The sequence below is a fragment of the Cajanus cajan genome, chromosome 5, assembly GCF_000230855.2.
Source record: "Cajanus cajan strain Asha chromosome 5, NIPB_CcT2T_4, whole genome shotgun sequence".
NCBI lineage: Eukaryota > Viridiplantae > Streptophyta > Magnoliopsida > Fabales > Fabaceae > Cajanus > Cajanus cajan.
The window spans coordinates 55,821,530-55,893,618 of record NC_138521.1 but is presented as its reverse complement, the minus strand read 5'-3'; the positions used below and the strand labels follow the sequence as shown (position 1 = coordinate 55,893,618).

The window sequence follows — 72,089 nt, the reverse complement described above, 5'->3', positions numbered from 1 at the left end:
AAACTCATCAGACATACTGATTTTATAAAACTGTTATTACATGGTCTTTTTTCCCAAAATAAAAACTCATTCGTTTTATTGATATTTAAAGCATATTTAAGTTTAAAATAAATATTTAATATTTTGAAAACATGAGTAGAACATATATTATATTTTTATATTGAACAAGTAAAATATTATATTAATAATTGAAAATCATTTAATAGAAACAAGCGTTTTAGATTATATTTGTTTTGTGTGTATTTTCTTTTGGAGTGAAAAGATGAAAAATGTGTTGGCAAGGCTCCACTCTTTTACATTAAATTTTCTACTGTTCTGATGGCGTATGAACCACCATAAATTAGTGGTGCCTACCAATGAAAACAATTTATTAAGACAGAAAGCCCAACTTTTCCAGGCCCCCCCTGACATCATCTTCTGCCCTTATTGGCCTAGAGACGAGACCACCCCTCCCCAGTGGTCCACGAATAAGATACAGGACAAATGGTAGACCCCACCAACCAGATCTCACCACGTGGCATCCCATAATTTACCTTGACCCGTTTCATCCAATTACAACCGTTTGATGTTGAGGATAAGTTTCCCACTTGGACTTTATACCTCCTCCCCAGTCCCCACCCCCACCCCTCCTAAATTCTTTGTCATTCGAATAAACAAGTAATTACTGTTTAAAAATTACACTTAACAAGAACTCCGGATCCACTCACAATATCACCACGTAATTTCTTCATGATATTCTCTTTACATTAATCAACAAACATAAGAATGTGTAAAATAAAACCATGCACAATTATAATTTTAGTTTTTCTCAAATTTTATTTTTATATATTATTTGTGAAATTAATCCATCTATTATTTTAATTGTATAAATTTGATTCATCTGTTAATATAATATTGATTATTCAATAAAAATACTTGCACAAGAGTTTTTTAGAGAAATATCAATATTTTGTTAAGTAACTATAGCATAAAGCAGTAGAGAATGTTTCCTGTGTGAAACAGTGATTAATTGATATGGATGTCCATATTTTTGTTAAATATTAAATTAATAATTAAAAAGAAACAGTGTTAGAGAGAGATGATGAAAAAGGAGTGTTTGAATAAGAAATATGTTAGGTTTTTATGGGTGAATTTAATTAAGCATTATTTATATGAGATTCCGTTGTTGTATTGCAGTAGCACAGCTAAAACATTCCCTGCTCCTGGCTTGGATTTCACTGAAGGCAAACACATTTACTAGGTTATTTGTTCTTTCTCACAAAAAAAAGAAAAAGAAAAAGAAAAAGTTGTTGTAATTGTGTTCCTTTCTGGATCTTCCAATTGAGAAGAATGAGTGAAATGGGTAGGAGTGAGGAGATGGAAGGAGAAGAAAAAGGAGGAAGAAGGGAGCTGAGCAGGAGCGACGGAGAGAAAGAGAAAAACACAACAGGGTTCCAAGTCTTGCCCCCCAAGGAGGAGCCAACAGATTCCGACCCCAACCCGGGGGTTCTTCCGCTGCCGCTCAAACCAACCAGGCGCGCCTCCACCAAGGACCGCCACACCAAAGTGGAGGGCCGCGGCCGCAGGATCCGAATACCCGCCACCTGCGCCGCCCGGATCTTCCAGCTCACGCGCGAGCTCGGCCACAAGTCCGACGGCGAAACCGTCCGCTGGCTCCTCGAGCACGCCGAGCACGCCATCATCGAGGCCACCGGCACCGGCACCGTTCCGGCCATCGCGGTCTCCGTGGGAGGCACTCTTAAAATCCCCACTACCTCCTCCTCCGCCGCCGAGGAGAAGAAGCGGAAACGGCCCTCCAGCAGCGAGTTCGTGGACGTGAACGTGAAGGAGGGCGTTTCGCAGTCGTCCGGTCTGGCCCCGGTTCAAGGTGTGGTCTCGGTCTGGGCCGTGGGTAACCCGAGCATGGTGGTCCCCGCGAACACCTTGTGGATGATCCCCCAGGCCGCCACCACAACTAACCCGTTGGGCCCCGCCAGCCACCAACCCCAGATATGGGCCTTATCCCCTTCCGTGTTCAACGTGGCGCCCAGGCCCATATCCACGAATATTCCAGAAGGTTGGCCCGTTGTGGCGCCTTCCAGTAACGGTTCTAACTCCGCCGTGGTGGGAGCTAAGGTGGCAGCCAAATCCAGCATGGCACCTTCCAGCGCTAGTGCTAGTGGCAAGGCTCAGATGTTAAGGGATTTTTCCCTCCAAATTTACGATAAGCAAGAGTTGCAGTTCATGGACCGTTCCAATCGATAAATCCACCACTACCCACTTTTCATTGTGACAATTTCTCTTGAGTTTAATAAAACAAACGTCAGCCTGTGCAAATAAACGAGAAAGTCACAGTTGTTTTGTTTGCTGTTTTCGCAGTCACAGTTTAGTTGATGTTCTATTTTAGTTTAGATTATTATTAAGATGGCGTGCTGTATTTGATTGCGTTTTGTTTGAGAGAGGTTGCCAACAGGTGTGCCTCAAGTTTACTTATTTATTTATTATTAACGTAAGTTACGGAACGGAATGAAAGAGAATGGGTCCGTTCTGTTACTGATTGACGATTGTGTACGCGAGTGGCAGTGGCAGCAACAAAAAGAAAGAAGGGAGGTTGCGTGCGTGCGTGCGTGCGTGAGGAGGAGTACGGACTACGGAGTAGGGAGTTTGACCTTTGCGACACGTGTGGGGAGGGGGGGCTGGGAGAGTGGGGAGGGGGGCCCATGCCCGGATGCCTCTTTAGCTGTTCACATTTCACTCTTAAATAAATTCAACTTATTTACATTTTTAAATACTTTCGGATCTCCAATTATAATTTTAATTTTAATAATTTTATTTATCCATATATTTTATTAAATACTTTAGTTTTTTATAAGAATAAATACTGTATCCACATATATTCATCTAATTATAAGCAATTATTACGCATAATAAACATTGATTTAATAATTTTTTTAAATATGGTTTTTAAATTTTTGACAATGAAAATGTTTTATAATAAAATTTCACAGAAGTTAATTTTTTCCATTGCGTATGTTTAACAATAAAATTTAAAAGAGAAAATTTATAAAATAATTTTTAAAAAAGTAAATAAAGCCATTTCTAATATATTTATAATTGAATTTTGGGAGTAAAAAACGTTGGGTAATAGTTAGTGGGTGGGGCCTGTGGGAGCCCTAATTCCCATTGAATCGACGCGGTTTTATATGCGTGTGCGCAAACGCAGTATGCGTGGGATGGATCATGGATGGTGGGGTAGCCATCACATTCAGAACCCGCGCCTCTTTTTCTGGGGTGGGCTCCATTCACCCCTTGCTGCCACCTCTCACCTCTTGCTTTTCTTCCATCATCATCTACACCCCCCAAAGCCCCAAACACTATCAAATTAGCCTGCAAATTCAAATACATCACATGGATGCACAAATATTCCTAATCACAAACAGCCCAGGAGATTCTTTTATGTAAAACTTATTCTTAAGCATCTTGTGTTCTCCAATTTATTTTCTCTAAACTGGGTAAATAACTAAGAGTGTATTTGTGGTTGATTCTAATTAAACTTATCTCATGATTTTAGTATTATGTATTGTTCCGGCCAAGAGACGCCCTAGGGTATTTTCCTAGGTCAAGCCTCAAAGCCAGAGCATTCAAGAGTGTAATTTGTCTACTCAACTTTAGGGTTTTGGGTTTTATGGTACGTCGTTCATGGGCTTCTTGGGCCCCGAGAATCAAGGGATTTCCCTAACCGTTCTTATCATGATGGTGCGGGTTAATGGGAACGAGCTTGGTCGGATTCCGACCGACTGGACCCGTACCGAGGGTCCAGTAAGGTAATCGCCGAGTGGTTCCCTTGTAGGCGAGAGGAATCGAGCTTAGCAGGTCGAGTCGGGCTATGACCGATTAGGTCTGTACTGAAACTTAGACGAGAGGTAACTTAGTCGGATTTTTACCTAGACAGTACACTAGTCGGATTTTTACCTAGACGGGTACACTTGTCGGGTTTTTACCTAGACGGTACACTTGTCGGGTTTTTACCTAGACGGTACACTAGCCCTCCAACCTTGAGCGTGTAGGGCGAGAAGGCTTTGCTAGATAGAGGGTCGGCTTAGCCATTGCCGACCTGTCCCTTGTTAACCCCATGGTTAGAATCCGGCCTAGACCGTACACTAGCCCTCCAGCCTTGAGCGTGTAAGGCGAGAAGGCTTTGATAGATAGAGGGTCGACTTAGCCATTGCCGACCTGTCCCTTGTTAACCCCATGGTCGGAATCCGGCCTAGACCGTACATGTATTTAAATTAATGATAGATAAAATTTTATCATTGCTTTGTTACGCTAATTAAATCATGACCAAAACGGACATGATATTCAGATCTCCGTATTTGAGTCGTGGTATACATTATAGTAATGTACGTCATATTTTGAGATACATGATAGAAAATAATGGGACCTACCTACTATGTATATTTTGATTTCAAAAACTGATTCAAAGATCTTAAATCATAAGTTACAATTTTTTTTTTCTATTAACATGCTCAATACGTGTCTCAAATTTGATAATAAAAGATAAATTTACGTTTGCATAATCTGATTTTTATTGGTTAAATATTATTTTAATATAAACAAAAAATAAATTTAAAAACACTAATTAATTGGATTAACGTAATAATTATTCTTTTAAAACAAATTGAATTAAAATAAATACTATGTCATGAAAATATTTCAAAACAAAAAACGTACCAATTAAAAATATTTCGAGAGGTTCCAACTAGTCCATGTACTTCAATATCTCCCTATACTTCTTTTACATACCCATTGTAATTAATGTTGAAGTTAAACATTTAAATTTAGAATTGTCAAATTGTACTCTGACATCTCCCTATACTTCTTTTACATACTCATTGTATAATTAATACTTAAGTTAATACTCTAAATTTAGGATTGTCCTATATCTATTAAGTTAAAAGATTTAATGGGAGGATCAATATCATTAATATATGAATTGAATGTCATAACATAATAACAATCATTATGAGATTTTAATGTGAAAGTCACAAAAATCGTGAGATTCATAAATGTAGGATAAACATGTATAAGACTCTAATTAGGGATTAAAACAAAAACAAATTACATTCTTTGAATGTTTTAGGTTTTGGATTGCAATTAGGAGTTTTCAAAAATAGTCATTTATACTTAAATATTTTGGCACCTACTGTGAGACTCAATAAATTTTTCTTTAACTACATGACTCAAGAACCTTCATCCTTTCTTTGAGCTTTCAACTTAGCAATTCACCCTTATTTAATGAAATGTTATGGGACCCATTAATTATTTTAAGTTGAGTTCACAAGCTAAAACACTTAAAAGAATAATAAAAAATATAAGATAAAAAGAGAAAATAATTTAAGAATTGTTTATTAACAATAATAATCATGAGATAGTAATATCTTATTAATTTTAAATCTTTAAATTTATTTAAAATTTAAAATAATCTCTAAAATTAACATTTATTAGTAAAACTTGTCCATTTGTAACCTCTAATTAACTAATAATGGTAACCAAATTGATGTAAGATATCAACTGTCCTATATATTACTGTTTACATTAGTCAAAATATGACAATAAAATAGTCTTCAAGATAGTTGGACATTACCAACTAAATCACTAAAATTATTAAAATTTTGAAATATATAGTACCTGAAACCGAATATTGTTAATAAAGTTAGTCTAAAAATAATCCTTCGTCAATTAACAACATTAAATACATTAAATTTAAATATAAAGTGTCTTACTATCAACCAACTTCACATTAACCTACACATAAGAAATTAGTTAGAGAAACTATTTTGATATATATATATATATATATATATATGTTGCGGGTTGCATCAATTGTCCCGTGGCGGAGGCTAGGTGAGCCAAGTCACTGTTGAATCATGGCGCTTGGGCTGCTGCGCTCTTAAGTAAAAAGAGTTGTGCCCTGACTATCAGCTATAACTTTTGGCCTAGTGGTAAGCGCTCGATCCAACAATTAGTATCAGAGCCAAGGTCATGAGTTCGATACCCAGCGGGGCAATTGTCGAGGGGAAGATTGTTGCGGGTTGCATCAATTGTCCCAAGTCACTCTTGAATCATGGCGCTTGGGCCTATAGCTTTTGGCGCTAGTGATAAGCGCTCAATCCAACAATATATATATTATTCACATTCTTTCATTTTCCTTCTCTTGTTGAAAAACACATAATAAAATCCTAGAATTTGTAAAATTAGAGTTCCAAGAGGAACAACACAAAGGCAATGATGACGATTGATGAGAGGTGTAGAACCGTATGTACAATTAACTGAATTAAGATCGAACAAAAAAGACATTACTGAGATATATGCATATGCAAACGCAAGGGTTAATGATCGAGAAAACATAGCATCAATTTGCGATTTTTCTATTGTAATTTAAGAGTAATATTAAGCAAATGTTTCCAAAATTACGTGTAAAAAACATTTCTTAGATTCCTCTGAATTTATGAATTTTGCATAATTACTCTTAAACTACAATGACAATTACAAATTACAATTCTTGATTGCATAAATAGTATCACATTACTTACTGTAACTAATAGGTCTTAGACTTGAAATATTGTGAATTCCCGGATTCAAGAACATTTCATGCCAAGCCATCTCTGTCAAATAATATTCGACCAAGTCGAGGAGTATTTGGCCAACCTGATATCCTTCAAGAAACATGATGGAGTAACGAATGATCATTATGCAATAATAATTTTTTTTGAATGTATTTAAATGACCAAATCACTTGATATACAACATAAAAACAATATGAGTACTTGTTGGCTTTGGCATCATAATCTTTTTTGTATGTTCAACAACCATTTGCAACCCCGAAGACCGAGGATTGAGGGCCAAGAACTTTCACTTGAAAATTCTTTATCAATATTTCTCTACAAGTACACTTACCATCGTTGCTTTTTGTTATTTCTCACAGTTCTTGAATTACGCATGTTCAAAGGTTTCATAAACATTCTTTAATAGAAATAGCAAACAAGGGGAAGGGGGAGGTGAATATTACAAAAACAAAATCATCAAAATAATCATTTTTATATTGATCTACAAAATCTATATCAATATATAAAGGTGCTATCCCTTTTTTATAACTGATTTGTTATATTCTTTAATTGTGTTTTATGGTGGAATTTGTTTTATGGATTCTTTTTACTTGGACTAGCACGAAAAATGTTTCAATTTAGATATGTGATGTTTCTGAGTTTTATAGTCTTATAAAACGAGAAGAGGAGTAATAGGAAGATTTAGTAATTACTTGTTTCTAAATATTCTTCAATAATTAACAAGCAATAATTCTCATACGCATAAATGCTAAGATGAACAGAATGAATAATTGAGATACTTGCAATACAAATCATGGTTCAACTTGCATAATGTTCCAGAGTTACAATATCAAAATGATATAACTACGTGATTAACAGGAATAACTAAGAGAACTATGCTAAAACTACTCCTAAAAAGAGAAAAGAAATGTGGCCGAGAAGAAATCATACCAAAAAACAATTCCATGCACGAAAGCCATATGCGCAGGCAGAGAGTGCTTCAGAGTATAGTCTTAGTATGAGTTTTCCGACCTCCGTGAAGATGACTACCTCTTGAATTTATAGAGCCAACCAAGAACGGTTAATTTTGTGCGTGTAGGCCATTATGTGATAACCGTTCTCCACTATGCTCAATACGTGGTTTTAAATTGTAACTTCTCAACCGTCTTTCCACGTGTTCTATGTCTCTCGATGTGGACCTTGATAACTGCTTTAGTGCACTCACAGGAACTCCAAATAACTTCCCTGATTTTTGAGTATATTATTGTTCAACTCGAAAATGATTCTTTTCGACCTTGAACATTCGTCACCCATAGCACCTATAGATGACAACTTCATGTTTTCCGAAGAACCTCATGTACTACTTCGACTTATGCTGTTTTCGAGTATGCCTAACAAATGCCCCCCTAGGAATTCAGTCGAGGTGAGCATGCTTTTACTGCGAGGAGAGAATTGAATTCCTATCGAGAATCATTTTTTGATTCTTCACCGAGATGGTTTAGGTATGCCTTTATATTTCTTCGATGAAAACCTACTCCTATCTTATATTTAATGCAAATGACCGTTTGATGGGACATTGATTTCCTTGACGACGCGTGCTCACACTGTTCCGTAAATCTCTCTCTTTAGAAAACATCTTTGGCGGCTGTTATGAAATTTCAAATTAAAATTTGAATTAATTTGATAAACCCGTTTCACCTCAGGCCCACTAATGTGTTAAAAACTTTGTTTTTACCCTAGAGTGAAACCACTTTCACCATTTTACTTCTCTCTTCCTTCGTGCCCAAGTCATTGCTTCCCTGTTTCTCCATTGTTTTCTTTGGTTCTTGATCTCCGGCACCCCTGTCCTTCTTCTTTCTATTCATTCTCGTTCCTTGCTTTTTCCTTATGGCCTCTTCTGCTGCATCTACTTCTGCTGCCATAGCTTCTACGACGTCTCCTACTGCTGCCTTTGCGTCGTCTCCTATCTTGGCTACTGCAACATCCCCTACCATGGCCATTACCCATGTAACCACCATGGCTACTGCAACCTCTACTCAAATTAATCCCTTACTGATGACCAACACTCTGGTCTGCAAGGTCAAAGACGGTGATGACACTTTCGTCCCCATCCCAGGCATGGAGGAAGCTAGTTTAAAGATTTTTCAATCCCAGGTACTTCTCCCTTTCTCTTTAGAAAGTGGTGCTCTTCACGCTTTTCTTGGTCCTTTTGCTGGTTAGAATAAGAAAAGATTTAGTAACACTCTATTACCTGAAGACTCCTCTACCCTACCTTTCATCCATTCCCCAGAGATAGACTTGACCCTTTTTGGAGATACTACTAAAATTTTTAGGGCGTTCCCTCCTATTAAAGATAGACATTCATCTTGGCTAACACAAGTAGAGGCTTCAATGCACTCTGAGTGGAAAAAAACTGGTATTTTCGAATTCATCCAATTAGTTAAATTCGACCTTCACCTTTTCGACCCTCAGATGCTCCTTTCTGCTATCTTTTTCTGGAACAGAGAAACTCGGGCTTTCGAGTTTCCTTGTGGCTTTGTTTGTCCTACCTTGCTCGATATTGTTGCCATAACGGGTCTAGCGCCTATTGGGGATAGGTTCCATCTTGATGCCTTTGAAGAAGAAATTTCGATCGAGGAAATTTTGATCTCTTGGGACAAAAAGACCTACTTGGTTTTCATCACTGCGCATATGGGGCAACTCGGTACGCCTGTTTCGACCTCCGAACACATTGCCTTTTTAATGTATTGGTTGTCTGCGTGTGTTTTCTGTACTCCTTCACTCCAGGTTCCGAAATATTATTACATATTAGCCCAAGCTCTTCATTCAAAGAAGAAAATATATTTAAGCAAACTTCTTTTGGCTTCTTTGTACACTTGTCTCGATGAAGCTTCAGAGAGCCTTTTCATAGAATCGAGACCTCGAAATCTTTCTGGCCCGTTATGGCTACTCCAACTATGACTCAACGCGATCTTTGAGAAGAAACTTTGTTTATCTTTAACTCCTACTCCGATCTGTGAGCTCGAAGGGGCCCGTTTGACAACGCTTACCCCTCAGAAGCGTCTAGTAGATAATTTTGCAAAATATGTTGGCGCTATTCTCAGGTTGGAAATATAAGTCCAAATTCCATTGACATGTGGTTTGGGTTTCTATCTTGGGACGTCATCATTTCAGGCATGAGGCAAAAAGATGTTAGGCTTTATCCCTATCAACCTCAGCTTTTTTCTTGACAATTTGGGCTTTGCCAAATGAAGCCCCTTCCTCTTCGACGTAAAGAGAGCATTGATGCAGATATTTGCGTCGAAGAAGGGAACTATGAAGAAGTCCTTGATTTCATTCTCCGTCCTGACAAAGAACTAAAGCTTACACCATCTACTTTTTCTCCTTCCTTCTTAGTCTCGAAATGTTATCTTCGATGGTGGTGTTATTATGTTGTAGATAGACTCCTCGATTTTAATGGTTTTTTGAAGAAGCTGATTAATTCTCCTCTCTCTTGTTCACAGGGACCCAAACAATCATGTACTTTTAAGAACCGAATTATTATTTTTCAGTTTGAGCAATTTTTTAAAGTTTGTTATCGACCTGACAACATTGGTCGAACCATCTTCGATGCGTCCGTCTCTCTATCGAAAATGGTACAAAGGAACATTCGCTCGAAAAAAGTAATTAACCTTCAAGGAAAAACTGATTTCGAAAAATTTTGTCCTAAAAAGATACCTTCTCTTCCTAATTCTCTTTTTGGTTTAGCTAAGTATTTATCCTACCCTCCTTGGGTAAAAACGCTCGACCCATTTTACCTTGAACATAAAGTAATTCCTGTAAAGGATCAAGTTACTTACGCGAGATGTTCCCTGTACGATTTTCCTCGAAGAAGATGGTGGCCACTATGTTGGGTCGATAACACTAATCCTCCCCCTGGTAAATGACTATAACCGAGAAAATTTCTCTAATTCTTGATTGTAGTTCCCTCATTCGTTTTCTATGTTGTTACTCAACTGCTGTATCTCAACGTGTTCCTCAACACGTCGAACAAAATCTTGATTGGGAAAGTGATGATGATGATGCAAAAGGAGCATCATTACAAGGTCGAAAAAGGAAGACCGCTGCTGACAAGGTTTCTCTACGTTCTAAGGTACAATTCTTTTCGCTTTTGCCCTTTAATCGGACTTCTAGCGTTTATTTCACTACCTTTTCTGGTTCTTACATTGCAGAGTATTGAAACCTCGAAAAAACAAAAAATACAAAAGGTTGACTCGGGCAGCACCAAGACTGTAAGTACATTATTTTGCCTTTATATTTACTCTTTATTTCGAGTCTTAAAAAGAATATGTCTTCCAATTTCAAGTCTCAACCACGAAAAAACAGGATAAAGGCAAGGGAAATTTGGTAATCCCGCTTTCCAAAAAACCTCAGAAGCCCTCTGGTGAAAAACTTCTTCAAGATGCAATGAAGTCACTTCCTAAGGTACTTTTTGTTTTAATTTTCGATTACATTTCCTTCTTTCTTCGACTTTCCTAAGATACTTGTTCATAATAGGGTATCGAAGTTATCCAAATCGATTCCTCTCGGGAAATGCCGAAAGACCTTCTTCATGCTATTGAGGCATCTCAACAGGTTTGTCTTTTCCCAGTTTTCATTTTTGTGAACTTCAATCTTTCTCTGATCGTATCGTTCGTTTGCAGTTGATCACCCCCCAATTGAATGTTACTGAAATAGCTTCGGTTGTGGCCTCGATACAGATTCCTCCTCAAGTCGAAGTGGATAAGGTTCCCCAGTCGGAACCTTTGGTGAATGTGGAGACTTTGCAAGAGTCTACCCAAGGTGAAGATTCTTTCGCGCTCCAACCCCCCTTGAATCCAAACAAGGGTATATTTCTTTTAACTCCACACCTTTATCGTGACCCTTAACAGAACTATCTCATAGCTATTTTCTCTTTTTTGTGCAGATTCGACTGAGTCTCCTAGGCCTTTCACGACTTCCCCTTCGACTCAAGGAGGTGCTACCTCTTCTATCCAAGGTCTTTCATCAATTCCTTTCCCAGACTTAGACTTGATGAGCTTCTTTAATGATGAGGATGAAGATATTAACAGTATCTTTGAGGTGCTGGACAACTGGACAAGTGGTCCATCCGGGTCGGAGCAGGAAAAAGAAAAGGTTGTCGAGCAAATATCTGAGACACCATCTTATCAACCTCTGCTCGAATCTTTTCGATCAAAAGCATACGTGGAAGATCTTGATCAAGCCTTTCTCCTTCCCGAATTCAAGACAGAGGTGGAGCAGATGGTCGAAGATCTATTGTCTTATTCCGATCTTCCTCCTGAGATCCATTCCGAGTTGCAGGAATTTGTCAAACCCTTTAGTCTTGCATGGGATCTTCGAGCTCAATGGTCTACTGTATTCCAAGAAGTAGCCCAGGTTGAGATCGAAAATGATGGGGATCATGCCAAGCTTGAGAGCCTCCGTCATGAATTAATTTCTATCAAGAAGTCAACGGAGGAGATGATTTCTGCTCTGCAAAAGTTACAAAAGGAGGAGGGAGATATCGAAAGAACTATCGCGGCCTTGCAACATGAACTGGATAAAGCTCGCTCGAAGAAGGATGCTGTAAAAGTTCAAAGCCAAGAGATCAAGCAACGTCAAACAAGTCTTAAGGAGGAAGGCAAGGTCATATCTTCCAAGCTTGCGAAGGCCTTGGAGCAAAAGAAGCATTTAGAGGCTCAATGTTCTTCTCGAAGACATAATTTGGATAAGGCCTATCAAGCTTATAAAGATTTCAAGTCCAAGTTCTGTAATCATTAAATTTTTGAACATTTTTTTCTCTTTTGCTTGTATTTGTCAAACATCTTATTATTCTGTTCTTTCATGAAAGCACTTTAAATATTTTCCATTTATCACTTTGCTTACATTCGAATTTATCTCTTTAATAACATATGCATTTTTCGAATACACCTGTTCGACTAAGGGGCCTTCCCAATTATAAGACCACTTCCCTAAGTATCGAGATTTCTGGTCCATGGGGAGGATCACTTTTAACACCAAGTCCCCAACTCGAAATTGTTGTGCTGTGACCCTCTTATTTTATGACTTCTCGACTCTTTCTTTTTGTTGAACAAGATTTTGCAATGCAATTAATCTTTCTTCCTCTAAAGAAATTAATTCATCATACATTAAATTCCAATAATCTTCAATAGGCAAATCATTCTGTTTTTGTACGTGAATTGATTGCAAATTAATATCTAAAGACAGAACGACGTCATGCCTATATACCAATTTATAAGGAGTAGTCTTCGTGGCTTCTTTGGGGGAATTCCTATATGCCCATAAAATTTGGACAAGTGTTTGATGCCAGTTTCGAGGTTTACCCGAAATATGCCGTTTAATTAAACTGATAATAAGCTTGTTAGCAGCTTCTACTTGTCCATTTGCTTGTGCGTAATATGGTGTTGAAGTTATCAACTTAATTCCTCGTGATTCCGCATATCGAGCAACTTTTCGACCCGTAAATACTATGCCTTGATCAGTAGTAATTGTTTGAGGAATCTCAAACCTTGTAATAATATGATCTTCGACAAAATCAATTATGTCTTTTTTGCTCGACTTCTTTTAAAGGAATAGCTTCAACCCATTTTGTAAAGTAGTCTATAGCAACCAATATATACTTGTGATTTTTTGAGGAAGGTGGGTGAATTTGTCCTATTATATCAATTGCCCAACCTCGAAATGGCCAAGGTTTAATGATCAAATGCAATTCACTTGCTGGTACTCTTTGTATCGGCCCATGTCTTTGGCATTCTTCACAACTTTTTGCAAATTCGATGCAATCTTTAATCATGGTTGGCCAATACAAACCTTTCCTCGACAAAGTCCACTTCATCTTTTCTCCTGCTTGATGTGCACCACAAATACCTTCATGTACTTCTGCCATAGCTATATAAGTTTCATGATTTCCAAGGAATTTGAATAAAACTCCATTGAAACCTCTTTTATATAATTCATTATTTAGCAAGACATAATTGAGAGCTTGGAGTTTGATTTTTCTCTCGACCTTCAAATTGGGATTTTGCAAATATTCGACCAATTTGCTTCTCCAATCTTGTTGACTCAAAGAACTAACACTTAGAATTTTTCGATGGCTTATCAATTCCTTTTCTGTATGAACCTTTTCTGTATGAATCAGACACTCAAGACATTCTTTACTTACTTTATACCCTGATGCCATCTGGGCCAATTCATTTGCAATGGTATTCGAGTCTCGAGGAATATGTTGTAACTCAACCTCGTCAAATGCGTTTAACAGTTGTATAGCTCGAGATTTGAGTTCGACTAGTTTTTCATTCAAACATTTATATTCCTCAGTTAGTTGTTTAATAATAAGTTGTGAATCACCTCGAATTATTACATTCTTAGCACCCAACTCTTTAAGGATCTCGAGTCCAGTAATGATTGCTTGATATTCGGTTTCATTATTCGAGTATCCTCTATCTGTTTCGAATGATAACTTAGTAGGAATCCCTTCAGGTGAAATAATTAATAACCCTATCCCAATGCCTAATTCATATTTCGAGCCATCGAAAAATAATTCCCAAGGCTTGGTGGTTAAATAATTAATTTCCTCAGTTTCTTTCGAGTGATCTGCAAGAAAGTCTGCAATTACTTGCCCCTTAGTTGATTTTAACGGCTCGAAAATTAAAGAATATTCAGTTAACGCAAGTGCCCATTTGCCGACTCGAGAATGTAACACAGGTTTACATAACATATAATTAATCACATTACTTCGACAAAATATTACAACATCACGAGGCCTAATATAGTACTTCAACTTTGTACAAGCAACATAAAGACTAAAACATAATTTCTCTAAAGGAGTATATCTAATTTCTGCTCCTACTAACATTCGACTTAAATAATAAATGACTCTTTCGATGCCATTATCATCATCTTGCGCCAACATGCCCGCAATAGTCGAATCGCTAGCTGAAATGTACAACTTCAGTTGCTTCCCTTTAGAGAGTGGTGCAAGTACTGGAGGATGAGCCAAATAAACTTTGATTTCTTCGAACGCTTTTTGGTGCTCTTCATTCCATCGAAATTCTTGCTCCCTTTTTAAACGTAAAAGAGGAGAAAACACTTTAGTTTTACCAGACAAGTTCGATATAAATCTTCTCAGAAAGTTTATTTTACCTAGGAGAGATTGAAGTTCTTTCTTGTTCGATGGAGGTTTAGTCTCCATGATAGCTTTGGTCTTGTTTCGATTCACTTCGATCCCTTTCTGGTGTATGAAAAATCCCAGAAATTCTCCCGCTGTAACACCAAAAGCACATTTTAGTGGATTCATTTTTAAACCATGTTTTCTCATTCTCTCGAAAGATAATTTTAAATGGCTTAGGTGATCCTCCTTTTGTTTTGACCCAACAATTATATCATCAATATATACTTGTACAAACTTACCAATCAAATCATGGAATATTAAATTCATTGCCCTCTGATAAGTGGCACCTGCGTTTTTTAATCCAAATGGCATCATCACCCATTCGTAGACGCCTAAAGCACCTGGACATCGAAAAGCAGTTTTCGACACATCATTAGCTGCAATATAAATTTGGTTATATCCCGAATAACCATCGAGTAAACTCATAATTTCATTACCTGCAGCAGCATCTATCATGGTTTCAGCGATGGGCATAGGATACTCATCTTTGGGTGTTGCCATGTTGAAATCTCGAAATTCAATGCATACCCTGAGCTTCCCATTCTTCTTTATAACTGGCACTATATTCCAGATCCACTTAGGATATCTTGAAGTTCTTATGAATTTTGCTTTCAATAATCTTTCAATTTCTTCCTTGATCTTTTCAATTACTTTAGGAGCGAACCTTCGAGGATTTTGCTTAATAGGTTTCTTTCCGGGAATCATGGGTAACCTATGTTCCACCAATTCTCGATCTAATCCCGGCATTTCATCATAATCCCATGCAAAGCAATCTTTATAATCATGCAATACTCGAATTAATTCCTCCTTTAAGTCTTTCTGCAAGAGTTTGCTAATGTAAGTCACTTTTCTGTTCTCCCCAGTTCCCAAGTTAACCTCTTTGAGTGGATCTTGAGATTCTAATTTATGTTCTTCTTTGGTTTTTCTTTTGAATCCCAACGGTGAATCATCGAAAATACAGTCTAACTTGGGTTCCAGCTCATGCTCTTTTCCTTCTTTAAAGTTTTTGACCTCCTGGTCCATATCAGTTTCTACTTTTTCTTCTATTTGTTTCGAGACAACCTGGTCCCTTTGTTTTTTCTCTATTTTTTCTTTTTCTTCCTTCTTTTCGACTTCGAAGTCCATATCTTCCTTCTTTTGTTTTTGTTTTTCTTCGGCTGAAGAGGCCGTGCAATTTTCGTCATCCTTGACTTCACTGGTATGTACCTCCCCGCCTTATCTTTCTTCGGCTATGTTGGTCGTTCGATCGGCCATGTAGGCCGATATTCGAGCTAAGAAGCTCGAATAAGGATCTCCATCCTTCATTCCTCGATTGGAGCCGAATCCTTTTCGACTCGAATTACAAAACCTTTCTTCACATCCCAACAGAAAGTTTTCTTCACTCCTTCTTCCTCATCCATCACTCTAGAATTATATGCATCGAAAGGTTTGGTCTTTGCAAATGCTGTCAATTGTTGATCAACAAAATACATACCAACCTCATACGTTTTCTGGTCAGCCTCGAGAACTTCCAACCCTTCGTCATCATTCCAGAAGAAGATCTTTTGATGCACCGTGGAAGGGATGGCTCCTACCCCATGGATCCACTCTCGACCTAGCAGGACATTAAAATTCGCCTTGGAGGGCGTCACTATAAACATAGTAGTCCTTTTTACACTTCCAATCTGCACATCAAGTAGAATCATACCTTCAGGGTGTGAAGATTTTCCTACGTAGTCTGAGATCATTATATTGTGAGGCTTCAAATTAGCCAAGAATTTCCCAAACCTCTTCAGCATTGTTTTGGGCAAGATATTCACAGCTGCACCTCCATCAACCAACACTTTATTCACTTCGTGACCTTCAATCATCAAGGTCAGTAGCAAAGGTTTAAGGTGTCCTTTCATTTCCTCAGTAGGAGAGTCGAACACGGCAGAGTTGAATTTGGGGATAACCCTCGAGATTTGATTGACCCATACAATCTTCGATTCATAGTTGGGGTCATCGAAGAAGTCTTCTCGATGAATATCCTCTTGTTCAGTTACAGCCTCCATGGCCCCGGCATACTGGGAAGGCAGAATGAAGACTATCCCACAAATATCTTCTAAGGATTCCTCAAAACCACTCTCGAAACAATCTGTTATTCATCGTCTTCAAGGAACTTTCGAGATGATTCCCCTTTCTGAGGTACAGGAATCGAGAAACGATTTCCTCTAACACCTTCAAAGGTAGCCTTACGCATCCTTTGCTGTCTCCTCCACTGAGTTTTGGTTAGATTGTTGAAAGGCTGTCGAAAGCCACGCCCATAACCTCTAGTCGAGACTCTACCGGGCCCTGTAGCCAAATTTGAAACTTTCCCAGGAGTTCCTTGCATTGGATGTGCAGTGTAACTCATTACCTATTTTCCTCGACCCATGCCACACATCATTGGCCTTGGCGGAGCAGTCCATTTTCCAACAGGCATGTTCGCGTTCGGCACAAAAGTATTGCCGAATCTCAACGAGTTATACATTTCCATCTTTCCTACTAGAGCATTATATTGAGGCATGTGAACCTGCCTCATGGTCAATCCAGCATTCAACCCATCATTAAGCCTAGCCTTCTCATGAAGCTTTTCGGCTTTGTAGCTCTTCATCATTTTCGACTCCTCAAAAGCTTTAGCTGCAGCTCTATCGAAGACGGCATTGCATCGAGGACACAACATAACCTCCTTATCAGCCTCTTTCTTCTTCGACAGAAACTCAACCAAACTATCCCCTTCTTTCGGGTAGATAGGTTCCTCCTCTTTGGCAAAGTCGTCCATCAATTCTTCAATTTTCTCTTCTGAAATGGGCTCGATGTTCTCATCGTCCTCGACATTAACATCAACCATGTTGATTGGCATCGAAACTGGTTCCACATAGCCAGTATGGGCAGCGAATGGATCAACGTCCACTTTCGTCTCTTTCTCTTCGAAAGCAAGGCAACCATCAGTAATCGCCCTCTCGATCAAATCCCTGAAACGCACACAATTATTAGTCCAATGTCCATACATATTATGATATTTGCAAAATTTCTTCCCTTTTCTTTGTTCAAATGGAGGAATTTTATGGTTTTCTGGGAGCACAATTTGTTTATCTTTTAATAAGATATCAAATATCTTATCAGCCTTAGTGACGTCGAAACTGTATCTCTTGGTTGAATTTCCTTCTATATTATCTCCTGGTTTTAACATTTGCCACTGATACGTAGGACCAGGACGCAATTCTGCTAAGTTGACCTCAAAATCTTCACTCGAAATCTCATAATTAACATCGTCAGTTATCTCGGAATTTTCTAGATAGGTTACCTTTTCCTTTCAAACAAACTTATCGAATTTTCTCAATCCTTCTTTTTCTATCTTGATTTGTTCGATCCTTCTAACCTTTTCAGCTAACTGAGCCATATCTCTCAACTGTTCATTTACTAACTTTTTTCGTATCAAAAAATCTAACCCTGTTGCTGCAATCCTAACTAATTCATGTTCAGGTATATTGGTGTAACATCGAGATTTTAATTGCCTAAACCTATTTAAATAGTCATCTAAAGTTTCATGACTTTGTCTTTTAATGTTCATTAGATCGACTATACTAACTTTTGTTTCCTCCCTGAAAATATGTTCATGAAAACTACCTTCTAATTGAACCCAGGTGTGTATCGAATTAGGGGGCAAGGTTGTGAACCAAGTAAAAGCATGTTTAGTCAGTGAACTCGGAAAATATTTCATCTTTAAATATTCATTATTCGCTAAATCCCCACATTCGACTACGTACCTAGCTATATGTTCGACTGTAGATTCAGTTAATTCTCCCGCGAATTTCGAAAACTTTGGACTTTTGTTCCTCTAGGAAATTCTACTTGAGTTACATGATCTGGGAAGGCGGACACAAAATAAGGACGTTCATTTTGACCTACATTAAATCCATGTCTGTTTAATATCCTTTCTACCATTTGATCTAAGTTATCATTAGGATTTCTATTAGGTCGAACTACATTCTGATGAAAATTTCCATTCCCGCCAAGATTTTCCATCTCATTCAAATTTGCACTCATGGCTCTCGAGGGTGGCCCGTCACCCAATTTATCCCCTATTTTGTTTATTAACTCATACAAAGGAGTCATTATGTTATGCATTTGGGTTGACAACAGGTTGACCATGTCATGATTACTATGGTCCATCTGTTGTCGAAGAGCCATCATGGCTTGGTTACTAATACCAGTATGTACATAGCTACCCTGTCGAATCAGGGAACCTTCCTGACTTGTCCCTACATGTTGGTATGGGTCTTGCACGACAAAACCTAAACCATTTGGTCCAGGATTATAACCCTGTGGGGTTACGTGCACTTGTGGGTTTGGTCCTAAGAAAGGCACTGGCATTTCTACATGCACTGGTTGGGTATTTCGCCAATTCTGTGGCATACCCCAGGGGTATTCCTTAGTGACATTTGCTAGTTCCTGAGTAACATTTGTTTGCCTAGCTGTATTTTCGAGCAACACAAGGGCAGATGCTGCCCCCCTAGTCACATTAGTCACATTATCGGGGTTGGGGTTTGCTTGTTCTACATCTACGTGATTATTATTGTTCGTGTTTGTTTCTCTCTGATTATTAGATGTAGATATGGTCCTTCCACTCCTAAGTCTCATGCAACATGCATACCTAAAACTAGTCCAATTATGTTTATGATTTCAACGAGTCCCACTGGGCGTGCCAATTTGTTTACGGTGGAATTTGTTTTATGGATTCTTTTTACTTGGACTAGCACGAAAAACGTTTCAATTTAGATATGTGATGTTTCTGAGTTTTATAGTCTTATAAAACGAGAAGAGGAGTAATAGGAAGATTTAGTAATTACTTGTTTCTAAAGATTCTTCAATAATTAACAAGCAATAATTTTCATATGCATAAATGCTAAGATGAATAGAATGAATAATTGAGATACTTGCAATACAAATCATGGTTCAACTTGCATAATGTTCTAGAGTTACAATATCAAAATGATATAACTACGTGATTAACAGGAATAACTAAGAGAACTATGCTAAAACTACTCCTAAAAAGAGAAAAGAAATGTGGCCGAGAAGAAATCATACCCAAAAATAATTTCATGCACGAAATCCATATGCGCAGGCAGAGAGTGCTTCAGAGTATAGTCTTAGTATGAGTTTTCCGACCTCCGTGAAGATGACTACCTCTTGAATTTATAGAGCCAACCAAGAACGGTTAATTTTGTGCGTGTAGGCCATTATGTGATAACCGTTCTCCACTATGCTCAATACGTGGTTTTAAATTGTAACTTCTCAACCGTCTCTCCACGTGTTCTATTTCTCTCGATGTGGACCTTGATAACTGCTTTAGTGCACTCACGGGAACTCCAAATAACTTCCCTAATTTTCGAGTATATTATTGTTCAACTCGAAAATGATTCTTTTCGACCTTGAACATTTGTCACCCATAGCACCCATAGATGACAACTTCATGTTTTCCGAAGAACCTCATGTACTACTTCGACTCATGTTGTTTTCGAGTATGCCTAACAAATTGATTTAGAAAAGTTAGAAAGTTAAGAGTTTTTTTATGTCTTTTTTCACATAATTAATAATTTCCTCACAATCTTTCAATAATTACTCATTTTATTATATTTTTTCTCTTATTTTATTTTTATTTTAAAAAAATTGTAAAGAATTAAAAACTCTCCCACACTCTATCAATAACTACCTACTTTATTATTTTTTTAGTTTAATTTAATTTTTAAAAAAATTAAGAGGCTTCCCTATTAGATTAATCATTTTTTCAATATATATTTTTTTCACTGAACAGAACTGCTAAATGCGTTGAACCAAAATGTGAATAGTGATAAATTAATTAATTTACCAAATCAGCTTGACTAACATTGTTAGTTGATTGGGTTGATAAATAGACGAATTTGATGAACATTTTCAATTTTAAAGACTATTTAAAAAATTAAATAATTTTTTAATCTAATTAATAATGTTCTATTGTTTTACGAGTGTAATAATAATAATAATAATAATAATAATAATAATAATAATAATAATAAATTATCATTATATGTGATAAAGTGGGATATATCATTCAAAGTTAAAAGTTGATCACAATCACACGAGAAATTTCATTTTTTGCTTACTTAAAAAGTGGTGGTTCTATAATGATGCATCTTGAGGTTAACTAGTTGCTCTCCTCGCATGTCAAAAGCTATCGTCACATTCATGTAAAAAAGAAACAAATGGTAATTTTTTTTTAAAAAAAATGTTTTTGTTTTAAAATTTTTTTTTAAAAAATGTTCAAGGTTGAAGATGTGACACGATAACTCTATCGTATTCTTAGGGCCTACCTTCGTGCACTCATTTGACGAGTAAATTTACTAGTATTTATAGAGGCCCAACATGAGGTTGGAACTTGGAAATGTAATAACATATCATTAGTAAATTAGTAATTTCCAATCACCTTTTTTTTTTTTTTTATCAAGTAATTCTTTGGAGGAAACGATGACACCTTATTTAAAGTAGGGAAGGCTTTCAAATAAAATAAAAAGGCTCGAAGATAACTTACTTCACACTAAAGACAGAGATAAAAGGTCGAACTTATCTAGCACTTTTGAATTTTTAATAGTTTTAAATATTAATATATATATATATATATATATATATATATAATGCATGTATAGACATAAAAAAATAATTATACTTGTATTGCTATTCATATAAATTAAAGAAATTCATTATTATTTTATTTTATTTACATTTGATTTGTCTTTTTTTTTTCCTTTTATTAATATATAGGCGTAACTTAAAACAAACATTTAAATCCACCATTTCAAAAATCATATAAATATAATTTATTTTCTTAGGATTATATATTTAACATTTTTTATTCTTATTTTTACATTACCACGAGAATAGAAGAATAAACATAAGTGCATCACGCATATACAATATTAATAGCTATTCTTTTTAATAAATAAAAAATTAAAACATCCTTTTATATTACGAACTTTTTATTATTATTAATAAACAGACATGATTCACATAGTATTTTAAAATTAAAAATCAAGAATTAATCTATACTTATGAAATATAACTTTCACTAATCAAATATTATTTAACATTTACGGGATATCACAAACCTTTAACAAATGATATTGATGCCAAGTAAATATTTAAGTGACTAAATATTAGTTACATTTTGTAAATAAATAGTAATAATAAATTAATTTAAAATATAATAATTTAAATGATATTTGTAATACCAAGTTTTTGTCGTTAACTATTGTCTTTTAGCCATAATTATATTTTGTGGTGTTTTTGAGGTGTGGTGTTGAGAGATTCTAGGAATTAAGGAATTATTGAAAACCTAGGTGTTTTAAAGGACTTCTCTGGATAGAAAAATAATTTGACCTTAAAGAAGGAAATATATAAGATTTTTGTTAAGAAATGAGCCTCATAAATTCAGTTCTTTAAAATCTTAGAGAGATCAGTTAGGGAGATACTTTTTGGAGTTCGTGAGTTTCTCTTCTTCTCTGATCCTTCTCTTGAGAGGCTAAATTCTTTCCTCGAAGATTTGATGATTAGCATTGTTTGTTGACTCAGGTCCTTAGAGTTGTGAATTTGAGTTATGGATTTGCGCAAGTTCTCGGAGGAACTCAGTTTTGTTTTTCCCTCTTCCTCTCCTTTCTCAGATTTTTGAGATTTTGAGGTGAAAGGAAGCTAGAACTCAGATTTGTACTAGATTTTTGAGTTGCATGTGTCTATGATATGCTAAATGCATGGTTGTATGGAGGAATTTGAAATGGAAATGGTTGTGTTGTTGAGTTTTGGCATTTTTGGTTATGAAGATGATTTCTTGATGTTTTAATCTTACATATGTTTCATGTTGAAATTATTGTGAGAAATGAGTTGTGGGTGATGTATATATATAGATTGTCGCATTACATGTTGATTTCTTGATTTTCAGGTGATGGGAGGACCAATTTGTGAGTCTGCTAAGTGTAAAACTTATCGTCACTTTGGGTGCACCTTCATGGCTCTAGACATGGTTTCAATGAGAGGTTCTCTCACTTACTCAAGTTGGGTGCAAGATTGGTGGCATCAAACATGAAAAGAGAGAATTTTCTTAGATTGAAATGGCATTGGGCATGAGGTGAGAGAATTGGCTCTGCCTGAATTAGTGTCAGGTGCCAAAGGAATGACGTCAAGTGTGAGGAAAGAAAATCATCTTTGCTTGGATTGGGGTTAGGTGTGGGACTTTGCCACGCCAAACGTAAGGGCTCAAAGGTCTTTACCTAATCCACGTCAGACGTAAGTTATATAGCGTTGGATGTTGGGCGAGGTAGAGAGCTCTCTGTCCCAATGGCATCAGGCATAAGTTGGATAACACTAAGTATGGGTTGCCTTGTATTAACTTGTTGTTATCATGATTAATTGGTAAACTTGGATAGGATACATAAATCTATTTGTATGTTGTATATTGAAAGGTGTTGCTAGTTCTATGTATATTGATATGAAATAATGTATATAGATGTTTACAATGTTGAACTGTTGAGTTGTGTTACTAAAAATGCTTTAGGCATTTAACCATGTTGTGTTGATACATTGTTGAAGTGTGATGCAAAAAATATTATACACATTTAGGCATGTTGATTGATTAAGGACTAAATGAGGTGTTATTTTTGAAAGTTGGATATCCCATTGGTATGGTGTTCTATGAGTCTAGTTGCTAAAAACCCTCATTGAGTAAGTGTTATCTCTTATAGTGGATTCTTGAATTACTTTTAGAACCCTAGTTGATGCGGTATGAGGGTCAAGTTGAGACATATTGACTACAAGTGATCAATATTGATCTGTATGTAGGCAAGATTGATACATACATTTTCAAAATAACCAATTAAGTAAAGTACAAGTTTATTGACTTAGTCCTTAACTAAGTACCATGGGGGTGTAGTATTTAGAGAGTAGCTGGTGAACTAATTCCATATGAAGCTTAGTGTTAAAAGCTAATGTCGTGGTAGGTTCATACCCAATTTGTTCTACCCTGACAAGATTATTAGACTTTCTAGTTTAAGTGACGACATCTAAGAAATCATGTTGTTAGGAATTGGTATCCTAATTTGGTTGTTGACCAAGCAGGTTTAAAAAAGGTTGTATTTGTTTAATAGGGTCAAGCCACTTAGATTGCTCACTCTATTGTAGGAGATCTCTGTATGTGAATGAGTGGGGTATGCATTAGTTAGGTGTATGCATATGATGTGGTTTAATTTGATATTATTCATATGTTTGTTGATTATGTGATTAAATGTCATTGATGTGGTGAAATATGGTGTCTCATATGTTGTAAGTTGTTTAGGTTTGTAAGATTGGTGAATGCCATGTTGAGATTGTTTGGTGTAGATATGTTGTAGACCATGAGGTACTTTATTGTTGGTTTACATGTTGGTGAGTATAATAGATTCTTTCACATCCATACTTGTGCTATGTTGATTTTTTTTGTACTCTAACTTACCCTCACATGTTTCTTGATGGTTGGACTACGATAACAATGTTTACATGAAAGTTGGACATGGATAGATTAAATGTTGTTATCTCTTAAAGTCATGTTGTTGACGAGTGACTTAGTGTTACCGAGAGTGATGATATATAATTTTGTTATAGTTGCTTGATCTAGTAAAAAATATTATTCTTATTCATATAAAATATTTTATTATGCTTATTTCATTATTAACTAAAATAAAGCACTTTTTTTTATTATTTTACTCGGTCTTTTAAATTTTTGTAATATTATAATTAAATTTTTTAAAATAATAGTTATTATGAAAATACATACAAACGCACAAGTAGATAACATATATAGTGTCATTACATATGTAAGGTTCAATTGTTCCGTCAAATCTATCGATAAGCCCACAGTTATGCATAAAGAATATGTCCTGTGGATATCCAAATTCTAAAGTCAAGTGCACCAAAAAGAAATTTCTTCCCTTTGAGTTGATCTCAATTATGTGCTGTATTTGGCTTTTTGTTTTAAGATTTAAAGATATTTTTAATTTTTAAATTTAAGATAAATTTATTTATTTTTTCTTAAATTTAAAATTATTATTTTTAATTACTATAATTTTTAAAAATTTTATTTTAATTTCTTATCTAAAAGTTACAGACTAGAAAAGTTAGTAACTGTTAGTTGAATTTAATTTGGTGTTTCTAGTAACCGAGATATTTGTAGCTAAAATTTATGTATTGTATTTGATAGATTTTTTAACAAAATTTGAGTATAAAAATTAAAATAATTTTTTTTTTAAAATTATAGAATAAAAAAGAATAATTTTAAATTTAAAAGATAAAAAGAAAATTTATGTTAAATTTAAAGGAAAAAGAATATTTAAACATTTTATTTTGTGACAGAAGCATTGCCCCATGATTTAATACTCAACAGTTAATTACAGTGACAAATATAATAGGCGTCACAAAAAACAACTCGTTAGCGTGCTTTTTGCAGAGGCAAGAGGGTGAGCTACGTTTCTAATGGGTCCGGATCTGTATCAAGGTGGGCCCAGTTGATGGGTTCCCTTATTCTCCTAACCATAATGTTGGGCTTTTCTTATAAATGAATTACGTAAATAAAAGAAACATATATTCAGTTTTTTTTTTAATGTACTTTAGTGAGAATTTTATGTTGATAATTGTTCTTATAAATATTTACATTAAATGTTAACATAAGTTTTTAAATTGAATTCTATTTATTTGAGAAAAAAATAAATTTAACTAGAAAACAAGACAAAAATAAATAAATTATTCTTATAAAAAAACGTCGTAATATTCTTCTATTTTTGGTTATTAACCTGTTGGGAAGAAAAATGTGCCACGAGAAGACTAGAAGAGCTCGAGATGAAAGAAACTAAAAATACAATAAAATATTAAACAAAAATAATACTAAAGAGCACTATATTTAATGAGGTTCTGCCCCTTTGGTTTATGCTCACTACTCTAGAAAGGTGGAGGGAAAATACTATGCATAGATACCTTTCGACTAATAACTAAGTTGCATTCATCTAAAATGTGCAAGTTGTTTTCTAGGCTAGGATAGTAGGATATAAACGAATAAAGTCAAGATGAATATATAAAAATCAAGCTTAACTAATTTTAAGTTTTTGCTTAGCTTATTAGAAAACTCAGAAGTTTGATCTTAACTAATTTATAATTTGGCTGTCTTTCTTTTTAAATATGTTCTTGAGGTATTTTTTAGTTTATTAATTGGTATGTAATAAACATTTTTATGAGAAAAGATAAAGAAAAGTAAAAAAAAAAATAAAGAAAGGAATATTTGGATATAAAAATTATATAATGGTAGTTTTTAAGATAAATTACAATTTACTAAGTATATATTCTTATTTATTTATTTTTATAATTACACGCGCGTAATATTTAGGAGCTTTTAAAGTTAATTATATAAAAATAAAACTTGTCCGTTCATTAAAACAAAATAAGCTTGGTTTAGATTTTAATAAATAAAATTCGAATAATTTATAAATAATTGGGTTTATTTACGCTCTTCAATCCAACAAATAAAGGTTTGTTTATATATAAGAAACCCTTCTTAGGCAAGCAATTTGAGGTAAATTACACAACAAATTCCCCGTTAAGCCGAGTCTTCTAATACCTTAACTTTGTTTGGACCTCTCATTATTTATTATTTAGGAATTATTAGGATAAATTTATTTAAAAATATTTTTAAGGAAAAAGAAAAAGAAAAAAATATATTTATATGTAAACTAGTTTTAATTTGTAAAAAGAAGTTATTCAAACGTACCTTTACTAACGTATCTTCGTACACTTGCTTCTTAAAAAGGTCTTCCAAATAGATAATGTGCTTTACACCTCTTTTTAACTAATTGAATTAAGTGGCTTACTTAGTTACCTTATACATTTTGGATGACTAACAGGATGACAGGAATAAGTGATTGACCCTGCCAACTCATATCCATAACTCATTCATAAGTGGTTTAATTAATAACAGTTTTTTACTAATAAGAAAAGTTTATAACAACAAATTTTATCAATAACGTACATCACTATTATAAGACGTTGTTCTAACCCTATCATTAATCTAACCTAGTCATAATCAATAATTAACGTTCTAGTGGTGTAAAAAGAATAATTAACTTACTAGTTAAATATTTAATTGGTCTAATACATCGACCAATTCGTTGTGTTCGTAATTTAATAGCACTGGCTTCCATTAATTATTTGGGAGATGAACAAAAATGGAATGATTTCAGAGTGGATAGATTGGAATCACTATAAATAACTTTTTCTTTATAATCCTTGCACGAGTAAAGATCCTTTCATGTATGTAAAATAGTAAAATTAAATTATGCCTTCGTCTCTTTAATCTACTTCCATTCGCGAGCATCATTCATTCAAATATTAATAAAAATCAACAGTTACAAACAGGGACGGAAATATTTATAGTTAAAGTAGAAATTCGCTCTTAAATATTTGAATCTAAATATCAAATTGATTGTCTTTAGTTTGTGATATTCCTTTTGTCTCCTTGCAATTTTTTTCATCGCTGCATACAATTGAAAAAAGTACTAGAAAAAATATAGGGTTTTCTTCTATTAGAGATCTTTTAGATATGTATTCAATTAAAAATATTATTAAAATATTTTATAAAAGTAGAAGATTATATTTATTTTATAACTCAGTTTTGTAAGATTAAATTAAATTTAAACTTATAATATAATATAATACTAGATCCTATCTTAATGATCATTGTTGGGTTTATAAGTTACCAATGATCATTGTTGGGTTTATAAGTTGCCAACTATATATAAAATTGTTATTAAACCATTTATATATGTTTAATTTTGCAAATTTCAAGCTTGAAATGTTGTTTAAAATAATTATGTTAGAAATCTCATATTGACTAGAGATGTGATTAGAATAATGTATATAAGTGAAAAATATTTTTCACCTTATAAATTAATTTTGTTGGATTGAATTGGATTCAAACCCACATTATAATATACTAGTGAAGCCGAGGCACTTCGTGTCTCTATATATGTATTATCTTAAAATTTAAAATAACTCGTATATGGAATGAATTCATTTGTTGGCATATAATTATATAAATAATTTTACACAATATGATGTTTTACTATCATAAAATTTTCTTAATAGGAATACCAAATAAAGATTCCACTTCATGACGATTTTTATGTTCCTTGCAATTTATGATAGAAATTAAATGTCATTCTGCTATTACTTTTAGTTAACATTAACATAACTAAAACATATATCAGAATTAATAAATAATTAAATTGAATAATGTCATACTTTTCAATAATAAATTTAAATTCTTTATATAATACATCATCCATAATTTTTTTGACTTTAAAAAGCTACAAAAATAAATAATACAATGTCATGTATCAATATGAGATATTTAAAATTTCATGTAATTTATTTTATTTTATGAAAGAAATAACCATAACCTAAAAAATAGAGATATTTTATTTTGCATGAAAGTTGTCAATATAATAGGTATTACTCAATCTTGCATTTTCAAGTGTCTTAATATTGAGAAAAATATGAGTTAGAATTGATTTAAATGAAGAAATGTTAAAATTATATTTTTATATATATTAAATTGACACATAAAAAATATTTTCAAAACCATATTATTATATTACCTTTCTAATTTTTTAGATAACAATTATTTTTTCACCATTTTCCAAATTTTAGTTAATACAACAGAGTTAAACACTACAAAATAAATATGTGATATTAAAAACATAACTTTTGAAACTAACATAATTTCATGGAAAAAAATGATTAAAGTTGAGAAACATATTTAATTTAGTAAACTCAATTTTATTGAAAAAAATAGAATAAATTTAAGATACACATTTAAGTTCAATCAAACATAGTGATATATTATTTGGGTAACATAAATCAAATTTTATGTTTCATGGTTGAATTGTAACATTTTTTAATATATAATATCTACTAAAATTATATTAGATATTTATAAATATATTTAAGTTTTTAAATATATTAAAATAATAAGTTTTCAAATAAAATTTTATAATATTAAATCTATAACTTAGAAAATAAAAATCAAAATAAGAAACAAACATATTTTAAATATGGGCATTTAAAAAATTGATTAAACATAAAATGAAAGAAAAATACATTTAAATTTACTATTGACTAAACTTGAAATGAATTCAATGCAAAGGATGTCCTCCAAATATAGTTAAATTTATTTATGTCTTTGTAAATTTTAATACTTTTAAATCGAATAACTTGTAGACATGTTACATGTCATTTTTGTGTAACTAATAGCATTGATGCGATGTCATCATTGAGAAAAGAAAAACAAAATTACACTCCTTTTTTGTTTGATGGACTTATGAGTCTTAAGTCATTTCTTCATCCTCATGTAAGTCATGATCATCAAGGGTGTACTAATCATCATAACCACAATCATGCTTCTTAATGGTGTCTTTATTGGGGTCAGAGTATTATTCTTCTACACCATGTGTCACTATATCCAACATTAAAGAAGATGACTTAAAATATAATACAACTTGCTTGCAAATGTGATTCATACCAGGATAGAGTGGGGATGAGTTTGGAATAAAGCGAAAGTTGAGAATTGATTGGGATGAGAAAAATGTAGAGAGAGAGAGAATGGAAAAAAATTGTACAAAGTAGGTAGAGAAAATTTCTAAGAGCGAGAAGATAAAAATGGATAAAATTATAGAAATATTGTGTAGTTATTATTTTAAAAGAAAGTAATCATCAATAAGGGTAAAATCTTAAGTTATATAAGTTATAGATAGAAGTTATAAGAGAATACTAACCTAGAAACTATGAATGGGAAAGCATAAGATCAAAGGTACTAATGGCCTTCATCGATCAAAACACAATATGAAAGACATTCATGTATATCATTGGCAATGAGTCATGGAACCAGGATTCAAGCGGGTAAGTCAATTTCAACGTGTTTTGACTTTTTTTAGGACAAAAAATATGTTTTTTTTCTTGCTTGAAAGTATAGGGAGTGATGTTGTAGAAGAATCATGTGCAACCCAGTTAGATACGATAATTGTGTGATTTGGTGATAGCGTTGAATGAAAATTTTGGTGAGAGAAAAAAAACATTATCTTACAAAACGTTGGATTGGGACTTATAATAGAGTGATAATGGATTTGGTTTATAATTTTTTTGAAAATAACATACTTAACGATGACTATTTGTGTGATTGTTATTTTGAAAGAAAGTAACCACCGTATGGTTATTATTTTGAAAGAAAGTAACCACCTTACGATTATTATTTTGAAAGAAAGTAACCACCTTACGGTTATTATTTTGAAAGAAAGTAACCATCAACATCAATAATAATAATAAGGGGTAAAATTGGATAAAAGAAAGTGGAGACCAAATATTTATAAGTTTTAAAATATTATTTTTTGTAATTTTAAAACTATTAAAAATTAAATAAAATTCAAAATTCAAAATTATGCAAATTTTAAATTCAAATTTTTAATAAAATATGATTATATATTTAAAATTTTAAATCTATCAAGATAATAAGTTTAAAAATGAATTTTTATAATTTAAATGGAAAAAAATGAATTTGGAAAATAGAGATATCTTAAATTTGAATTTTTAAAAAGTTGAATAAATTTAAATTTACTGTAAAAATAATGCAAAAAATCATGGTAAAAAATGACTAAATTTACATAATTTAATGTAGAATTTTTTTAATGAGCGTGAGAAAATAGAATTGAGAAAAGAGAATCGACCTGAAAATACATGGCTGAGGAATCTGAGCGAAAGAGAGAAAGTCTCAATCCTCAGACGCAATTGTGAAACTGCCAATCCTTGAAATCCTTCCCATGTTGTTATCCCATCTATTCGTACTCATTCTACGTCAAAACCAACGAACAATGATGGTCGTAATGTATACAATTGGTGAAATGTTTATTGTGGGCAATTTAAGTGGATTGAAAAATGAAAAAAAAAAGTAGAAAGGTTTGAAGGAAAAACAAAGAGACAAAGACGATAACAGGATATGATAGAGAGAATAAAAAGAAAAAGAAAGGTGTGAGGGGTTTGTTGCGAGAAGAAAATAATGAAATGAAGTGGCTGGTGGGGGAGGAACAATTTCCTTTCTCTCGAATCTCGACTGCCATGAGAAAGGATGTACCATGAAATGGAGGATATATTATGCAGGGATATGAAGTCACTTTAACAAAAAAAAAGAGGAAGCAAGAAAGAGAGGAATGTGAAAGTACGAACAATGAGTGCAATTACTTAAATAATATGTGGTTAAAAGAAATAAAAGTGAGTAGTTACTTAAATAAAATGACATAATTACTTGTATTAATTATTTAATATGTAATATTATTAAGGATAAAAAGGTCATAGTAAAAGTGGAGATCAAATGGTAGTTACAAACGTTTGTATCCCTTTTATATAATGTTATAGATTATATATATATAGATATAGAAATGTTTAAAATATATAAATAATATTGTTTAAATATTCTAAAAATAAAAAATCGTGACACTATTTTAAATATTTTAACTCTATTGGATTGAATTAGATCCAAATTGTAATACTATACATTTTATAAATTGTTGATGTATGTTGTTGTATTGATTTATTGAGAAACTCTGAAAATTTAGGAATTCTCAATAGTTTTAGTTGCTTAAGAGTGTCTCTAAATAAAGGTTAAGTTGGACCTGTATGGGAAAGGTATACAAGGTTTCTTTTGAGACTCGAGCTTCATAAGTTCATTTTTAAATAAACTTAGAGAGATAGTCTAGTAAGAAGTACTCTGGAGTTGGAGGGTTCTTTCTCCTTCTTCTGACCTCCTTGAGTGTTTCGATTCTCTTCTACCCTTTTCCTAAGAGTGATGTTAGTGGCTGAGAGGTGATTCAAATCTTAAAAGGTTGAGAATCGAAGTTGGTGTGTAGTTAGCTCAAAGCTCGGTTCTATTCTTCCTTCTTCCTCTTTTTTTATTGATTTTGAGGTAAGGGAATCTAGAGCATGAATCTTGTTAATTGTTGATGTTGTGTGTTGTTGGATTGCATCTAAAAAAGTGCCTATATTGATGATTAAATGATGAAATTCTTGTGTTGTGCGGTTTTGGGTGTTTGAATACATTCGAGGAGATTTTGGGTGGATGACGATTGATTTTTGGTTTCATGTAATTGTTTTGGTGAGAAATGAAATGCTTATGATGTATAATGTTTATTTCTTCCTTTGCATGTTTGGATTCTTCTGAGTTTTAGGTGGTTTGGGTCAATTTGTGAATCTTCGAAGTACAAAATTCTTCATTGCGTCGGGGCAACATCATGGCACCAAGTGAGTCATGTAGAATCTCTATGCCTGAAATAGGGTCAAGTGTGAGTTTAGCCATACCAGACATGATTGACCTAATGACTCTCTACCTCATCTACACTGGACAATGGTAGATTGGCGTCGAGCATAGGTGAGCCATAGGTTCTCTACCTCAATGATGTCGACCATGAGGAGAACGGTGTCGAGCATAGGTTGCTTAATGAAAATATGTTGTTTTCATGCATAAGTGTTAAACATGTATAGGTTAGTTGAATATTTTGCATGTTGTATGTTGAACTATGGTGTTAATTCTTTATACATTGATATAAGATAATGTATATTGATGATTGAATTGTTGATAGTTGCATGTTGACATGTTGGGGTGGTTATGTTGAGGATGCGTCAGTTACTAAGTTGTGTTGTGAAGATATTATGTTGTAGTACTCTAAGAGCCTAGTTTTATTGAAAACCTTCTTGAGAAGTTGACTCTTGAAGTGGATTGTGAGTCTCTTCTAGGACCTTTGTTGATGCAATATGGGGTTAGGTCAAGTCATATCGTTTGTAAATCGACCATAGTATAAGGGTCATTTTGAGCTATATTGATTATAAAGTGACCAATGTTGATCTCTATAAGGGTCAGGTCAAGCCATACATGTATAAAAGGTCCAAATTAGAGTAATGTACAAGGTCGGGGGGCAAAATTTCTAACTAAGTACTAGAAGGCACATAGTATTTAAAAGGTAGTCGATGAGCTAATCTCATAAGAGACTTAATTATGCATGCTAATACCATGGTAGGCTTCACCCAAGTTGTCTTACTCTTGACAGGAACACTAAACTTTTCTAACGTGAAATATGAGAAACCATGTTGTTATAGATTTTTCTCCAAAAAATGGTTGTTGATCTAGGTAAAATGAAAAGATCACATAATTATTAGTTTGGTAGGATCAAACCACATAAACTGCTCACTTGTATTTTAAGAGATTTATTAGTTGAATGCATAACAACACATAGTTTTGGTATCGTGTATATAAATCATTGATTGTGTTGTGTTGTTTATATGCTATATTGAATGATTGATGAGTTGCCTTATTGTTGTTCAAGTTGAAGAACATGTGGTATTGTGTTGAAAAGTTACAAGTTGATAAAATGTTGAATGTTAGTTGGTTGTTTATGTTAGTAGTATAGTTGTTTTTACTTTTATACTTCTTATATTGATTCTTTTGCATACTAGCTTACTCTTGTATATTTCCTTTTAATTGAACTGCGATGATCATATTTATATAGAGGTATGGTAGAGATAGACTAGAGGCGAATGTTGAGTCAAGAGTCATTACTTGACCAATAATCTAAGTTCATGAATTTAACATTAGATTACTATATATATATATATATATATATATATATATATATTATAATATTATTAAAATATGTTTAAAAATAAAAAGCATGCTACATTGACTCAAGCTCATTATAACTATTGGGTTCCATTCTTTTACATCTCCTATATTACATCTCCTATATATGACATTTGGGACCTTTTGAATGGAGATTGAGAAGGTGATCTAAGTCGCACCTAATGAGAAGACAATCTAAGTGATGACTTTCTAAACTTCTGAGTTTTTACTAATAATTAGTTGATTGTTGATCCTCCTCGAAACATCAACCTTTGTTTCTTAAATGATGCAACAAGAGTGAATTTGGTTTGTTTGTCATTTTTTTTTGTTTTTTTAATTGTCGGACTCTACCAAAAAATATGTATAAAAAAATCTAAAACTAGTTTATAAAATTATTCGAAATAAGATTAATTAAGTAAAATATTACACTATTATAATACTTTTATAACATTTCAATAAAATATATTAACTATAAACATGCGATTCGTGTTACTTTATATTTTTTATATAAAATATTTTAACAATTATCAGTTTGCAAGCTAAAGGATATAATGCTTTATTTATTTAAAATTATAAAATATTTCAATCATTCTAAAGAAAAGAAAAAAAAGCTAAGGAGGCCTTACTTTTAAAAATCAAGGTCCACGGCTGTCTTCGCCTACAATGAGAGCATCCACATTCCACACAGAATAGAAATCCATAAAAATGAGAGGCTTTTGAGTTCACGTTCAAACTCAAGCTTTGACCTTCTGGTTGGGCTTGAAGACATACTTAATGAGCGAATCCTTGATAGAAAGCAGTTCCGGAAATTCCTTCTTCAACTTGTGGGCGTCAAGCTCATTGTTGCTCCGGGGAGCAACGATCACCTTGGCCTGCTCCTCAAGAGTGAAGTTCCTCCACGTGAAATCGGGATCCACGTATTCTCTGTACAAGTCCAAAATCTCGTTGTGACTGACGACTCCAGGGTTGGTGAAGTTCCAGATCCCAGTGAGGTTCCTCTTGGCCATCTCGATGGAGATGGGAAGAAGCTCGTCCAATATGGTCATGGAATTGGGAATGTTGACAACCTTGTCGTATCGAGTAATCTTGGTGATGAAATTGCGGGGGTTGGATAAATCGGAGGAGATAGGCATCCTGACACGCAAGGTGCAGACGTTATCGTAGTTGCGGAGCAGATCCTCTACCTGCGGAAACAAGGTAATTAATATGAAGCGCAATTGAGAGATCTAAATTGAGTTATATTATATACCATGGCTTTGGTCTTGGAGTAGAAGGAGCCCGTGAAATTGGGAGCGTCGTGTTCCTTGAAGCCGATTCCGGATCCCAGGGGGTGGGCGGAGTCGTACTCGAAGATGCAGCCGGTGGCGTAGTTGAGGAGGAGGAGCTCGTTCTGGAGGCACACATCGGCCAGTGTCAGGGTTCCCACCACGTTCGTTCGGATGGTCTCCACCTTGTGGGACTCGCACCAGTCCACGTTCGGCCGCCCCGTCACCCCCGCCGCGTTCAACACGTGGCTGGGCTTCACTGCGGCTATGTCGGCCTCCAGGGAGGCCCGGTTCTCCAGGCGCCCCGACCCGTACTCGAAGGGGATCTGCTGGGCCCGGCAGAGGGTGCCGAGGATGCCTCCTATCCAGCCCGTGCGGCCGTAGATCAGGAATTTGAGGGGCCTGTCCGCGGAGGCGCCGTTGGCTGGGAAGCCCATGTCTCTGACTCTGAGTGGTAGCTGCTACTAGATCTCCGTCTCTTCTCTTCTCTTCTCTTCTTTCCGACTCTTGTCTGCCACTACCTCTATCTGCCACGCATATATGTTACTTATGTACCTCAACACCACATACAATATTCCATTTTTATTCGACAAAAATATATTATTTTTCTTTATATTAATTATTTTTTAGATTCAATTTAGTCTCATTTTAATTAACCGAATCAATTTAGTCTTACATGTTCAAAATGTATGTCAATGTTTAATTTGTCATCTCTTCCATTTAAATACTTAATAGATTTAACACGTGTCATGCCACGTGTTATGATATCATGCCACATGACTGAACATCATGACACGTGGTATAACACGTGGCATAATGACATGACACGTGACATGATAGTATGACACGTGTCATGACAACATGACACGTGTCAAATCCGTTAAATATTTAAACGGATGAAATGAAAAACCAAACATTGAGATACATTTTAAAAATGTGAGACTAAATGGATTCAATTAATTAAAATGAGACTAAATTAAATCTAATAAATATTATAAGGAATGAAAAATATATTTTTGCCTTTTTATTTTACAACCTCATTTATATTTGAAATACCACTTTTATTTTATTACTTCTTTAAACCTAAAAACAAATATTTTTCACCATATACAAAATATCTCCATATTGTTTTATTTTACGTCAGTCACTTGAATGTTATTTTTTAAGGACTCGTTATGTTTCTTATACTTAATGAAATTAATAGTTAATAGTAAAAGTAATTATCATAACACATAAACAAATATTAGAGTCGATATATATATATATATATATATATATATATATATATATATATTAATAAAAGTTGCATCATTAACATTATGTATATATAAGTACAAGGATTCAAAATTATGAAGAGTAATCCTATGTTGTTGTTCAAGTAACACTTATACAACCTATTACATTAGATAATCTAACAAATCAATAACAAGTCATTCATCAATATGGTCTCATAAAATTAGATACACAATTTACCTCTGTAACATCCCAAATTTTATTCAATGAAAAGAAATATTTTTTTTATGTGAATAAGTATTTTATTTATATATTTTACTATTTACGTATACGTATTTTACTATTTATGTATACATATTTTTACTATTTATGTATACGTATTTTACTATTTACAAATACGTATGTATGAATAGTATTTTACTATGCAATTGCACAGTGAAGGGGCGGCTGAAACGTGGGCTGCGGATTCTTTCCGTTTCAAAATTTTAATTAATTTGAATATAATAATGAATAGTGCATAGTGCATAGTAATTTATAATATTATTTTAATGAATAGTGCATAGTGCATAGTAACTTCAAAAAATTCTATAAATAGGGGCCTAAGGTTTTGAAAATTTAGAATTCTAGAGAGAAGGAAATTCTGGAGAATTAGAGAGAGAAAGTAAGAGAGAGAAGGAGAAAGAAAATGAGGTTCTGCTCTAGTGCCTTGTTTAAGGAGAAAGAGGAAGAGATTCTGCCCTAATTCCGATTCCTTTTAAGGAAAGATAGAGAGGAGGAGATTCTGCCCAAATTTCTGTAAACCCAGGTAAGGGGGGGAGTGGGAAACCTCGCTTGGGGGTGTGGGAATAATTGTTAAATAGTTTGTTTGTTGGATTGGCTCCCGATCCCTTGCCTGTTGTTTATTTCTTTGAATATGTATTATTGATGTGTTTTGTTTTATATCTTATTTATTTACATATTAGAATCTGTTATTTGAATGGAAGGCTAAGCCTCCTAAGTATTTATAAATTTGTAATCTATTATTTAAATGGAAGGCTGAGCCTCCTTATTATCTTATATTACCTTTAAGCTTCCTACTTTACTTAAAAGATCTTAATATATTATTATTGAAAAATATGATACCTAAGTAACCTCTGGACTGTTGGATTGTTGGACTGTTGGATTGTTGGACTGTTGGACTGTTTGGACTGTTGGACTGTTTGGACTGTTGGACTATTGGACTATTAAATTGGATTATTGAAATAATTCTTAATTATGAAATATGAATATGATATGTGTAACATGCTAAAGGTTGAGTCTGTGAATGTATGACATGCATCATATGCACATATTACTCCAGGTGTGCCGCTGAGGCCGCATACCCACGACTAACAAGGTGTACCTTTGGGTCACCCACGATATGCTAACGAGGTGTATGAACACCAATGATAGGTGTACCTTAGGGTCACCGACAATTGTATAGGTGTGCCTTCGGGTCACCAATGATGATATGTGAACTTCCGTATGGCGCCACATGCATACATTAGTGAGTCAAGTCAAAAAAATCATTATACATAAGCATATATGTGAGATTGATTATATATGTGAATTATATTGCGTGTGTGTGTGCTATTTAACTTTTATTTCTATATCTGCAACTGAGTGAGAAGTTTCTCACTCCCTTGTCATTTTTGTGTATATTTAAATTATGATGCAGATAATTAGCATGAGGCTGAGGATGTTGGTGGTGAAGCTTAGGCTTCTGTTTGGGTTTCGCTCTGATAGGATGTGACATCGGGATTAGCTAGACTTATTGTTAAATTATTATTATTTTTCTTTTGTAATTTTTATGTTATTTATGTTGAAAGTGTGTATTTTTGTCATATTATAATTTTTCTAAAAGATTATAAGTTAATTTCTAACTAGGAGGCCCTGCCACCTTTACTGGGATTAATCTATAATCTTTATTTTATTATTTCTTGACAATTTGATACTTATAGTTGAAAATTATGAATGTGCATCTTTTACCCAATGATACTTGAGATAATTATTTTATATTAGACTAAGAAAGAATTTATATATAGATGGTTTATATCTATTGTATTTATGTTGGGGTAGAGGGTGTCACATTTAGTGGTATCAGAGCCAGGTTGATTTAATCGAACGTGTGTGTTATGTGCTTATCATGACTCTGTTGTGTACTCTGACTATGTCTTGTTTGTTGTGTACTATGATGATGATGTTCGTCCTGTGTTGATATTGTTGAGTTTGAGATTGTTAAGTTAGTTTGTAATCAGAGGAATGATAATCATGATAGTGTTAGCCAACTCGAATTATTAGAACCTTGGATGGGAGGTGATATATTGAGTGTACTAAGAGTTTATGATTGGAGAAGTTTCTGATATCTATAGTTGTAGCAGGTTGAATCTAAAGGTGGTTGTCTCTTTGGTGAGAGATCGAAATGATGTTAATTCCCTTAAGTGTTATTATTGGTATGTTAACTATTTATGGTTTAGGTAGCATGTGAGTTATTTTGATTGAGAAAAGTAAGGAGAGACTTGAATGAGAAATTAAGTAGTGAATTTGGAAAAAAGTTGAGGTATTTTGTGGCATTATATATATTGATACATTATTGCTATTTGGTGTCGAAAATATTTTCATTATAGTTTGTTATGATAGTATGAGTATTATATCGACAAAATTTATATTTTGAGGTCTTTATGAAGAATATGGCTTTAGATATTATCTTTTCAATTAGGATAAGATGAAACAAAAATCTAGAACTTCAAGTTATGACTCCCTTGGTGATTAGAAATTTAGTAAGCACTGAATTTATTAGTGGCGATATTTGAATCTTTAGCTAAAGAGATGATCTCTTGGAAATCTTATGTCTTCATAAAGAGTTGTAGCTTATTCACTTAACTTTCGTTTGAGATAGGTTTGAAATCACTTGGATGAATACAACTCGGTTTGTCAGGTAGATATATGCTAACTATATGATTCTATGGTTGAGGTATTTAGTGATCATAAGAACCTTAAATATATTTTGACCAAAGGGGTTGAATACGAGATAAAAGAAATAGTTGAAATTTCTTAAGGAGTAAAATTTTGATCTTATTAATTTGGTTAAAGCCATTGTGGTGATTGATGTTTTGAGGAAATCTTTATCTTTCATTATGATTAGAGAAATGAATCTTTTTGGCTTAAATTAGAAATTTAAGTTTGGATTATAAGGTTACTTCTAGTATTGTGAGATTAAGTATGAATAACGAATGGATTGTTGAAGAAAATTATAGGAGCATAATTAGTTGATTTATTTTGGTAACAAGTTATAAGGCTATAGGTTAAGGTGATGGATATGATTATGACTTGGGTGAAGATGAAATGGTGAAACTAGAGAACTGATATGGATACCGAGTGTACATTATGCTTAGGTACCTGATCTTTAGAATTGATCATAGAAGAGTTTGAATTGGTTGTAGATAGAGTAGTAAAATTAGTGATCTGATATGTGTATCTAATGCTTAGGTGTTGATGTTGTGGCAAATATCTGGATTACAATGATAACCAAATTATTATTTTGATGATTTAAGGATTGAATTTGATTGCAGAATTTAGAAACTTATGCTTGATGTGTAAGATTACCCTAGTAGCATTGAATTATTTATGTTGGAAGTAACTATCAGATTAATAGATGAGATTAGAGGAACTAGGAGTTAGATCCTTTATTAGTGACCCAAATAAGCAAGAGATTAGAAAGGACACAGTTGGATGTTTAGTTATAAAACTTGAAAGGACATAAGAGTACTCTTAACATTTATTTAGGAGTTACTAAAATGTATCAGAGTGGCGCAGGGGAAGCGTGATGGTCTAATATGGAAAGAGAAGTAGAGAACTTGAATCAAGGTATGGAGAGTGAGTTTAAATTTAGAGTGGATGGAGTTTTGAGATTTAAGGATAAGTTGGGCATTCCTAGTGTGCTAGAATTTAATAAAGCAATCCTAGAAGAAGGTCATAAGAGTATCTTTAGTATCCATTCAGAAACTACTAAGATGTACCAAAATCTTAAGAAGATATTTTGTGACCTAAGATGAAGAGAAGAGTAAAGCAATTGTATATTTATGGTTAGCATACTAAAAGTTTTTAAGAATCTTGTAGCACTTAGATGCTCCATTTTGGAAGTAAGATGGTGAATAGATAGACCCTAGTGGAAGATTTGTCTAAGACGCTTAAGAAATTGATTTTGTTTGTGTTTAAGTGGATAAATTCGTCAAGATCTTTCCCTAAGCAAATCCTTTGAGGAAATTGATAAAAGTTATACATCAACAAGGTAGTGATGTTGCATAAGAATTAGAAGTAAGAATGCGAAGAGTTTACCATTGCAAAAATTTCGGGGACGAAATTTCTAAAAGGAGGGGAGAATTGTAACATCCCAAATTTTATTCAATGAAAAGAAATATTTTTTTTATGTGAATAAGTATTTTATTTATATATTTTACTATTTACGTATACGTATTTTACTATTTATGTATACATATTTTTACTATTTATGTATACGTATTTTACTATTTACGAATACGTATGTATGAATAGTATTTTACTATGCAATTGCACAGTGAAGGGGCGGCTGAAACGTGGGCTGCGGATTCTTTCCGTTTCAAAATTTTAATTAATTTGAATATAATAATGAATAGTGCATAGTGCATAGTAATTTATAATATTATTTTAATGAATAGTGCATAGTGCATAGTAACTTCAAAAAATTCTATAAATAGGGGCCTAAGGTTTTGAAAATTTAGAATTCTAGAGAGAAGGAAATTCTGGAGAATTAGAGAGAGAAAGTAAGAGAGAGAAGGAGAAAGAAAATGAGGTTCTGCTCTAGTGCCTTGTTTAAGGAGAAAGAGGAAGAGATTCTGCCCTAATTCCGATTCCTTTTAAGGAAAGATAGAGAGGAGGAGATTCTGCCCAAATTTCTGTAAACCCAGGTAAGGGGGGGAGTGGGAAACCTCGCTTGGGGGTGTGGGAATAATTGTTAAATAGTTTGTTTGTTGGATTGGCTCCCGATCCCTTGCCTGTTGTTTATTTCTTTGAATATGTATTATTGATGTGTTTTGTTTTATATCTTATTTATTTACATATTAGAATCTGTTATTTGAATGGAAGGCTAAGCCTCCTAAGTATTTATAAATTTGTAATCTATTATTTAAATGGAAGGCTGAGCCTCCTTATTATCTTATATTACCTTTAAGCTTCCTACTTTACTTAAAAGATCTTAATATATTATTATTGAAAAATATGATACCTAAGTAACCTCTGGACTGTTGGATTGTTGGACTGTTGGATTGTTGGACTGTTGGACTATTGGACTGTTTGGACTGTTGGACTGTTTGGACTGTTGGACTATTGGACTATTAAATTGGATTATTGAAATAATTCTTAATTATGAAATATGAATATGATATGTGTAACATGCTAAAGGTTGAGTCTGTGAATGTATGACATGCATCATATGCACATATTACTCCAGGTGTGCCGCTGAGGCCGCATACCCACGACTAACAAGGTGTACCTTTGGGTCACCCACGATATGCTAACGAGGTGTATGAACACCAATGATAGGTGTACCTTAGGGTCACCGACAATTGTATAGGTGTGCCTTCGGGTCACCAATGATGATATGTGAACTTCCGTATGGCGCCACATGCATACATTAGTGAGTCAAGTCAAAAAAATCATTATACATAAGCATATATGTGAGATTGATTATATATGTGAATTATATTGCGTGTGTGTGTGCTATTTAACTTTTATTTCTATATCTGCAACTGAGTGAGAAGTTTCTCACTCCCTTGTCATTTTTGTGTATATTTAAATTATGATGCAGATAATTAGCATGAGGCTGAGGATGTTGGTGGTGAAGCTTAGGCTTCTGTTTGGGTTTCGCTCTGATAGGATGTGACATCGGGATTAGCTAGACTTATTGTTAAATTATTATTATTTTTCTTTTGTAATTTTTATGTTATTTATGTTGAAAGTGTGTATTTTTGTCATATTATAATTTTTCTAAAAGATTATAAGTTAATTTCTAACTAGGAGGCCCTGCCACCTTTACTGGGATTAATCTATAATCTTTATTTTATTATTTCTTGACAATTTGATACTTATAGTTGAAAATTATGAATGTGCATCTTTTACCCAATGATACTTGAGATAATTATTTTATATTAGACTAAGAAAGAATTTATATATAGATGGTTTATATCTATTGTATTTATGTTGGGGTAGAGGGTGTCACAACCTCCAACTTATTCTGCTCTCCTATCATGAAAATATGATCATCGTAGTTTAATTATCAAAAAAACATGTAAGAATATGCTAGATTTCAAAAGAATAAGAGAGATGAATATATCAAAAATAAAAACTTAACCCAACACCTTGAAAGTTGGTCCATTAGTATAAATTGTCAAATAAGCTACTATTAAGTTTTATTTACTTCAATTTTTTAAATTTGTTCAAAATAATAATTAAATCAAGCATTTTAGTACAATAATTTTTTTCCTATCAAAATTTAACTTGATATCAAAAATTGACAATAACATTTTGTTCAATCAACTAAACTAGCTCTAATGTAACATACTTAAGTATTCATAAACAATGGTGTAAAAAATAAAATATTCTTTAACAAAATTAACTATTTTAAATACTAATAATTAAATTGAAGTCTTTTGATACAATTGATTTGAGTATTCCTAAGCTTCTATTTGGTGGAGGTGATTTAATAGGAAGAGAATGATTTAGAGTAAATTTGAAAAAATATTATTGTTTAGTAGAAGGTATTTAGAGAGAATTGTGAGGAATTATAAATAAGTCCCTCATTATTTTTTATACCTTCTTCCATGAGATTCCTGTAAAATTTGAGAGATATGTAAAATTACAACATATAAAAAAAATAATTCAAACTATATTGTAAAGAAAGGATAAAATAATAATTGTAAATATCAAATTCATTTTATTTCTCATCTAATTCTACATTATTATTTAATTTCACTCTATCAAACAAATACAACTTTAACTCTATTCTTACCTATTTTCTATCAAATCAATTCTCACATATTCACTCCTTCTCTTCTATTTTTCCCTCCTCCCCCAAAAAGCATACAATTAAAACAATGACATGTTATTTCAAATTATCTTTTTTTTTTAACTTGAATTAAATGAAAAACGAAAAAGCTCAATGGTTTGCCAAAATAATCCATAACCATTTCAGAATCGTGTTGGATCAATCATTTCGTAGCTCAAGCTATATAAGATCCAACTTCACTAGGTCAGTAGTAATATAAATAAAGTATAGAGATATTAATACGTAAAATTACTAAATATCTAGCATTTACGGTAATAATATAAATAAATTATAAAGATATTAATATAAAATTTAAATAGAATGATAAATGTTTTCAAAATATTCTTATTTAGAATTTATAAGGTTGGAATAAAAAGAAAATGAAATTTACGAAATAAAAAAGTAATGACACTCAAAAGGATACTTTATTAATGTATATTTTGATTTTTTATTGGAGCTTGACTCTCGTATGATATGGATATTTTTTTTAGTTGCAACTCAAAATGTCTCAATTTAAATCACACGAATAAAAAATAAATACAAGATTAAAATTTTAATAAAGCTAAATTTATAGAGCTTTATATAATAATTTTTATTTGTCGCTGTAACACAATTATTGTGAGACTCGCAGCCCTACACTTTCTCTTTCTCTTTTCACTTTTCTCCCTTCATTTTCTTCTTCTCTCCAAGCCTCTTAACCTTGTTTCTGATTTCCTTTCTCTAAGGCTGAGGCAGTGAGCACCAAGGTGGTCCATCAACCCTTCTTCATCTCTTGCAAACGTAAAGCCGTGCGGAGCTAGCTGAGAGCCGAATCCTTTTCTTCTTCCTTTTTGCTTCCCCGGAGCTCGGATTCTTCTTCTCCGAGGTAAGGAAAGTTAGTTTTCTGTGGATGGGTTGTAAATGAGTTTAGAGACTCATTTGATGCTTGAGTTTAGGAGATTGAAGGTCAGATTGAAGAGTTGCTCGTTTTTGGAGTTTTCGGGAAAATTGGAAAAAATGGGGATTTCTAGGTGTTTGATGGTTGCATGTTGAAAAGGAGTTGATTTTTGAGTTGTATGTTGTAAATGTAGTTCATTAGATGGATTGCATGTGTTTGAGTTGGCTGATTTTGCAGGTTTTGGGGGAAATTTTCGAAGTGGTGAGGGTTACTGTTTGAAATTGTGTCGGGCGCAGTTCTTGGTGCCGGGCGTGCGTTCATCAGAGACCACCATTGACTTTTCATGCCAGGCGCAAAGCTAGTCGCGCCGGACGTGATTTGAAATGGGAAACCTTGGGTGAATCACGCCAGGTGTAGGGAGAACCACGCCGGGCGCACTATCAGACGTGAGTCTTGTGTTTTGTTACTGATATGGCATCGGGCATGATCGGAGCACGCCGGGTGTGGAGACCCATTGTGAGTCTCTGTCTGGGGTTGCGCCGGGCGCAAAGACCTCTGTAGGTCTCTAGTTGAGTTTGTGTCGGGCGTGATTTTAATGCGCCGTACGTGAGTATGTTGGTCTTTGAGTCTTCATGAAGGTTGTAGCCTTGAATGTTATCTTTCCAATGGAGCTAGAATCACCCAAAAAGGAGGTCTAGAACTCCATATATGGTTGTTTTAGTGAAGAGGGGTCATGCTGTCAGCATTGGTTATAGCTATTGCGGTTTTTAGAATGTTTAACAAGGTAGATGAAGGAATTAGGACTTGGTGTCTTCATGAGAGTTGTAGGAAATCTTCTTATCTTTCATATGAGATAAGGATTAGCATGATAGGAGTAATATAACTCCCGATATGATATTTTATGTAAAGGTTGCCATTTCGCAAGGAGTGATTTAGATAAGTCGAAGGCTGTCTTAAGTGCATAGGTTAATTCATGTTGTATATGTTGTGATGGTTGGCATGATAGATGAGTTGTAAACATGATGGGTGAGTTGTATTATGTGTTGAATATGTTGTATGTTGTGAAGTTGTTGATCATGTTGTTAATGATGTTAAGATGAGCTGTGTTGTATGTTGTTTATGTTGTTAATGATGTTAAGCTGAGCTGTGTTGTATGTTGTTTATGCTGATTAATGTTGTTAAGCCGAGCTGTGTTGTATGTTGTCTAAGTTGTTAATGCCGTTATGCTGAGTTGCGCTAAATGTTGAATATGCTGTTTTAAATAGTTGAGCTGTGTTGTTGAATATGAGCTGTGTAGGCTATAATGCCGAGTTGTTGATCACTAAGACTAGAGGAGATGTTTTTTAAAGATGTTCATCCTATTGTGTGGATTGAGGAAGCTGTGGTGCTCTTAGAGCCCAATTTGTTGAAAACCCTCCTTGGGAAGCTGTCCCTTGGAGTGGTCATTGTGCTGTTCTCCTCTAAGTACTTAGTTGGTCCCGTGTGTGGGCAAGGTCGAGGCACACGTGTACAAAGCGATCACGGTATAGGGGCAAGGTCGAGCTATACCGATTATAAAGTGACCACAGTATAGGGGCAAGGTCGAGCTATACCGATTACAAAGCGACCACGGTATAGGGGCAAGGTCGAGCTATACCAATTACAAAGCGACCAATTTGAGTATAGTATGAAGTTGGGAACTTAGTTCCTAACCGAGTACTATACTTCCTTGTTTAAGTGGCAAAGTTTGAGAAATCATTATTGTGTTGTGGATTTCTATCCAAATTTGTTGTTTACCTAGAAAGCCCAAAAAGGTTCTGTGTTGTTGGTTCGGTAGGACCTAGCCACTTAGACTACTTACCACGTTGTAGGAGATCTCGGAGTTGAAATGCGTGACGACGCATAAGCTGTTTGATGTTGATTTTGCTAAATGATATGAGCTGTATGTATGCCGTGTGTGGTGAAGCTGAGATGTAGATGTATGTTGTTATGTGTTGTATGTTAACTTTGTTGAAATTGATGATGTGTTGTTAAGTTGAAGCTGTTTATAATTTAATTATATGCTGATTCTTTTCACTAGCTTACCCTTGCCTGTTTCCATGTGAATTAGACTGCAATGATCATACTGTGTATGAAAACAGAGCAGGAATAGGCTGGAATGTAGTAGCAGGACTACAGTTGGCAGCAGGAGCTGATTTTGTTGTGCATGGCTACTTGGTGTAGCTATTTTGTAGTTTTATATTTTGACTTGTTAAGTCCCAGACTAGACTGATGTGTGTATATATATATATATATATATATATATATATATATATATATTCTCTTTTATGTTCATTTCTCTATTCTGTGTGGTAATGTTTTATTGTGCAATGGTTAGGCAGGTCGTTACAATTATCACGGACGACTTATTAGTTTACTACTATTATAAAATGATTTGATTTATTTTTATAGTTATTTGAAATTAATACACATATATAGAATCAGATCATAAACAAATAAACGAGTCTATATACATGTCTTAATTTCATCTCATTTACTAATTCAGCTTAATTTTTAACTCAACTAAAATTAATAAATTATCTGACACTGATTCCGCCGTGAATTCTCACAGAAAAAGATGACAATTCTGAAAATGTTAATCCTGTGTCTGTCAGACGGGAACATATTAAATCTAGTTATATTGTTATTTGACTAGCAATTTCCTTAATTTAAAAGAGAATAAGTCAAAGATAAAAGCACCATATTTAAATTCTCAAAAAAAAAATATTATGTTTCTTACCCTGTCTGATCCCAGTAATTCTTCGTAAAAGATTTTCCATGCTCAATTGGTTGTCTTGGCATTTACATATCTAATAAGTATCTCATCTAATAAGTATCTAATAAGTATCTAACTTCTAGGTCTTCGAACCTTTCTCATCTAATAAGTATCTCATATTATCATATGGTACAACAAACTAGGGAAACCAAAATGCTCTGAATTCATTAGCCGATGCATCCTTAAAATTCCTTTGTTGTTTTGGGAAAGTGTTAATTAGTTGTTAGGTTTTATAATCACTTCCAACAGCATACCCTAAAGAGCACAAGCTTTCTTAAAAGCTTGCATCCATACTGACCCCAAATTATGGTTTCTCCTCTCAAGGATAAGGATGGAGATATTGGTACTTATAAATGTAATGATATCAAGTACAACACAATTTCATATTAGTATATGGAAACATATCAAGTATAGGATACACTTTTAACAACATAAAATAATATTAACACTTTTTCTTCAGCCATTCAAATCAAAGCAAACAATTTACAATTGAAAAACACTGGACAGAAATGAAGGCAACCATGCACAACAAGAAGAAAAGTATGTATCCGTTATACAATCCAAGAATTTACAAGCAACACTTTTTAAAGCTTTTTTGTGTAATAGGGCACCATCTATTATAAATCTTCTGCACCAGACTGGAATCCTTAGTGGGAATACTCTCTGTCAGCAATAACAATAAAGTAAGTAAAATATGTACATGTTGCTATATTTTTTTCAACCAGATAATAAGAACTAAATCACTCTACCTCTTGCGCTTGGACTTCAAAGAGGTGACCGATTGAGAGTTGCTATGCCAGTTGCGTTTCCTTTGGTTGATGAACCAGTTATTGATTTGCTTCAGCTGCAACCCTGTCTCCTCCACAAGTTTTGCCTTGTCATCTTCCTGAAAGAACAACAAAAGTAGAGACACTATGATTTTTTTGCACTGTATATTTAGTATTAGTGACTAGCAATTATGAAGCATATAATTTAGCTTAATTTTAAGTTGTAAACTCTTCACAACTTAATTTTATCAATCTTGTTAACTTACAAGAACCATGGTTTTATGTATATATATATATATATATATATATATGTGTGTAATGTATTGCTTACAGTTGGGTAGGGCCACTTAGCATGTTGTTGCCACCAGGCCTTTAAAACCGATGTTGTGTCACCTGGTAATTTCCCAGCTCTTCGTTTTCTTAATATTTCCTCCCTAACATCTTCAATTCTTGACTTAAAACCCTGTGAATATTAAATTTGGTTTGTGAATCAAAGACAGAAAAAAGAAAGAGTGAATAACATGCATATTGATTATTGACATTTAGGAGTGACCTGTTTGAGTTCAATCTTAAGTTCCTGACGAACTCTTTCCATGAGTGACCTTTCAGATTCAGTAGGAAGTAATGGACCAAATCCCATCATGTCCTGCCCATCAGCGCTACACTGATCTAAAGATCCATCCATCTGAAAATCATCTTCATCATCTGACATTGTTGCACCTGTTCCTTCTCCCAAACTCACTCCTGAATTACAAATAGTGAATCTGATAGGTTGAATTTGAACAAGTTGGAAGTAAAATGTATTTCATTTTTAGTTTTAGTTAACAAGATTTGAGCATACATACTTGTATCATGAGCATTAACTAGTTGAATTTTAAGGATGAATTACTCAGGTAACTAAACTATATACCAAAGATCAAGATTTGTTAATTATTTCCCTTAATTTTTTTTTCTTTTTATTACAAATTGAACCGCATAGATTTGTCCATGCATTGATTCATTTTACTTCCTTCTTTTCTTTTAGATGTATTTGTTAAAAAGTTTGTCCATACTGCCAAAAAAAAAAGTGAAAGGTGTGAAAGTTACAATACGGTTGTTGTAGAGTTTGCATTTTATTAAGGAGCAAAACAGTTTTGGAAAAATAATATTTTTTGTTTAAATTAATAAATTAAAATTATTGAATTATCCTGTATTAAAAGGAGGGAACAATTATCCTAATAAATAAAGGATAAAAAAGTTTAAAAATGTATAAATTAAAACACCGTATCACTTTTATATATTGTTAAAGATTAAAACTATATAATATAATTATAATTAATAATAAATAAGTCTAACTCCAATTTTCTATGCAAATTAATTATAGATGTGAAAATCGGACAATATGATCTTATTAATCTCATACTTTATTTAAATCATAAATACTCTTTCTTTTTTTTAAATGTTAGCAGCATACTTTTTTTAATACATTGTATATTATTTGATTTGACCAAATTTGTTAGAAAATCACAAAATTGTGTGGATGTAATCTTTATTTATTTATTTATTGGATAGTTTTATTTTTTATTTAATGAACATTATTTATAATTTTATAATTTTCAATAATTTTTAATTAATTTTAAAAAGTATATTAAAAAGAATGTATTAAAAAGTATATTAATAACACTCTTATTCATTTTCTAAGGTTTAATACATTAGAAGGTTATTGAATTTTTTATGAATTCTTAATTAAGTTCATAAATAAAAAAGTTATAATCAGGTCATTGATCTTCTACAATTTTTGTAATTTGGTCCCCGAAATTTCTTTAACTACTTTTTTTTATTTAATGTGTTTAAACTCTAACAAAAAAAAAAGCTTCTTAAAAAAACATTTTTTTCAAAAAAGTAAATAGAATTGTACTTCCTAATAAATAAAAAAAAAATTGCTAATTTTATTAAAAAAAGCACTGACAAAAAAGAAGTTTAAACGGACCCTTCTTCCTGTTCAGCCAGTAAATAGATTGATGAATGATGATGATCCTTGTACCGCTGTACATACTATTTATCTCTTCTCGCTGCAAATTAAATTGAATTTTTTCAAAGGATACAAATTTTTCTATTACTAGTATTTTAGCATACTAACATGTGTAATTCCCGAACTAAATATTTATTATATGTAATTAAAATTTATAATGAATTATATTTAAAAATAAATATTATATTTAAATATATAAATATATTTAAAATTTATATAAATATTATTTTATTTATAAATTTATATACATATAAATTGTATTTTAAATTTTTGATAATAATTTATATTATAATACAATATTATTTTATTTATTAATAATTTATTTTAAAAATATTAAAATTTAATTCATAAATAATCATAATAAATAAAAATCAAATTATATAAGAAATTAAAAAAATTCTTTAAAGCTCTCTTATTAAAATAAAAAAAAATTTAAAAATGCTCTTATGTAAAATAGAGGTTTATGTTAAATATATAAAAGTTGATATGCTTGCAAATCTACAATATTAAATATATATATATATATATATATATATATATATATTAAAATCAAATTATTTTTTCATTTTATCATTACTTTAATTTTTAATTCTTTATATTTTTCTCTTAATTTAATCTTTAATTCATTACTTTATATTTTTAATTTAATTCTTTAATTTTTAATCTGATTTTTTTGGTCATATACTCATTATTAATTTCAGTGATAAAAAGAAAATTAAAATTAAGTTAAAATTAAAACTATAAAACTAAAATATTTAAATGCCCTTTTAGTCCTTATAAATTTATGAATTTTTTTTTTATCTCTATAGTTAAAAAATATTTCATTTTAGTTTCTATACATATCAATTTTACAAATATTTTAGTCTTTATCATCAATTGTTTTACAATTTTGTTTTAGTCATTTTAGTATAGGGACTAAAGGTAATAAAAGTAGTAAGTATAACTACTAAAATGAAATATTCTTTTAATTAAATAGACTAAAAGATAAAATTTAAGAAATTATAGCAAATGAAAGATTATTTAAACATTAAAAATAAGGATAAAATAAACTAAAACTTAAATGATTATTACACAATCAAAAGTGTTATATATTAATTTAACATTTGCAATTATTCACAATAATCTTTCTACCATTATTTGAATGCAAAATTTGTTAATGTTCCCTTGTAAATTTGTAATTTAACTCCCACTGCAAATACAAAAGATACGTACTCAAGAAAGGATTTAACTTAACATAAAAAAATTATCTACATAAAGTATAATTTTTTTTATTAATGTAACTCGTGACATTATTAGTGCGTTTAACAACTACATGTGTCAAAAAAGACCTAGTCTGATGGGCTTATCTAGACTCTGAAAAAAGTGAGACTCATGATATATACACCTCCTTGTTTTAATAAGTATACCTCCTTTAAGTTTTTAAAAAAAATTATAAAATATTAGTTTTTTTTTCTAACTTCTAAGTGCCTGTTTGGATACGCGTTGAATTGATTCAACGTGCGTATTTTCGTGCAAAAACGTGATTCCTCATGTAGAAAGGATGTTTGGATTTTTTTTCATCACATGATTTTAAGGGTGAAAATTGATTTTGGTTGAAGCTGAAAAATATAGCTTCTGCGTCCAGAAAATTGATTTTGATAAATCAATTCTTCAAACGCAAATCCAAACACACACTAATTTTATATCTTTAACTTTTAATTTGTTACTTTCTTCTTTTCTTCACATACTTTTTTTTCTTTTTTAGTTTTTACATGCTACCAAAATAGGTGAGGTGAAGGAAAAGTAAGGGGGTGCATGTAAAAATTAAAAAAAAAAGAGATAAAATATGAAGAAAAAAATATTAAATTAAATATTGTGGATGTAAAATTAAAAAATACAAAATGCAAAATTAAAAAAATTAAGAATATTTTAAATTTTAATTATTTTTTTAAAAAAAAAGAGGTATACTTATAGAAAAAAGGAGGTGTATATATCATAAACCAAAAAGTGATCTGGAAAAGAATTTGATCACTTCGACTTGATCTGGAGCCTATTGGGCCTTTTTGGACTTTTTTTGTTTTTGTTTTTTGTATGTGACAATACATGTTTAAGTCTTACTTGACTCATTTTCTTAGGGACCACAAATTTTGTGTTCCAACTAGGCCAATTTATTTGATATTCTATTTACCCTAAATAACTAAATATGTTTTTTTTATATCATTTTACATTTATCAAGTAAGATGTTAATTAATTATATAAAATATATTCAATTTAATTATAAAAAAATATAGATTTTGAATTTCTAATTCATATCTAATAAGCTTACAATTGGCTTAAACTAGTTTTAAGAAAGATATGTTAGATAAGAAATTTTAGAGGATAAGATACAACGGTTGGATTTGGAAAGAAAAGTGTATTGAGTTACGGCATCTAAGGTTGTTGCGAATGGCATGACATGGTGGGCGAGACTACCACCCTCCACCAAACTAACCCACTCTTTATATACCTATTGTGTATAGTTTAGACTTTAGACAACGTTAGTAACAACACTAGCACTCCCATTTCGCCAAAACCCACCCAGAAAAACACATTGGATAATGCTATCCCACAATACACAGCATCTTTCCTTTCTCTCAATTCGCTTTCAAGACAAGAACGAAATAACCAAAAGAAACCGCACCTCATACCACAAATAGCTCATATACCTAACCATTTTACTTGCTTTTAATTAATACATGAAGCTACTCATCCCTGCTGATTAAAGCGAATAAATAAAATCGGAGAAGAAATTATTGGTAAAAAAAAAAAAAATATATATATATATATATATATATTAACCGCAGAAAGCAACGAAAGAGTAGTGTGCGGTACCTGTCAGAGCTTGGAAGGTACTTTCAATGTCACGGCAGGCCATGACAGCCTCCACGGCATGCACTCTGACATGTTGCTGAAGCTGTTCTTTGAAGGAACACAAGACAATCAAATATTGTGTCTGCAGCATCAGTTAAGATGGATCCGTGAAGGAAGGTAAAATTAAAATGAAATTAGTTTTTATGAAGTGAAGAAAGGAGAAAAAAGATGTACCATGAAGTTGTCAAGTTGTTGTCGGTCATGAGGAGAGAGGGAGTGGGAATGGAGGGAGGCGTAGGAGCGTAGGAGATGGTGGGACTGCGATAACTGAGCGTCGATGAGTGGTAACTGATCGATGGGTGTGGCGACGCGGAGGCATGAGACGTGTGCAGCGAGAAGCTGGTCGTAAAGTGGGTGGGTGGCTATCTCCGCCTTCACTTGACGGTGGTGGTGGTGGTCCGACAGTTCTCCACCCATCATTCCCAAGGCTGCTGCTTCTTGCATTTCCGGCGAGTGAAGAGAGGAAAGCAGGGAAATTGAGACTTGTTATTTAAGGGAAAAGGTGAGGTTCAGGAATCAGGACCACTCTCTCTCTCTCTCTCAATGGAGGACCTGACACTTGTATCTCTCGTTTTCGCCGTCCTCTCACATAGGAACAACGATTTTACATAAACGGGGAAAGAGGGGAAGCCAAGACCATTGAAAATTATTTATGTGCTTGTGGGGAGAGCCGAGCCTATATAACTAATTTAATATTACAAAATTACTTTATAAAATAATAAATTATTTTACACACCTCCAAAACACATTCAAATTCTCATTTCTCTACTTAAATTTCTTGCCACTTCTACTTTTTAGCTTTATTCAAACAATCTTGTTATATTTTAAGGGCTTGTATATATACGGTAGATAAGTCTTTAAAGTCAATGTCATCACATGTCACAAGAAAAATTTTGTTAATGTTTTGTTTAGTATTTCAAGTCGTCTTGCTTGCTCTTCTGTCATTTTTGCTACAAGATTCAACGACTATGTTCCAGTTCAAAATATTCATTGATCTCGCAAGTTACATTGTATGGATATAAATCTCTTATTTCTTGTTATAATCCTACAAATTACATTGTATCATTATTGTTAGATCTAAAAATGATCTTGTGTCATTTAAGGTACAAGTTTTAATGATAAAAAATTTAATCATTTTTCAAGAGAAATTTTTTTAAGATCAAACTATAAGACTAATTGTGATAGACAATTGGTTATATTCACATTAAGTCTCTTAGACAAACTACTTTGTTTGTAAGGCAAAGGCATTTAATAGATATCATTTATGATATCTGATAACCATACTATATTTATTTATGTTATTTTTTAACAAATCGAAAGGAATAAAAAAACTTTTTTGATACTACAAAAAGGAACATAAACATGCATGTTTTACCTTAGAGAAAGGACAAGCAAATCTTTCAAAACATGCGAAGTTAGAAAAAGTCATTTCTGATTGACACATACAACAATTCCTTTTGTTTGTTATCTTAAAGGTGATAAGTACCTTCATTAATTAGATAAAAAAAGTGATAATTTTATGAAATACATTTAATATCCACAATTAATGCACCAATAGACACTTTTCTTCATAAGAAACAAAAATTAAGACAAATGAAACAAGTTTGTGAGAAATGCTTAAGGACTTGCAATGTCATCTTCATGAAATACATATATAAGGGAACATCAATTGTAAAAAAAATCTTATTCACTTTTCCTGTAAAAAAAGCCTTTGTACTTAAACTAATTGTATCACGTCTTGATGGTATGACAAAACAACAAAGTGATTTCCCAACTTTAACTGTGTTATTGCTTTGAACTTTAAGAGATTTGACTATAAAAATATTGTGTTTTTTTTTTATTTAAACTCTTCGTATGCAGTTATAAGGTTTTAGGATACTACTTTATTAAATAAAAAAATGTTGAGTTTTTTATTGACACTATTCAACCCTCTTTCAAGTATCTTTCTTTTCTCCACAATTATTAACATTAACAAGCCTATATACACTACACGGAAAATGATGAATTGCGACGGACAAATTGCGATGGTTATCCTGAAACCATCGTTGCTTTGATATTGCGACCCTTCATACGACGGTTTCTCCCAAAATCGTCGCAAAATTTTCCAACATTGTGACGGTTTCTCTCAAAACTGTCGCAAAATTTTCAAACATTGCGACGGTTCCTCCTAACCGTCGCAATTTATAAGACAAAAATTGAAATAAAAATTCACATAAAGTCATGCACACTCCAAAATTATATAATTTTACTTTCAATAAAAAATAAAAAATAAAATAATAATGACATATAATTACATTTAGAAATGTTAAAAAGGAAAAAATATTTTAATATACTATATTAATTTTATTTCTTTATCTTTTAAATTATTTTAGAATAAAAAAGTTTGATGTTAATCCTAGGAAGCTAAAAATTAAAAAAATATATATATATTACATTTTTTTTATGTGTTAGTGAAATTAATAATACATCTTAATTGTGGATTAAATCGAGAATATTGAAAAAATAATAAATAATTTATGAAATTTATTGTTTTAATAGTTAATTAAATATGAGATATTTGATAAATTAATTATCTTTTCACAAATAATAACTTAAAAATCACTTCTAGGTTTGAATATAATACACACACACATACACACACACACACACACACACATATATATAACGCCTATTTAATTAGAATTTAAAAGTTATTTTTGGTACAAACTAAATATTATTTTGTTCAAAAATTACGGTGAAATTTGATAAAGTTTAGGATTAAAAATATATTTAATAGTAGATTAGACCAAAAGTAATATTTTTCTTTTGGAAGTATTATATTATCTTAATAAACTTATATTTTATTAACAATTTTATATATTTTTTGTTTAATATAAGATACACAATTATCATTGTTCTTACCAGAAATCTGCTGTAGAGCTGATCCGCCAGGTAAGATCGGTGAGCCTCCTTCACTGGTACGCTGGTGCTCCAAGATGGGGGTGGTACCTGCAAAAGAGACTCCGATGCTAAAGTTAGGGTTTGTATGAGTGTGAGTCTTCTATAAATAATGCACGTACCTTGGTGTGAATTAGGGTTGTGTTGGGCCTTGGGCCCGAGATCAGTTATGATCTGATTAGGATGACGAGCAGACGTCACACAGCGCATGTCCGAGGTCGTCCTGCGCTGTGGTGCCGAGCTCGGAGCTCGGCTTCGCAGTACGGATAGTACACTAGCCCCCCGAGCTTCGAAGACCGTAGGTCGAGGAGTTAAGACCGACCTCGTTAGGGAGCAGTGACCTTTCGCGTATGCTTGCCTGTCAAGATGCCATGTGTTGCAACTGTCGCCTCGTTCTCGAGAACGTGCAGGCGGCATGGTAACAAGATTGTATTTTTATCTGTTTGATGACGTTGCTTCTTTGGGCCGATGTGGTATTCTAACATCCATGTTTCATGGCCGAGCTGAGGAACTCGGCAATGATGAGTTTACTGCTTGGTCAGGCTGGTAAACCTTTGATTGAGTCAATAGATTGGTGAGGGACAAGTCGGCAACTTGGTTGGCCAGTACACTTGCCCCCCAAGCACCGAGTGATGTAAGAGCGAAGGGGCTTCTAAGGAGCTCCTAAATTTGTTGTTTGAAGGTTCGAGCTCGACCTTGGTTAAGAAAATGTGATCTCAAGGTTTGGACTCGACCTTGGCATATCAAGGTTCGAACTCGACCTTGGTTAAGAAAATGTGATCTCAAGGTTCAGACTCGTCCTTAGAATATCAAGGTTCGAACTCGACCTTGGTTAAGAAAGTATGATCTCAAGGTTCGGACTCGACCTTGGCATATCAAGGTTCGAGCTCGACCTTGGTTAAGAAAATATGATCTCAAGGTTCGGACTCGACCTTGGCATATCGAGATTCGAACTCGACCTTGGTTAAGAAAATATGATCTCAAGGTTCGGACTCGACCTTGGCATATCAAGGTTCGAACTCGACCTTGGTTAAGAAAATGTAGTCTCAAGGTTCGGACTCGACCTTGGCATATCAAGGTTCGAACTCGACCTTTGTTAAGAAAATATGATCTCAAGGTTCGGACTCGACCTTGGCAAGTCGTCATGGTTAATGTGCCAATACCGAAAATGTATGGGAATGAAGTTGTTTTGTTGATTTATTTCTAAGGTGTGCCTCGTTAAAACCTTCCTTGGCCAAAAACCTTTTTTTTAGTGGGAAAAAGGTTGAGGAGGAAAAAAGAGTACATCACCTGAATTTACAAGTTAAGAGAAATAAAATTTGAGGTGGGTGGAATTTCAAGTTCCAAATTTTCCTTTGGAGGGGTCTGTTCTTGCTTCTCCCCGTAATCGCCAAACACGGTCACCAACTTTAAATGTTCGTGGCCTGACCTTGGTCTTGCTTTCCTTGTGGTTTGTCGCGAATTGCCTTGCGGAACTCGGCATGCTCCTCCATCTGGATGTACCCAGCAGCGCGAGCTCGGAGCTCGTCCATGTCGGGAGGAGGTCGTCGGCAAAGGCTATCGACGAAAGGTCCTGGCTTCAATGCCATGAGCATGGAGTGCAGTGCGACCTCGGGATTCAGATTTCAGATCTTTACCGAGATGGCGGCGAATCGTTCCATGAACGTCCGGAGTGGCTCGTCGCCACTCTGTCTGAGACTGGCCAGGACAGCTGATGTTATGTGATGAGGTCGGCTCGTCGCATATTGTGCTGTGAACCGTCTGACCAGGGTGCCGAAGCTGTCAATTGACTCGGCAGGTAGCTGGGTGTACCAGTTGAGCGCGGCCCCTTTGAGCGAGGTCGGAAAAACCCTATACAATATAGCATCATTGTTAGTGTAGAGGTTTACCTGTGTCGTATATAGGTCGATGTGCTCGTCGGGGTCCGTCGTGCCATCATAGCGATCGAGGTGGAGAGGCTTCTATCCCTGAGGGAGTGGTGTCTCCATGATGCCATCTACAATGGGATGACGGCGGAAGGTTGCTTGACCCCCTATGACATGAGTTGGGGCTTTGCTGACTTTATGGACCGACTTGTTCGTCAGAACATGAGACCGGTGCGCGGCAGGTCGTGGAGTCGGTGCCCTAGTCGCAGTTCGGGGCTGAGAGACCGAGTGCCCTTCTTCCTCGTGGAGGTTGCTCACCTCAGGAGGATGATCAGAGGGGCACCGAGGGAGCTGGGCGCGAATCCGCTCGTTTTCAACACGTAGCGCCGCTAGATCAGCTTCATTGGCGGTCCGCATCGCCGCTAGGTCGGTTTCGTGCTGGGCACGCATGTTTCGCAGATCGGCGTCGTGTTGCTGCCGCATCTGTTTGACCTGGTCAATCAGTCTCCTCAATGTGGCTTCGTTGTCCATGGTAGTTGAGTGATTTGCGTCGTCTGTTGCGCGTCTGCTATGGCTTCTGGTGAATACCATAAGCGTGGCCGATAAGAGTTGTCTTGATCGGCCCCACGGTGGGCGCCAAATGTTCTTACTGGAAATCTGCTATAGAGCTGATCCGCCAGGTAAGATCGGTGAGCCTCCTTCACTGGTACACTAGTGCTCCAAGATGGGGGTGGTACCTACAAAAGAGACTCTGATGCTAAAGTTAGGGTTTGTATGAGTGTGAGTCTCCTATAAATAATGCACGTACCTTGGTGTGAAATAGGATTGTGTTGGGCCTTGGGCCCGAGATCAGTTATGATCTGATTAGGATGACGAGCTGACGTCACACAACGCGTGTCCGAGGTCGTCCTGCACTGTGGTGCCGAGCTCGGAGCTCGGCTTCGCAGTACGGATAGTACACTAGCCCCCCGAGCTTCGAAGACCGTAGGTCGAGGAGTTAAGACCGACCTCGTTAGGGAGCAGTGACCTTTCGCGCATGCTTGCTTGTCAAGATGCCATGTGTTGCAACTGTCGGCTCGTTCTCGAGAATGTGCAGGCGGCATGGTAACAAGATTGTATTTTTATCTGTTTGATGACGTTGCTTCTTTGGGCCGATGTGGTATTCCGATGTCCATGTTTCATGGCCGAGCTGAGGAACTCGGCAATGATGAGTTTATTGCTTGGTCAGGCTGGTAAACCTTTGATTGAGTCAATAGATTGGTGAGGGACAAGTCGGCAACTTGGCTGGCTAGTACAATCATCAAAAAAATTATATATATATATATATATATATATATATATATATAGAGAGAGAGAGAGAGAGAGAGAGGAGGAGGAGGAGGAGAAATCAAATGACTCACAAAGTAACTCTTAATAAAGTTACTCCGCTCAATAACTCATGGTATAAGTTAAATTTTATCGATCCAATTATTAAATTAAAAGTTATTAAATTTTACTAATAGTTAATATAGAAAAAATCGATTAGAAAATAAAACAAGGATAAATACATTTTTTGAATTTTATATCTTAGATTTAAGATGAATAAACAAATTAAGTTAATTAATAATTTATTTAAAATGTTAAAATTTAATTTATAAAAATAATATTTTAAAAGAGAAAGGTTATAATAACACCAGTGTAACTTTTACTTACACCGCTCAATAACTTTATATTAAATGTGAATTTTATAAATTCAATCGTTAGATTGAAAGTTTTTTACTCTTAGATCATATATACAAAATTTTATATTAATTCAAGCTAGTTTTATACTTCATTCTTGTAAAAAAAATGACGTAATATATATATTTCAAAATATACTAAAATATGAACACTTTGATTACGTTCAAGTTGTTCAATTTTAACAAAATTTGATATAAACATATAAAGTGATATGAACTTTCAATCCAACGGTTGGATTTACAAAATTCACATTTAATATAAGATTATTAAGCGGTATAATACTTAGTAAAAGTTATACCAGTGTTATTATAACCTTTCTCATTTTAAAATATATAAATTATTATTTAAACTTTTAAATTTATAATAAATAATTTAAATTATATCATAATATTAATTTTAAATAGAAATAAGTAGATTGTTAATTATAAAAGTAAGTATATATATAAATAAAGATTAATTAAATATAATATAATTATTATTAGTAATATAATTATTATATATTTATAACGATTCGGACACACCGGAATGAGAGGGATCCAAAGATAGTATAAGTATGAGATTGTATGGTTGAGAATGACTTAAATGAATTAATTTGTATTACTTATACTGACAACATGTATATGCTTTTCTGTAGCTTATCTCATCAGAACTCCACAGTTAAGTGTGCTTGACTTAGAGTAATACAAGGATGGGTGACCTTCTGGGAAGTTTCCCAGAAACTGTGTAAGTAAGGACAAAACATGCTAATAAAATAAAAAAATAAATATTTAGCGAGTGATTTAAAGGCAGTTGGTGCGACGGGTGCTGTAAGGGTCGCAATTCCAATTTTGCGACAGTTTGTGCAACGGTTTCAGTAGCCGTCGCAAAATTCCCTCGTGACGGACATTTCTGCGACAGTTGGTGAACCGTCGCAATTGTGTCTTTACGGCAGTTTTAACCGTCGCAATGTAGGTCATATAACTTTCACAAAATCGTCATTTTCTTGTAGTGATATCTTAACATTTACGATCATTATTGTGTCTATTATGTAAATCACAACCTCTGGTTCCTAGCTACTCGTGGGAGGAGCAGTTCGAAAGTCGACCAAGTTTTGTTACATAATGTATTTGACAAGTTGGTTAACCATCAGTCAAAGGGTTAGCAATAGATCAGCACAATACACAACCCTCTAGGCTTGATCGTCAAAGTGTGAAGAGGTCTATGTGCTCAGTTTTCATCCTATTGTTTACCCTTGGTTTTTGTTACTTGAACACTCTAGTTAATTGGAGTGTTTTTGGTTACTCTATCGTATAATGATTTAAATATTGTTAATTAGTTATTGTTTGATTATGTAAAATATCATAGATGCTCAGTTATTTGTCAAACTATTATTATTTGAGTGTGTGTCTTCAATCATGCTTGTTGAATAAATTATTGATAGGGAGTTGGTCAAGTTGTTTTTAATTTACATGTCCCAAGTATGTGTAGGTGCAATTTAGACATTTTGCACATTACAAAATGGTACTCTATTGAGTTTATTTTTTGCTCATTTCATTAATGTAAAACATTGAGAATCATTTAAGGATTTCAATTGTGTCCTTCATTATGTTTAGTATGGGGCTTTTGCCTAGTAGTCGGTTAATTTGTGTCATTTAGAATGTAAACAATTTCAAATCAAGTTGTGACAATTTGTAGCACTTGGTTGGTGTTTGATTTGTTTTAATGATGTTGTTTTATTTTTCAATGTGATGTAGTAATTGGGTGTTTATTGACCAATACTTGGTGATTGAGTCTATTTCATTGAATACCAATTTAATATTTGTCAGTTATATATTGATTAATGGTCAAATGGATATGATTTTGATGCGTGATAGAGGTTGGTTGTTTTTTGACTTGATTTGTTGAATGAATAGTGGTTGTCACGAACTAATTTAGTGATTGTTGAAATTTTATTGATTTATTTAATGTGTGGTAGTGATCAGTCATTGACTGATTTATTAGTCGATTCTTGCAAGTTTTTCATTTGGTAGTGGTTAGATGATTATCTATCTTTGGTGAGATTGATATTTCGATGTATATATACTTTAAAGAGTTTTTTTACACCCAAGTTTTATTTTATTTTTGACCTCAAAAATGCATCTTCGATACTAAGGAATTTCACCTTAAGAGTTCCTAATGCTAAAGGTTTTTCTTTTCTTCTTGTTAACCTTGAAGTGTTCTTCAATCACACCGAGAGTTATATCTTTAAATACCTTAAACTGCTCTTCAAGAAAATATTTTATTTTTGTATGCCGACCTTAGAGTCTTCATGTCAAGGGCATTATTCAACTAATACCTTAAAGTGTTGTTCGTGCTAAGGTTTTATATTTTCATGCTATGTATAAGACATTTCAACCCTAACTACAATCACTATAGTAAATTTTAATATTACTTTACAAAATTGAGTTATCAATTTAATTTAATCTTACAAAATCAACTTGAAAAGTGAGGATTATCCTCATTTAATATACTTAATCAAAACATTATCATTAATCGATATGAGATTTTTAACAAAGAAATTAAACTTATAAAAATTAATATGATTTATACGAAATTTAGAACATTAAAAAAAATAATGATCATGTATTTATAAATTGTATATGTCTTCTACGTATTTTACAGAAAAATTACTTCTCATGGAAGCAATGTATATGTGTTTATGTCATGAACAACAACCAAAAAAAATCTATTCTCTCTTCTTTTGCGAGCTAACTCTCAGATGAAGTAATGAGCTAGTCATCACATAACACTAAAATCAAGTGGTGATCCTACCATTCTTTAAATAGTTATATAATCTAATATTTATCCATGATGAATATTATATATATTAGGTCCTTCACATAAACTCAGTACACTTGTCTATGACATTTGATCTAATAAACATATAAATACATGCTGATTTCTAAATTTGAAATCGGATCACTAGGTAAAATTGAACTCATAGGAAAAATATATATTAAGTCATAAATACAACTCATATTTTAATAAACCAAAATTCTTAAATACATCATGTAATAAAATAAGTTAGTCAAGTAGAATAAGTTAAAACTATAAATTTTGTTGTAAAGTACTCTTGAAGGTGAATTTCAAGGTGTGGGGCTAAAAAAATATCTTATCATATAAAGTTATTTTTTAACTGTTAAAGAGATTGAATCATTTATTTGTATATGACTGTTTATTTATTTTAACAATATATTTAACTATTAATAATAACTTCATATGGATGGGAGACTTTTTTCGCCCTTCATCTTAAAAGTTACTTTAAGTTTAAATACTTTTTTTTTATTCAAAAGGGTTAATATGATATAACAAAATAAGTTAGTGGAATAAGATAAAACTACTTAAAAGAAAAAACTGTTAAGTACTCTTTAAGTTTTAAGATTTTGAGGTGTGAAATCTTATTCACTAAATTTGTCATCACTAAAAGTAAAATGATGTAAAAAAATATTATCAAAATATAAAATAAAATAAATATAATTCTTTATATTTTATTTAACTTAAATAAATATATTTTTATTTTTTTAAGATAAATTTATTTTACTCTCTTAAATATAAAATTATTATTTTTTGGCAAAAATATATTTTTTCGTCCCTTATATTATTTATTAGTGTCAATTTAGTCTCACTTTAATTAATTGAATCAATTTAGTCTCACATTTTTAAAATGTATCTCAATGTTTGACTTTCCATTTCCTCCGTTTCAATACTTAACCGATCTTACACATGACATAATGACACGACACGTGTCATGCCACGTGTCATGGTGTCATGTCATCATGTCACGTGACATGATAGCATGACACGTGTCACATCTGTTAAGTATTTAAACAGAGGAAACGAAAGGTCAAACATTGAGATACATTTTAAAGATGTGAAACTAAATTGATTCAATTAATTAAAGTGGGACTAAATTGTCACTAATAAATAATATAAGGGACGAAAAATATATTTTTATCTTATTTTTTTAATCTCTTGAAAGAAATATGGAGTACTTTTAAGTTATTTCACCTTTAAGAAAACCAATAAGAACGTAAGGTAAAAATATTAGGTTAATAAGGAGTCATATTACGAAACTCCAATCCTAGAAGTTTTCTTGTTATTTATTTATTTATTTATATCTAAATCTTCTTTAGACTTTTTACAATCAAATGAAATATTTTGTTTTGTCTTCTTGAATCATAATAAGAGAAATTATACTATATTTATTATGATTGTAGGGTATCGGAACAATCATTTTTTATTTATTTATTATAATTATTTGTTTTATTTTTATTTTAATTTAATATTTTTAATAATTTATCTGTATAATTTTTTTTATATTTTTATATTATTTTTATATTTTTTAATTTATATCTTAGTGTAGCATTTATTATAATTAAAAAGTTTAATATTAATATTTTGTATTTATGTTATAGTTTTTCTTTGGTGATAATTTTTTTGAATTTATAGTATAAATTAGTTTTTCAGTTATATTATTTGTTTTTTTTTTTAATGTTTTATAATATTATTATAATTTTTTGTTTTTAATTTTTAATTTTGTCACATATAAACAAAATTTGTTATGAAAATTGAATTTTTGATTTTTTTTTGAATTAGTCTTTTTGATTGATTCATCTTATACAAATTTTTAATCTAAAATTTATATTATTTTAAATTTATTTATTCACATAATTTGATATACCAAAATCATTTAATTTTCATAGGTACCATTGCAGCTCCCTCATAATAATATAATAAATGCAAAACACAACTGTTCTCGTGAATCAATATTTTTAGGCTAAAAACTTATTTTGGTCCCTTATAATAATTGTTTGTTTCAATTTAGTCTCACTTTTATTTTGGTTTCAATTTGGTCCCAAATAAATTAATTGGTTTCAATTTAGTCCCTAATAAATTAATTGGTTTCAATTTGGGACTTCCGTCCAAATTATTTAAATGGAGTTAACTGTTGGTCACGTGGATGCCACATAGATGCATAGGTGGATGTCACGTGGATGCCAATTTTTTGAAAACACCTGGAACCAGAACGGCCCGTTCTGAAACCAGAACGGGCCGTTCTGAAACCAAAACGGGCCGTTCTGGATGCACTCTTGGTGTGTTAATTTTGCATCTGAAACGGGCCGTTCCAGATGCAAAATTAACACACCAAGAGTACATCAGAACGGTCCGTTCTGAAACTAGAAAAGGCCGTTCTGGATTCAGAACAGCTCGTTCCAAAACTGAGAATAAGATATTCTTTATTAATTTTATTAAAAAAATATAATAATTTTAAAAAATATTTTTTTATGGTAAAAATTTTAAAATTACTTATTTTTATAAAATACAATTGTCTTATAAATAGAGTAATAACTTTTTCTTTTTCTCTTTCTGTCTGAAGAAATATTTAAGTGTCACTTTATAATTTTTTGTAACTTATTTAAAATTAGAGGAATTAAATGATAAAAATTAATAGGATAAACATAATAAAATTATTAATTTATTTTCTTTTAGTTTCCTCTAAATTTTTACATTCATTTAAAACAAAAATATTTTATATGTTTAGGATAAATATTTGATCTATACATGAAAAAAAATTTTAATTTAACAATTAAATTCTTAAAAATTTGATATTTATTATATTAGATATAACAACATAATTAAAATATAATTAATAATATATATTTTATAAAATTATTAATATTTTATATATAAAAAAAAGAATGAAAAAAATTTTAGTGGGGCAAGTGCCCCCACTATGATTAACTTAGATCTGTCCCTGCATATTGTTGTGTGGTGAAATGTTAGTCCTGTGTATCCACTTCCTTTACTTCAGGTTCTACCTCTTTAAGAACAGGTTGTTGTTGTTGGGGTACATCGTTAATGACTTCAAGGAAAAATACTATGTCATTTCATCCTTTACCGTATAGTGTCAATTTGGTAGTAAGTAGTTCACTCCAGTTTAAAATGAAATAAAATCTGCTACCATTGTCTTTAGTGATACATTGCATTATCCTTAATAATGCATTGTATAGCCTAACTGTTTAGCAATTGAAGTTATCAATTTCCATTGACAATATTACCAAATTTAGTATTTGAAATGTTTTGTACCTTGGGTCTTTTTTCTTCCATGATTCACAACCATGAACTATAATCATTAATCGTTTATGTTTAGCAGTCTGGAACCAGAACGGCCCGTTCTAGAACCAGAACGACCCGTTCTAAAACCAGAACGGCCCGTTCTGGTTGCACTTTTAGTGTGTTAATTTTGCACCTGGAACGGGCCGTTCCGGATGCAAAATTAACACATCAAAAGTGCAACCAGAAAGGCCCGTTCTAGTTTCAGAACGGGCCGTTCTGGTTCCAGGTGTTTTAAAAAAAATGGCATCATGTGACATCCATCTATGCATCTACGTGCCATCCACGTGGCCAATAGTTAACTCCGTTTAAATAATTTGGACGGAAGTCCTAAATTGAAATCAATTAATTTATTAGGGACCAAATTGAAACCAATTAATTTATTTGGGACCAAATTGAAACCAAAAATAAAAGTGAGACTAAATTGAAACAAACAATTATTATAAAGAACTAAAATAGATTTTTAGCCATATTTTTATTACTTAACGATAACCGTAACTTGTGGTTTTCCCTATCACTCAACGCCGCTATGATTCGCGTTAAGCATCAGATTCAGAGCGCCCTAAACTTTATTTCAATATAAAAGTGATCTAATGTGTTTTGTTTGGTAATCTACAAAGCTTCAACTTGTTATTTATTTGAAGAAATTACATCATCTATCGGTGGCATATTTTGGTCTCTCTAATGAGCAAAAGTGAATGAGACTCTTGAAAATCATTCTTTACCATTAAAGATTGATGGAAGCCAGAGAAATAACTGAAGATTCATGGATATATTCTCTTCTCTCACATAGATTTACTTTTATTTTTCTTTTAATGAGTTTTTAATTTACTTAGGGTTATGTTAGGATGAAACTTGGTTTGAGTTTTTTTTAAATTAATTTCTCTTTTGAAATCCTATTTCTTTTTATGTGAATTAAGTTATTAATTGAATTCATAGTTAATGTTTTTCTCTATTAACCCTTGTTTGAAAATTAATCAATAATCAAAATCTTTCATATGGAAAATGAGGTTTAAATTGTTCCTATTCAATAACTACACGACTCTTGTGTCTTAGAATATATATCTATTTGAATTTCTTAAACTTAATACTTTTCCTTTCTATAATAAATGTTGTATTTGAGAAAAAAATAAAATTTTTAAGATAAGTATTATATTAGTTTTTTAATATAGTATTCTATCATATCTTTATTGGAATATATATAATTTAAAAGAAAATGGTGGTTATTTTTGTAAGATATTTCACAATTTTCACAAAGTATTATTTATTTTATTTTATTTTTATCTTTTGTTCCTATTAAATATTGTGATAATGTATGTTTCTTATTGTTAAATAGTGAGAATTTTTTTTTATAAATAAATGTTCATTCTCTCATCTCTCAAACTCTACAATTGTCATTGCTAAATTTTATTGATATTAATAAGAAAATTTTGATATGAAATAATATTTTCATTTATATTTGATAAAAAAATGTTTGTATGATTTTTTTTTGTTTATAACAGAAAACAGAAAGAATATTTATTAATCTATTTAAAATAATTAACTTGTAATGACATTTATTATCGGATGAAAGAATTATTTATTACTAATTTTACTTACCTGAAATTTTGTGGTTAATAGTTAAGAATTTAGGACTTATTGTTCAAGAGATCGAAGATAAAATATAATTACCTAAAGCTACAGTTTTTGGTGCAAAATAAAAACTGAATTTATATTAAAAATATTAAATCAAATTAATTATTTTTCTTAGTTTTTTTTTTTCCTTTTTGGATAACCAAGGTATTTACATACAATTTTATCAAACACTTGTAATCTAATATATTAGTTTAACTCCTTTTAACTTTCCGCTAAAATATTTTCCGACTTTTAATTAGTTTTTCAACCTCAATTAATTAGTTAACTTATTCATGCCAAACACCCATATAGTAGACTTCGAAATTAAAAATTACATGATATACACATGATTCTATAAATACCATGTTAAACTAATGTATCAACACTATGCTCACAAAGAAAAGTATAGTAAGGTGGCAATTATTGATGTGGTATACTATATCTATTTCGGCTAAGTGGTACCCTATTTCTATCAAAATTGTACTTTTAGAGTTGTGGGTGATTTTGGGATAATTCATCTATAAATATTTTGATGACCTTAACTGTTTTTATGCTCATGCATGTAAGAGATGAGAGATCGCAATTTTAATTTATATATATAATTTAACCTCTTTAATGAGTATAAATGTGACGTAGATGGCTAACAAATTTTTAATTAAACAGAAGTCAGTATATGTATATAGCATTTTTAGTTTATAGATATTAACTATTATCAAATATGAGTCACATGGATTTATATATTTTATTGATAAAGAAGTCATGAAGATTTAATTGTAGACGATTGTCGTTCAAAACAAATTAATCAATAGACTTTAAAGTTTAGGGTTAGCATTAAGCATCTATATTATGGGTGAGCCATGAATTTATTGAAGGTAATCGTTAGTTGCACCAAAAAGGAAAATAGAAGTTTAGAATATAAAATTATTTTAAATTTGAGCACCCACCAATGGTTCGGTTCCAACGAAATTCATAAGAAGAAAGGAAATCTTAACCATATGGGAAGCAGCAGTGCACCTCTAATTAAAGAAGATAACGATATGCAGTTTGATAGTTTTTTTAAGATAGTTGAGCTGTCAGTGTTTCATCTCACTTGCTGGTCGTGCATTGGTTTTCAACTTTTCATGATTTTGGTACCTAATTTTCCATGCTTTTGTTATCAAATCACCATTCGGAGCTTACTGTCATTAATCTTGACATGTATATGGAAGGAAGGAAACCACCTCTCATTTTTTTAAAATCCATTTGCCTATTGTATACTTTCTCTGAATTTATATAAGAAAAAAATATTTAAATTTTTTATATTTAAATATAAGTAAAATTTAATTAAATTAATTTATTTAATATTTTTAATAAAAAAATATTCTTAAAACAATAAAAAAATATTATTTACCATAATTTTGAAAATCAGATAAATTAATCAGTCAAATATTTTCAACTAAGAAATATTTTAAAAAAATTGTCACTATGGCCTATTACAGTTTTTAATTGTTGTAAGACATAGCAACTTGCAAGTTGATATTTTTTTATACGCTATTTTCTTTAAACGTACAATTAGTTTTATTTATTTATTAATTTTATATAGTTAATTTATATATGCATTAGGTTGTGGTGGAGATATTAGAATATGAAATATTTATTTTAATTATTTATTTATTATGTTTAGATAGAAAAATTTGGTAGTATTATTTATTTTTTGGTATTATTTTTTTTTGTTATGATTATTTGTTACTTATTCAAGTGTGTTACTTGATAGTGCACGTTTTTGTTATTATAAAATAAAGTAAAACTACTTGTATTTTTTTAAAAAAAATTAAATAAAAAATGATTATTTATTTTTGTTTTATCATGTATTTAGTATAATAAATAAATATTAAATTTTATAATGTGTAATTTGTAACCCTTTTTTATTTTTTGTAGATAGCGTCCTCATTACCATCTATCTGTGTGACTTGTGAATCTCTTAATGATGATTTGTTAACTATGCAAAATAAATAGGTTTCACAATATGTATGGAATAGTTCCAAAAATATATTAGTAGCACGAGGTGCTAATCCCACATGTAATGGTATTTTAGGAATTTCGACTCAAATTGTTTCATTAATAGATTGTCAGATTAAATTAAAAGTTAGTCCAATAAGGTCATGAGACAATTAGGTTAACAACATCAAATTCTAAATCCTCCAATGACTACTCCTCATTTTCATATTAACCCTACATGGAAAAAGAACTTAATGATTCAAACACTAACCTATTGAGAAAATCATTATTCATTGCACTTTGACCTTATTGTGCCACAAATTGAACTGCTAGGTCTAAATTTTGATTACATGTGATGGTACCGTAGAAAAGAGAAGTTGTACATTGATTTTGAAGAGGCTAGTAACTTGATTGTGGTATGCACACATCAATAACTCAATTTTATTAAACATTAATTTATTTTATATAAACTTGTTAATTAACTATTCTATTGTTCTATATGTAGGGAGATATCCCAAAGTATTTGGCATTCATCACATCTCCTAAAGGCATTGACAAATTTTCATTTGATTCCGTCGTAGAACAATCTAGTCGATTGTTGTTAATAATTGAGAACTATTATGCACACTTTGTCGAGTCAATTGAGCCAGCACCCTTTCCATCTAATTCATATGATGTATGTGTTGGGCCCGATAGTCCACTTGTTCCACCATCATAGTATGATATTGTCCGCTTTGGGCCCAAGCCCGCACGGTTTTGTTTTTGGGCTCCTTCCCAAAAGGCCTCATACTATGTGGAATGGTGGACACTTATAAACTAGCCAATGTTCCTTCATTTTACCGATGTGGGACTTGGGATGAATCCCAACAAACCTCCCCTCAGACCAAGGACCACATGTCTCGTGATCTCCTCCCCCTCAAGCGATAATCCGTCACTATCTTGTACCGCCGTTAACTCTACGGGACACGCTGCCTGAACACCAGGATATCAGGAAGACTTTCGACACAAGGCACCAAGTTCGGATCTCTTCTCCATCACGAGGCACAACACTGAGGGTCTTCCCGCATCGAACCCAGTCGAACCGTTGGCTCTGATACCACTTATTGGGCACGATAGTCCACTTGTTCCACCATCATAGTATGATATTGTCCGCTTTGGGCCCAAGCCCGCACGGTTTTGTTTTTGGGCTCCTTCCCAAAAGGCCTCATACTATGTGGAATGGTGGACACTTATAAACTAGCCAATGTTCCTTCATTTTACCGATGTGGGACTTGGGATGAATCCCAACAGTATGGTCGTTCCATGTTCCTCCATACTCTAGGGAGGCACAAGGTAATACACGACAAAGGAAGGGAATTGAGGTTGTGGAGTACACTTACCCCAGTATTCCAGAAAGACAATTGAGGATATATTATACTACTTCACAAGAGCCTTGTTATCCTTCACAATCACCAGAATTTCAATTATCAAAATCAATGTCAACATAACAAATTTGTCATTGGTTATATCAACCCCCTTAAAAAATTTAAAATAAGGGTTGTCATGCACTGTAAGGACCCCTTAAAAAAATGGGATCGTCATAGATTGTAGCAACAACAAAAAAAAAAACAATTACCTTTAAATTGCTAAAGCCAATAATGACTATATTTTGTTGTTATTAGTTGTAACGATTCCAACTACATGGCTAAAAAAAATCCATGTGACATGTGTTGTTATGGCCATAGTGATACATAAAAAAAATAGTCTTAAAAGTGTAAATAATTTTAAAAGAACTTCATTTATGTAAATAGTTTTGTAAACTGCCTTACAATGGTCAAAATTCCATATTAATTCGATACTTTTTGTTCTAGATGTGAACTTGTAATTATTAATAAATATTATTATATTTTGTTAAAACAAAATTAAATATTATATTATATAGTATCTAGAATTTCACTTATATATTAAATGTTAAGAATCTATAAATAACATTTTAATTTTAATTTTTAGTATCATAAAATTAGAATATTATATTTAATATTAGTTTTTTAATAATAATAATTATTATTATCATTTTATTAATATCGATTTGATCACAGTTGAATAATTAAACCTTGAATATAATTATCTATATATATATATATACATTATAAAAATTATATATATAAAAAACATGGGTAATAGGGTAGGTTTGATGATGAGGGTAAAAGGCTACATCCTCTAACTCAAATCAAGCTCCACTTTTACAAATCGAGAAAAAATTAACTTAGCATCAATCAAAGTGAGATTCTCTTATCAAGGTTGACTTAGGATTGAGTTGATAAATATGAATTTCGTGCTGGCTATAGTGGATTACCATAGCATATTGTCCACCTGTGGAGAAGTGAACACTAGCTTTATTTATTATTATTTTATTTAAATTATTTGAGATTGCTAAAATACCCTTTTATATCTCAAGGCCTCCTCCTCCATGGTCACCCTTTTTCCCATGATTGGATGGCACTAGGAGTTGGTGGTGACGTGGTTCTTGTTGCCATTGTCATTGCATGCATCCTCAACAATGACTTCTTAATAGACCTAGAAGAACACATCATATGCAAGGTGACTAGGTGAGTGAGGTTACTAGTGTTGTCAAGGGGTGGTTGACGTGGTTCCTATTGTCATCATCACATGAGGCCTCAATGACGACACACTGGTGGATTCGAAAGAGCACGTCCTATGAGGGCAAGATGAGGTCATTGGTGTCGTCAAGACAATTAACGTGGTTCCTATCGTCGTCACATGCATCCTTGAGAACTACATTCTAGTGAATTCAAAAAAGCATCCTGCACAAGTGAGAGGAGGTTGTCGATGTCGTCAAGGCAATTGGTCTCCTCGGAGGTATTATGGATGGTGACGACGTGCTCCTCAAGTAGAACGAGCATGTCGTCAATATGGATCATTACCCTAATGTTGCCTATTTGACAATATCGTTGCAGTCGATGATGTTGTTGATCTTGTAGAGGGGGCAAAGGTAATGGAAGGCGATGATGAAGGAGGAATCGTTCATGGTAGGGTTGCGATGCTTGTTTTTTGTGCCAGTGCTAGCTGCATTGGTGCCAGTGAATTCATGACAGCGATGCTAGTGGCAACTCTGGTGGAGGTTAGATTAGAAACAATCTTAAAGGGGTGGCCAATTTTCTTGGACAAAATGGACATTTACAATCAAAAAATAAAATTAATACATCAATAAAAAATTTATCTACAAATGAATTTGAATCATTCAATTTAATTGTTCATATATCTAACGATATTTTTTTTTCCTCCACCACTGAACTACATGACAATCATACTTTATTTTGTTGGTTCACCCATGCACCACATAAATTGTAGGTA

General features: G+C 32.7%; 3 protein-coding genes and 2 long non-coding RNA genes across 7 annotated transcripts; 3 read left to right on the top strand and 2 right to left on the bottom strand.

Annotated features, from left to right (window-relative positions):
• Window positions 1-1,108: 1,108 nt before the first annotated feature.
• On the top strand, window positions 1,109-2,476 carry LOC109808746 (transcription factor TCP9). The gene has a single exon (XM_020371866.3). It carries the CDS (start codon window positions 1,330-1,332, stop codon window positions 2,242-2,244), a length of 915 nt encoding a protein of 304 aa, XP_020227455.1. The 5' UTR covers window positions 1,109-1,329; the 3' UTR covers window positions 2,245-2,476.
• A 28,116-nt stretch (window positions 2,477-30,592) lies between these two features.
• LOC109808997 (bifunctional dTDP-4-dehydrorhamnose 3,5-epimerase/dTDP-4-dehydrorhamnose reductase) lies at window positions 30,593-35,353 on the bottom strand. 2 transcript variants are annotated; one of them, XR_014434121.1, is made up of 3 exons: window positions 34,806-35,353; window positions 34,183-34,740; window positions 30,593-30,740 (listed from the first exon to the last, which is right to left on the bottom strand). XR_014434121.1 is itself a non-coding variant. In XM_020372205.3 (2 exons), exons 1-2 carry the CDS (start codon window positions 35,256-35,258, stop codon window positions 34,291-34,293), a joined length of 903 nt encoding a protein of 300 aa, XP_020227794.2. In that variant the 5' UTR covers window positions 35,259-35,353; the 3' UTR covers window positions 34,088-34,290. The 2 variants fall into 2 exon arrangements, 1 of the variants encoding a protein (XP_020227794.2); XM_020372205.3 differs by lacking the exon at window positions 30,593-30,740 and having other exon boundaries at window positions 34,088-34,740.
• Window positions 35,354-35,361: 8 nt separating this feature from the next.
• Window positions 35,362-38,068, top strand: LOC145958378 (uncharacterized). The gene is made up of 2 exons (XR_014434122.1): window positions 35,362-36,859; window positions 37,751-38,068. It is a non-coding gene; the product is annotated as an uncharacterized LOC145958378 (long non-coding RNA).
• A 2,500-nt stretch (window positions 38,069-40,568) lies between these two features.
• Window positions 40,569-42,235, top strand: LOC145958377 (uncharacterized). Its single transcript, XR_014434120.1, has 2 exons — window positions 40,569-41,018; window positions 41,918-42,235. It is a non-coding gene; the product is annotated as an uncharacterized LOC145958377 (long non-coding RNA).
• Window positions 42,236-47,180: 4,945 nt separating this feature from the next.
• Window positions 47,181-53,170, bottom strand: LOC109808218 (homeobox protein HD1). 2 transcript variants are annotated; one of them, XM_029273606.2, is made up of 6 exons: window positions 52,666-53,170; window positions 52,453-52,534; window positions 48,145-48,335; window positions 47,923-48,054; window positions 47,574-47,710; window positions 47,181-47,487 (listed from the first exon to the last, which is right to left on the bottom strand). In XM_029273606.2, exons 1-6 carry the CDS (start codon window positions 52,933-52,935, stop codon window positions 47,472-47,474), a joined length of 828 nt encoding a protein of 275 aa, XP_029129439.2. In that variant the 5' UTR covers window positions 52,936-53,170; the 3' UTR covers window positions 47,181-47,471. The 2 variants fall into 2 exon arrangements, with proteins under 2 accessions (XP_029129439.2, XP_020226705.2); XM_020371116.3 differs by having other exon boundaries at window positions 52,453-52,573; window positions 52,666-53,166.
• Between the last annotated feature and the right edge of the window lie 18,919 nt (window positions 53,171-72,089).

Bases quoted from the DNA above. Each gene is read 5' to 3' on its own strand.
- LOC109808997 (XM_020372205.3), bottom strand. From the start codon at position 35,258: ATGGGCTTCCCAGCCAACGGCGCCTCCGCGGACAGGCCCCTCAAATTC. The intron at 34,741-34,805 runs GTATATAATATA...TTGTTTCCGCAG, and splicing joins ACTCCAAGACCAAAGCCATG to GTAGAGGATCTGCTCCGCAA.
- LOC109808218 (XM_020371116.3), bottom strand. From the start codon at position 52,935: ATGCAAGAAGCAGCAGCCTTGGGAATGATGGGTGGAGAACTGTCGGAC. The intron at 52,574-52,665 runs GTACATCTTTTT...CTGATGCTGCAG, and splicing joins AACAACTTGACAACTTCATG to ACACAATATTTGATTGTCTT. The intron at 48,336-52,452 runs GTACCGCACACT...TTTGTAATTCAG, and splicing joins TACCTTCCAAGCTCTGACAG to GAGTGAGTTTGGGAGAAGGA.
- LOC109808746 (XM_020371866.3), top strand. From the start codon at position 1,330: ATGAGTGAAATGGGTAGGAGTGAGGAGATGGAAGGAGAAGAAAAAGGA.